Below are 72,089 nucleotides of genomic sequence, written 5' to 3'. Positions count from 1 at the left end.
AACAAATGGCAAGAAGCCATGAAATCCGAAATGGGATCCATGTATGATAACAAAGTGTGGACTTTGGTAGACTTACCTGATAGCCGCAAGGCTGTCGAGAATAAATGGATCTTCAAGAGAAAAATAGATGCTGATGGTAATATTACTGTCTATAAAGCTCGACTTGTCGCAAAGGGTTTCCGACAAATTCAAGGTGTTGACTACGATGAGACTTTCTCACCTGTAGCGAAGCTAAAATCTGTGAGGATTTTGTTAGCAATAGCTGCATTTTTCGATTATGAGATTTGGCAGATGGATGTCAAAACGGCGTTCCTTAATGGAGACATTGAGGAAGAGTTGTATATGGTACAACCCAAAGGTTTTGTTGATCCTAAAAATGCTGACAAAGTATGCAAACTTCAGCGTTCAATTTATGGACTGAAGCAAGCATCAAGAAGTTGGAACCGACGCTTTGATAAGGTGATCAAAGACTTCGGGTTTATACAGTGTCATGGAGAGGCCTGTATTTACAAGAAAGTGAGTGGGAGCTCTGTAGCATTCCTAATATTATATGTAGATGACATATTATTAATTGGGAATGATATAGAACTATTAAGCAGTGTAAAGGGTTATTTGAATAATAGTTTTTCAATGAAAGACCTTGGTGAAGCATCGTATATATTAGGCATCAAGATTTATAGAGATAGATCAAGACGTCTAATAGGGCTATCACAAAGTACATACCTGGACAAGATTCTAAAGAAGTTTAGAATGGACGAAAGTAAGAAAGGATTCTTACATATGTTACCAGGCAAGGTCTTGAGTAAGACTCAAGGTCCGGCTACGGCAGAAGAAAGAGAAAGGATGAGTCAGATCCCCTATGCCTCGGCAGTAGGCTCTATCATGTATGCCATGCTATGTACTAGACCGGATATAGCACATGTTGTTAGTTTGACTAGCAGATATCAAAGTGATCCAGGAATGGAACACTGGACAACGGTCAAGAATATCCTGAAGTACTTGAAAAGAACTAAGGATATGTTTCTTTGTTATGGAGGTGACCAAGAGCTCGTTGTAACAAGTTACACCGATGCAAGTTGGAACACTGATCCTGATGACTCTAAGTCACACCAGGTACGTGTTTATATTGAATGGTGCTGCAGTAAGCTGGGCAAGCTCGAAGCAGTGCACGGTGGTGAAGTCATCAACAGAATCGGAGTACATAGCGGCTTCAGAGGCTTCATCAGAAGCGGTATGGATGAATAGGTTCATTGTAGAGCTCGGTGTGGTTCCTAGTGCATTGGACCCATTAGTAATCTACTGTGACAACATGGGTGCCATCGCCAATGCACAAGAACCAAGGTCACACAAGAGGGTGAAGCATATCAAGCTGCATTATCATTCGATTCGCGAGTACATCGAAGATGGAGAAGTAAAGATTTGCAAAGTACACACTGATCTGAATGTAGCAGATCCGTTGACTAAAGCTCTCCCTAGGGCAAAGCATGACCAACACCAGAATGCCATGGGTGTTAGGTACCTTACAATGTAATCTAGATTATTGACTCTAGTGCAAGTGGGAGACTGTTGGAGATATGCCCAAGAGGCAATAATAAAAGTGGTTATTATATATCTTTATGTTTATGATAAATGTTTATATACCATGCTATAATTGTATTAACCGAAACATTGATACATGTGTGTTATGTAAACAACAATGAGTCCCTAGTAAGCCTCTTAACTAGCTTGTTGATTAATAGATGATTAGTTTCATAATCATGAACATTGGATGTTATTAATAACAAGGTTATATCATTATATGAATGATGTAATGGACACACCCATTTAAGCGTAGCATAAGATCACGTCATTAAGTTATTTTCTATAAGCTTTCGATACATAGTTACCTAGTCCTTATGACCATGAGATCATGTAAATCACTTATACCGGAAAGGTACTTTGATTACATCAAACGCCACTGCGTAAATGGGTGGTTATAAAGGTGGGATTAAGTATCCGGAAAGTATGAGTTGAGGCATATGGATCAACAGTGGGATTTGTCCATCCCGATGACGGATAGATATACTCTGGGCCCTCTCGGTGGAATGTCGTCTAATGTCTTGCAAGCATATGAATAAGTTCATAAGAGACCACATACCACGGTACGAGTAAAGAGTACTTGTCAGGAGACGAGGTTGAACAAGGTATAGAATGATACCGATGATCAAACCTCGGACAAGTAAAATATCGCGTGACAAAAGGAATTGGTATCGTATGTGAATGGTTCATTCGATCACTAAGTCATCGTTGAATATGTGGGAGCCATTATAGATCTCCAGTCCCGCTATTGGTTATTGGTCGGAGAGAGATCTCAACCATGTCTACATAGTTCACGAACCGTAGGGTGACACACTTAAGGTTTGATGTTGTAATAGTAGAACTTGAATATGGAATGGAGTTCGAAGTATTGTTCGAAGTCCCGGATGGGATCCCGGACATCACGAGGAGTTCCGGAATGGTCCGGAGAATAAGATTCATATATAGGAAGTCATTTTATAAGTTTGAAAATGATCCGGTGCATTTATGGAAGGTTCTAGAAGGTTCTAGAAAAGTCCGGAAGAAATCACTTTGGTAGGCGGAGTCCCGGAGGGACTCCACCACCATGGCCGGCCAACCCTAGAGGGTGGAGTCCCAGGTGGACTCCACCAAAGGTGGCCGGCCACCCCCTCCCAAGGAAAGGTGGGAATCCCACCTCAAGTGGGAATCCCACCTTGGGTAGGTTTCATGTCATATGGAAGGTTTTGGTTTGGGGTCTTATTCGAAGACTTGTAGACCAACTCTTGGGTGTTCCACCTATATAATGAGGGCCAAAGGGAGGGGGCCGGCCACCTCAAGCCATAGCTTGGCCGCACCCCCTAAGTGGCCGGCCACCCCCTCTCCCAAACCCTAGCCGCCCCACCTCCTCCACCTCTCCCGCTACGCTTAGCGAAGCTCCGCCGGAGATCTCCATCGCCACCGCCACCACGCCGTCGTGCTGCCGGATTCAAGGAGGAGCTACTACTTCCGCTGCCCGCTGGAACGGGGAGAAGGACGTCGTCTTCATCATCACCGAACGTGTGACCGAGTACGGAGGTGCTGCCCGATCGTGGCGCCGTGATCAAGATCTTCTACGCGCTTTTGCAAGCGGCAAGTGATTGTCTACCGCAGCAACAAGAGCCTCATCTTGTAGGCTTTGGAAATCTTCAAGGGTGAGTCTCGATGATCTCCTCGTTGCTCCCGTCTTCTAGATTGCATCTTGGCTTGGATTGCGTTCTCGCGGTAGGAAAATTTTTGTTTTCTATGCAACGAATCCCTACAGATAAGGTTAGATCTCGCTCCAATTTCTCTGTTTTCTCTCGATTTTCTTGCTATTCCCTCGAATTTGGGATTTAGGGTTCCCGTTGTTGTTTTCAGATCCTGAAGAAATGCAGGCATTTCGAGTGGATCGATGTGTACGTTCAGAGGCTTCAATTGCAGGAATCAATTGGCGCTATTGGGGAGCGCAATTTGGGAGGGGGGACTTGCTGTAGAGAATGCGGCGGAGAGAGGAGCCGTTCCGATTATGCCTAATGCTCCCAATGCAGGACTGGTGGAAGTGAAGGGAGAACTGAAGAAAATGAACAAGCAGTTAAGGCAGCTAATCGAGTTGAAGAAGCAAGCTAATCTGATGGCTGGTTGTTTTTTCTGTTGTATAATTGCGATCGGATTCTTATCATTGCTCACCAGGCGCTAGAAGTTGTTACAAGGGAAACCTTGTTACAAATTCATTATTCAGTTACATGTACTTGTAGTTGTTTTCATAGTTAGTGTGTGCATTCACCGAAATTACCAACTATATTGGAATGCTCCCAATAATTGTTAGAGGGGTGACAAATAATCTAGGGCTCCCCATAATCTATTCACCGAAATCCGCAAATATGTATGCCTCGTGTTTATACCAAAATTATACCACTTTTGGGCCGTTTCAAATTACCAAAACTATATGCCAAAACTATATCCCCTAAAAGAAAAGGAAAGCAAAAGATAGTTGATAATTGTTAGAGGGGTGACAATAATGCATTCACCGAAATCCGCAAATATGTATGCCTCATGTTTATACCAAAATTATACCACTTTTGGGCCGTTTCAAATTACCGAAACTATATGCCAAAACTATATCCCCTAAAAGAAAAAGGAAAGCTAAAGATAGTTGATAATTGTTAGAGGGGTGACAATAATGCATTCACCGAAATCCGCAAATATGTATGCCTCATGTTTATACCGAAATTATACCACTTTTGGGCCGTTTCAAATTACCGAAACTATATGCCAAAACTATATCCCCTAAAGGAAAAAGGAAAGCGAAAGATAGTTGATAATTGTTAGAGGGGTGACAATAATGCATTCACCGAAATCCGCAAATATGTATGCCTCATGTTTATACCAAAATTATACCACTTTTGGGCCGTTTCAAATTACTAAAACTATATGCCAAAACTATATCCCCTAAAAGAAAAAGGAAAGCGAAAGATAGTTGATAATTGTTAGAGGGGTGACAATAATGCATCCACCGACAGAGAGAGAGAGGGGTGGCCACGAAGAGAGAGAGAGGGGTGGCCACGAAGAGATCGGGAGGGGGTATCTTGCCTGCTAGATCAGTTGATCAACGGTTCGTGGAGTTGATCCGTGTGACAACGGCTCAACCAATCAGGATAAGTTTGGGCTTCTGAGAGCATTTGTGACAGAACTTGAGGGCAAAACTGAGTAGTACTAACAATCCAAGGGCACATAAATAGTAAATAGACTAAGGGATTCAAACAAAAAGAATTACAAAATGAAAAATGCGTGTTTTGTACAATATAATTCATATTGGGCTACATCAAATTATTTGCAATTCAAATATACATGAGTGTGACAATTATGGCATCATTTAGACAAACTATGTTTTTGGGGAAGATGTTTTGCAAAGGGGTTTGAGTGGAAAACCATGCATCTTCATAGCCACACTAGTGATTCTGAGAAGTGGCAATTTGTGGTAAAACTTGATTTATATATGTTTGTTAAGGTTTTCTTGGTGGCAGGTTGCGTAGGAAGACTCCATGAGTAGGTGCCACTATGTTTTTATTTTTTTAAATTTTTTTGCGCATGAAATGCCTCAATTAGATATGTTAATCTCATTTGTTGACTCTCTGTTGACTAGCTACTTGAGGGTAAAACTGAGTATATTGCACTTGCCAGTCTAAGTACTCGAGGGGAAAACTGAGTACAGATAAAATTTCTGTATAAGGCCCGAGGTTATAACTGAGTACACCAAACGTCTCAGGGTTAGACTTATGTCGCGGTGCACGCTGCAGCCGTGCATAGCGGACGCGTGTTGCGGTACACGCCACCTTCGTCTTTATAGAGCCATTTTCCTCTCCCTTGACGCACGTTCTCACTGCAACCGCCTCTCCTGTCCCATCATCTTCTCCACAACCGAAGAAAAAACCCCGAAGAAAACCGCCGGCGATGGAGAAGAATTAGATGCCCATTGTCGGCGCATCAGCCGCCGGCGCATCGGCCGCTGCCCCCGTCCAGACCTCTGTCGCTGCTTCCAACGTAGCAGCCGGCGCATCAGCCGCCGGCGCATCGGCTGCTGCCCCCGTCCAGGCCCCTGTCGCTGCTTCCAACGTAGCAGCCGGCGCATCAGCCGCCGGCGCATCGGCCGCCGCCACCGTCCAGGCCCCCGTCGCTTGGGACCCGTACGAACCAGTGCCGTACGTCGCGCCGGAGAACCCCTACGACACCAGCATCATCGACGACGAGCCGGAGGTAACCCTTTGCTCCCTTGTTCTTATCCCATTTCAATCCTTTTGTGTTAGATCTAGCGTTATTAGGGTTCGTCTGTTCCTAGTTCAATCCATTTGTGTTAGATCTAGCGTTATTAGGGTGCGTCTGTTCCTAGTTCAATCCTTTTGTGTTAGATCTTGCGTTATTAGTGCTTGTGATTTGCTTTTGTTTAAGATTTGTGCCGATGATGATGAATATTTGGGCACAAATTGATTCAGGGTTTGGTCAGTAAACAATTGGTGTGTTCAAATTTGTTGTGCATGATCTTTGGTTTACTGACTCAAATCCTGGATATAAGTGTGTCCAATGTAACTGAGGCTACCTCTTTTTTCCGAGCCCATATTATCATGCATGATCTTTGTTCACTCTCTGTTCCATCATCGTTGCAATTGACTCCGTGTTTTTTGCACGATCTTTGGTGCTACGTGACAGGTGCAGAGCAGCGACGTCGATAGCGATGACGAGTCCTTCCACACCAAGACTCGTCATGTCCTCAGGAGGCTGCAGTCCGGCCATTACGATAGCCCCTTTGCTCGAGGCATTTACAAGTGCCCCTTCTGCAACAGGAAGCTCCGCGCCACCGACTTCAACTGCCTGGTGAACCATGCTGAATCCATTGGCAGATGCGGCGCTAGAGTTGGAACGACGGTAAACGTGCATGCGTTCATGGCCAAACACAAAGCACTTGGGATTCACCTGCGCAACCTCCAAAGTAGTCACAGCGCAACTCCGGAGGCGTTGAACATGCCTACTGCACTCTCTGTATGTGACTGCTCTATCTGTAGAGCAGCTTAAATTCATGTAAAATGTAGCTTATGTTGTAGGGTTCTATCGGTACTACTGTTGGATCTGTCGTGAATATATATATGCTATGTTGGTTGCTGTATGCAGCTTATCCTATATTTTTTCTGGATTTGTGCCCTAGATTTTCTACCTGATTGGGTAAAAACGAAGGCATAAAGAAATGAATATCGTTAAAAAACAGAAGGAGAAGCTGCTCTAGATTTGCTACTAATTTGGGCTATCAAATATGAATGAGATCGAGCGAGAGAGAGGAAAAGGGTACATTGAAAACTGCTAATCTGAACGAAAGAGACAGAAACCACTCGTGCCCACGTCCCGGACCCACATGGCTCCACGCGCTACGGCTCCACACGCTACGGCCCCACACGCTACGGCCACACAAACATGGTCTCGTCCTGTCCCACGCGGTTCCTTCCTACCAGCCCCACACGACGCGGCCCCACAAACGACACGACCCCACTCGTCAGCACGGAACGGCCAACTTAACGGATTCCTTCCGTCCGAGCTCCTTCTGCGGGTTTCAGACAAGGTCTTGGGGAAAACTGAGGAAAAACTAAGGAGCTGGGGAAAACTGAGCACAACTAAGGACCCGAGGGCACGAAAATAGAAATCCCTATATTGTACCCTATACATCATTGCTTCAAACTATTGACAATGAAACTAACAAAAAAACATAAATGTTCAAACTTAAAATCCAATAAAGAAGCATTAGATTGGCCAACAAGAAATCAAACTGCTCTTGGGATTGATCGTAGTTTCGAATACCTTTTGAAAGCTACAACCAATCCATCATTTTGCTTGATGGAAATTTTGGTGCTATCCTAGGAGAATTTGTATTTGCAAATATGATCAACAAAGGGAAGGGAATCATGGCAACACATTTCCAAAGAATATTGGGTTAGATATAGCTCCCTCTACATGAAGACATGAATGGTGTCAATATGAAAACCAAGATATATTGATGTTGTGTCTTGTTGTTAGAGACTGTGACAGAAAATCGTCCATCCTTTCATGTGTTCTCGAAAGGAGCAATCGCGCCATTAATTTTCATTTTTGTAAGTCTCCCTCCTAGCTAATGAGGCAACGGGTGGATCAGATTTTGTTATACTTATTTTTCCTTTCCTTTTCTTCCTATGGGTCATGGTGATGATAACAAGGCAGAGAGGAAGGGCCTGGGTAACTTTTCATTCTTTTAAACACTACCATAACATAAGCAACAAAGAATTTCCATCATGAATCCACATGGTGATGAGACTAACACGTTGTATTACGGTGGACATGTGTGTGCTAGTGTTGCGATGGATGCGTCGACGTTGCCGCCATGATTTATTTATTTTGACATTCCATCTTTAGTTCAACTTTAGATGCAATTTTTTTCATGCATCTTTACCATGTGGAAATTTTCACTATGGAAGTAATTTCCAATCTATTAAATGTATTTCAACAATAGAAATAATGTGTCTCAACTGAGACATGGTGATCATGTAAGTATAATTTTATATGGGCATGCCAGCTTAGACCTTTGTCAAAGGTGACGGTTTTGGAAAGATCCCTTGAGTACAACTAGGCATGTAATGTGAAAAATACTCTTGTCTTGGCCTCTTAGAGGAGGGCCATTGCCCCCCCCCCCCTTTTTTTTGTACTTTTACATGTATGATATTGAAAGTTTGATTTAAGCCTTTTTGGACCAGAGGGGTCTCCATGCACCTAGTCACGGTTCTTGTGTTTTTCGTCGTGCAACTGCTGAATGCGCGTTTGGCTCTCCCGGTCGCACCATGGTCTGCTGCGCAATGCTTGTGCCACCGCTTCCATCTCAAGTAATTGTGCCGCCGATTTAACCTCAAGCAGGAGCAACAGTGTCGCCACTTCCAACAGCTCTTGGGCATGCTCACAACAAGACCACCATCGTTGACACCTAGAAGTAATGACCAACGCACTGCAGATCGCGACTCTCCTTGTCTGCATCTCACTTTGATTATTGTTGTAGATTAGATCAGGTTTGATAAAAGTAACCATGCATGGAGATTTATGCATGTCAGTTTAGGGATAGCTAGCCGACATTTTTAGGATGTGGATTTAGATTGGTAATGGTAGAGAAATTTTTTCCATGCAACTTTCCCATCTTCATGCACACACAAGCAGCAGCCGCCCCAAACATTTTTGTGTAGCTCCACCATTGGTTTGGTTTCCTTCACGTTATGAGGTAATACCAATTGATCTTACATTAGTCTTACTCCAACTATTACTAGAAATCGCAAATAGCCCTAGGATTGCATACCCTAGGTGAAAAGGGAAAAACTCTAGGGGAAATCAACCCCCCTAGGGTATACTCTTGGGAAAACACCCTAGGGTCATATTGGTGGAGAAATCGGTGTGTCGGTTGTGGAACATAGTGGAATGGAACCATTCCATTCCAATAATCTGGAATGTCACGGTTCCATCCCGTTCTTGCGTTCGGTTGGACAAAAAGAGATAGAATGGAATGGTTCCCAAAATTGAGGATTAGCCCTAACTAATTTGGAATTGGCAATTCAACTAGAGAGGAAAGGGGCCAAATCGCCCGGCCATGGCCGCCGCCGCTGCTGGCGAGGCCGCTGCTCGCCGTGCTGCACCTGGCCCGGCCGTGGCCGCCGCCGCCCTCTGGCCATGGCCGCCGCCGCTGCAGGTCGTGCTGCGCCTGGCCCGGTCGTAGCCGCCGCCGCTGCAGGCCGTGCTGTGCCTGGCCCGGCCGTGGCCGCCGCCGCCCTCTGGCCATGGCCGCAGCCGCTGCAGGTCGTGCTGTGCCTGGCCCGGCCATGGCCGCCGTCGCCGGTCCTGGCCGCGCCTGGATCCCGCCTGGATCCCGCTGAGGGCAGCGAGCACGGAGGAGCCCGGGCCGACGTTGACTTGCTAGCTCGTTGGATAGGGGCGGCCGGTCGTGTCGGGGAGGGAGACGTTGGAGAGAGAGAGGTTATGCGAGGGGAGAGAGAGATTAGCGCTAAGAAGGAGCCGTTCCACCTCGTCCGGCCAAATTGGAGGGATGGGTGTATTCCGCATCTCGCGAGAATATTCCCTGCTGAGGAACGAGTGTGTTCCATTCCACTGCAAAACCGAACACTAGAATGAGTCCCAGGTGCGGAACGGTTCCGTTCCATTCCAGCTGGTTCCAGAACCGAACAGACCCTTGGTTTACCTTGGGACATGTCGAATCCTCTAGGCAACAATTTACTCCACTTGGGTTCTGAGCCCTAGGGTAAGAAAGGACATGTGGTAGCCTTGCCTACGTGTAAGGCTGGCCATAGTGGTAAGTATCATGTTGTAGTATCATGCATATGATACTTGTGTATGGTACTATCTCTATAGTGATTAGTATCATGAAGTAGTATCATAGTTATGCTATATTTATTACTTTTTAGAATCTCAATGCAAATGTGTGCACAAGATTTGTTTGGTATTAACTTTTCTCGTGACATGCGCTATGATACAGTATCCACCTATGTTACTCTAATCTCCTCTCTCCTCCTTAATTAGCTGCCACATCAGCATTTTTGTGGGACCAATGTGTATAATACTAGCTATGATACTAGCACTATGGCTAGCCTAAAGCAAGTTTCCTTTGGGTTCACCATGCTTCCTAGGTAAAATTTCTGTAACAGGACTCGTCGTTAGGTACAAATATCTCTTGGGTTTAAGAACCCTAAGGAGTCCTTATACACCATATGTGAAAATTAAATACCACACATTAGTTTTGGGATTTGCACTAATAAAATTAGAGATAACAATTATACATAACTGCTCCACAAAGTCGAAGACACAAGAGCACTTTAATCACACATTTTCAACATGTTCGTTTAATATCAAGACAAGATCCATATATAATAACATAATGTTTGCTCAATATCAGTCTTTACAAACGGTGGCATCCAGTTGCACACTTGGTTAAGATTATCCAATTCAGCTAGTAGCATGTAATACATACCATGCATATCAGGCTTCACAAAAAAATGGCTCCATATCAGTCCTTACAAAATACTAGCATATAGCTAACAATATCGAACCTAGTAACCTGGAACACATACAAGTCACGCTTCCTAGTCCATGAATCAAGACACCATCAGAGTGCATGGCCCAAAAGCAAAGTGCAAGTCAACACTTTTCGTATGCATGTCCCAGCAACACTATTTGTTTCCAATTGATCAACACAAAAAAAGGCATGCCACACTTCCTTTGCTTTCAATATAAATATCTCAAAATTCAGGTAAATCATCACCAGGTGGGGAGAAATTTCCAACAGCAAAACCATGGGCACCATTACCATTCCTGTCGAAGAAGCCACCAAACATCCCCTCTCCTGTCACGTGCAATCTATTATCATTTTCTACACCATTTGTTGATACTAGACGACCGTTGCACCAGTGCTATTATTAGATATATATTTGAGAAATAAAACGCATGCACAAATAATATAATGCTGGTCTCAGGTATATATTGATATTATATGTACAAATGGCTTCGGACGCGGAAATGCTAGACTTACGAACGAGTTATGGAATTTGTACGCGCTGACTAGGAATAGATCCAACGTGGCCAGGGGGCTGAACCAGAGAGAGAAAAAAGGAGAACGTGCCGCTGATTACGGTGAAGTTAAGCCTCGGTCGAATCGACCACCGCGCGGAGCTGCCTCCAGTCCTCCACCGCGCCGTCGTGAACGGCCTGGCTGCGCACAAGTTGCTTATCTTCTTCCTCAGCCGCAGCCTGACCGCTTTGATCATGCCGTCGGCCGAGCCGTCGCCATCGACGACCAGACGCCTAAGAACGTGTACGTACGTAAGAGCTTGCCGCGCCGCCCATTACCGACAAAAGCTCTGTTCCCAAACAGGAGGTCGCCGTGCTGCTTCCGACGAGGGCGAGCTTGCCGCGCTGCTTCCGACGAGGGCGAGCTTGCCGCGCCGCCGATGACCGCAATAGCTATGTTTCCGGCGGGGATGTCGCCACACGTTCGCCGCAGAACACGTCCAAGAGTTCCGTTTCCAACGTTGGGGAGATCGCCGCCGCATTGCTGATGAGAGGCAGGTCACCGTTCCGTCGACGATAGTTTCCGGTTGTGCCACCGCGGCTGAAGCTCCTTCAATCGCCTTGGAGTATTAATTTTTCTTCATTGTTTTTTCAACCATGTTGGCTCCAACGTATGTTACCAAGTCAGCGCGTAAGGTTTCCGTAGGAAGTTTTGCCCGTAGGTGTAGCATTAGTGCTTCGGACGCACGGGCGGCACGGTGGGTGGGGATTATTTGGCAGCGCGCTCGACACGGGCGGGTGTGTTTAGAAGGGCCTGGAATTTTTCTGCTCGCGCGCATGTGTGTGGCTTGGCGGCTGGTAATTTTTTTACTTTTTTTTATAATCTCACGCACTAGTATTCTACTGATTTTGGATGTTACAATTGCTTGCCGCACCTGGTCATGCACTAAATTCCAGTCATTTACCAGTATCCAGTACACATTGTTAAATTGTTATTATTATGTTACACACATCACTTGAATTTCTAGTACACATTGTATATAATGATTAGTCAAAAATAAGTCCTATCCCTTGAGTAGACTAACGTAAAAGTGTAGGATGTGACTGAATTTGCTGTTAGAGCAAGTACAATAAGGCTGAATCAGCAGGCTATAAGGATTTAAATATAATATTTGTACTTAGTTGGAGGGGAGAGAAGAGGAGAGAGAAGGTAAGTGGGCTCTAATGCAAGAGTCAGCTCTAGCACGTGCTTCTAGGCACCTTGTGAGAGTGAAATGTGGATCATGTATAAATAAAGTAGTATATTATTATAGCTAACTATTATACGTGTTGATTACACATTGGATATAGATGACATGTGATACGTCTCAAACGTATCTATAACTTCTTATGTTCCATGCTAGTTTTATGACAATACTCACATTTTTTACATACACTTTATATCATTTTGATGCATTTTCCGGCACTAACCTATTAACAAGATGTTGAAGCGTCAGTTCCTGTTTTCTGCTGTTTTTGGTTTTAGAAATCCTACACAGGAAATATTCTCGGAATTGGACGAAACAAAAGCCCACGGTCCTATTTTCCATGGAGGGTTCCAGAACATCGAAGGAGAGTCGGAGGCGGCTAGCAGGGGGCCCACACCATAGGGGGGCGCGGGCCTAGCCCTGACCGCGCCACCAGGTGGGGAGGGCACCCCCTGGCTCCTCCGAGGCCGCCCTTCCGCCTATATACTCTCCCCGTCGCGAAAACGCTAAAACAATCAAGTCATATTCCACGAAGAGTTCCGTAGCCGCCGCCATCGCGAAGACAAGTTTCGGGGGACCGAAGTCTCTGTTCTGGCACGCCACCGGGACGGGGAATTGCCCCCGGAGTCATCTCCATCGACTCCATCGCCATCTTCATCGCCGTTGCTGTCTCCCATGATGAGGAGGGAGTAGTTCTCCCCCGAGGCTAAGGGCTCTACCGGTAGCTATGTGGTTCATCTCTCTCTCCCATGGTGTGATATTTATATGATCATGAGCTTTGTATCACTATTAATCTATGTGCTACTCTAGTGATGTTATTAAAGTAGTCTATTCCTCCTCCATGATGTAAAGTTGACAGTGTGTGCATCATGTAGTACTTGGCGTAGGTTATGATTGTAATCTCTTGTAGATTATGAAGTTAACTATTACTATGATAGTATTGATGTGATCTATTCCCCCTTTCATAGCTATTGTTGACAGTGTGTATGCTATGTTAGTACTCGGTCTAAATTGCAACGGTCTATTATGCACTCTAGAGGTTACTTTAATATGAACTCCGGATTCACTCTCCACGGTGTGACGGTGACAGTGTGTGCATCGTGTGTGATTCCTTTATGAAGTTGTGGAGCTTGTTTACTCCGGCTTGAGGGTGCTCTTGTAGCCCTACACAATAAATGGTGTTTGTTATCCAACAAGAGAGTGTTTAAGAGTAGCATTTATTTATTCAGTTATGTGATCATTGTTGAGAGCGTCCACTAGTGAAAGTATGATCCCTAGGCCTTGTTTCTAAGCATTGAAACACCGTTTCCAATAAGTTCTGTTACATGTTCGATTGCTGCCATTTTTATTTCAGATTGCAATTACTACTTATAATCATCCATATTACTTGTATTTCACTATCTCTTCGCCGAACTAGTGCACCTATACATCTGACAAGTGTATTAGGTGTGTTGGGGACACAAGAGACTTCTTGTATCTTAATTGCAGGGTTGCTTGAGAGGGATATCTCTGACCTCTACCTCCCTGAGTTCGACAAACATTGGGTGATCCACTTAAGGGAAACTTGCTGCTGTTCTACAAACCTCTGCTCTTGGAGGCCCAACACTGTCTACAGGAATAGAAGCGTGCATAGACATCAAGCTATTTTCTGGCGCCGTTGCCGGGGAGGTAAGGTAAAAGGTATTCACATCCTCCGACTACTAAGCTATTTACTAGCACTGCTGCCGGTGTACGTGTGAGTGCTCGAAGGTATTTCCTTTAGATCCTGCAATTATATCTTTTTGTTTCTTGTTTTTATTTTCACTAGTTAGGCTTAATGGAAAACAACAACAAAATTAGAGATCTTTATGAACTTTATATTGAATTAGGACATGATGTGTTTGAAGAGAGAATTAAAAAACCCATGGAACTTTGTTTGCAAAATAGTTGTAGCAATGTTATTAGCATGAACTCTCTGAATACTATTATTGCTAATGCTACGAAAGAATTTAAGCTTGGGGAAGCTGGTTGTGATATTTTTAGTCCCCCAAGTTTTGAGGAGAAAATTTTCTTTGATGATACTTTGCCTCCCATTTATGATGATTATAATGATAGTGGTATTTTGGTGCCACCTACTATGGAGGATAAAGTTTATTATGATTATACCATTCCTGCAATTTATGATAATTACAATGATGGTTGTGATAGTTTTACTCCCACTATTACTAATAAAATTGATTATGCTTATGTGGAGAGTAATGATACTTTTATGCATGTGAATAAGAATGCTTTATGTGATAGTTATATTGTTGAGTTTGTTCATGATGCTACTGAAAGTTATTATGAGAGAGGGAAACATGGTTATACGCTTCTTAATAATATTAAGTTTCCCCTCTTTATGTTGAAAATTTTGAAGTTGCACTTGCTTTGTCTTTCTATAATAGTAGCTTCATGCTTCAATAACTTGTTTACTTACAAGATTCCTTTTCATAGGAAGTGGGTTAGACTTAAAAGTGTTTCTTATTTGTTTTTGATGCTCTCTTTTGCTTCAACTCTTATTTCTTGCGAGAGCATCATTAAAATTACTGAGCCCATCTTAATGGCTATAAAGAAAGCACTTCTTGAGAGATAACCCATGTGTTTATTTTGCTACTGTCTTGTTGTGTCTTGGAAGTTGTTACTACTGTAGCAACCTCTCCTTATCATGTTTATTTCCTTGTTGTGCCAAGTAAAGTCTTTGATAGAAAAGTTGATACTAGATTTGGATTCCTGCGCAGAAACAGATTTTTACCTGTCACCAATTTGAGTTGATCTCTCTGTATGAAACTCGTAAAATCTTGAAAACATTCATGCGTGATCCTCAGATATGTACGCAATTTTCATTAAATTTGAGCTTTTTCATCTGTGCCTGTTAAGTGCCTCGAAGAAATTCGTCTTTACGGACTGTTCTGTTTTGACAGATTCTACCTTTTATTTCGCATTGCCTCTTTTACTGTGTTGAGTGTGTTGGAGATATACCCAAGAGGCAATAATAAAAGTGGTTATTATATATATTTATGTTTATGATAAAAGTTTATATACCATGCTATAATTGTATTAACCGAAACATTGATACATGTGTGTTATGTAAACAACAATGAGTCCCTAGTAAGCATCTTAACTAGCTTGTTGATTAATAAATGATTAGTTTCATAATCATGAACATTGGATGTTATTAATAACAAGGTTATATCATTATATGAATGATGTAATGGACACACCCAATTAAACGTAGCATAAGATCACGTCATTAAGTTATTTGCTATAAGCTTTCGATACATAGTTACCTAGTCCTTTTGACCATGAGATCATGTAAATCACTTATACCAGAAAGGTACTTTGATTACATCAAACGCCACTGCGTAAATGGGTGGTTATAATGGTGGGATTAAGTATCCGGAAAGTATGAGTTGAGGCATATGGATCAACAGTGGGATTTGTCCATCCTGATGACGGATAGATATACTCTGGGCCCTCTCGGTGGAATGTCGTCTAAATAGCTTGCAAGCATATGAATGGTTCATAAGAGACCACATACCACGGTGCGAGTAAAGAGTACTTGTCAGGAGATGAGGTTGAACAAGGTATAGTGATACCGATGATCAAACCTCGGACAAGTAAAATATCGCGTGACAAAGGGAATCGGTATCGTATGTGAATGGTTCATTCGATCACTAAGTCATCGTTGAATATGTGGGAGCCATTATGGATCTCCAGATCCCACTATTGGTTATTGGTCGGAGAGAGGTCTCAACCATGTCTACATAGTTCACGAACCGTAGGGTGACACACTTAAGGTTTGATGTCGTTTAAGTAGATATGGAATAAGGAATGGAGTTCGAAGTTTTGTTCGGAGTCTCGGATGGGATCCAGGACATCACGAGGAGGTCCGGAATGGTCCGGAGAATAAGATTCATATATATGAAGTCATATTCCAAGTTTGGAAATGATCCGGTGCATTTATGGCAGGTTCTAGAAGGTTCTAGAAAAGTCCGGAAGAAATCACCATGGAAAGTGGAGTCCCGGAAGGACTCCACCTTGCATGGCCAGCCAACCCTATAGGGGAGGAGTCCAAGGTGGACTCCCCAAGGGTGGCCGGCCAACCCCCCAAGGAAGGGGTGGCAGTCCCACCTTGAGTGGGATTCCCCCCTTGGGTAGGTTTTGTCCCTATGGAAGGTTTTGGTTTCGGGTCTTATTCGAAGACTTGGATACCAACACTTGGGGATTTCCACCTATATAATGAGGAGGAGAGGGAGGGGGCTGCACACTCTTGGCTGCACCACCTAGGGCTGCCCATGGCCGGCGCCCTAGCCACCCCCTCTCCCAAACCCTAGCCTCTCCTCCTCCACCACTTCTCCCGCATACGCTTAGGCGAAGCCCTGCCGGAGTTCTCCACCACCACCGCCACCACGCCATCGTGCTATCGGGATTCCGAGGAGGATCTACTACTTCCGCTGCCCGCTGGAACGGGGAGAAGAACGTCGTCTTCATCAACACCGAACGTGTGACTGAGTACGGAGGTGCTGCCCGATTGTGGCACCGTCAAGATCTTCTACGCGCTTTTGAAAGCGGCAAGTGATCGTCTACCGCAGCAACGAGAGCCTCCTCTCGTAGGCTTTGGAAATATTCAAGGGTTAGTCTCGTTCATCCCCTCGTTGCTCCCATCTTCTAGATTGCATCTTGGCTTGGATTGCGTTCTCGCGGTAGGAAAATTTTTGTTTTCTATGCTACGAATCCCTACAGTGGTATCAGAGCCATGTGTATGCATAGATGGTTGCACGAGTAGAACACAATTGTTTGTGGGCGTTGATGCTTTGTTGTCTTTAGTTCGAGTACTTTGCATCTTTGTGGCATGGTGGGATGAAGCGGCTCGGGCTAACTTTACATGACCGCGTTCATGAGACTTGCTCCACGTTTGACATGCAGCTTGTATTGCATAAGTGGCTTTGCGGGTGTCTGTCTCTCCCACCATAGTGAAGATTCAATTTACTCTTTCTATTGACAACACTAGTATCACCGTTGTGGTTCATGTTCGTAGGTAGATTAGATCTTACTCGAAAACCTTAAACCACGTAAAATATGCAAACCAAATTAGAGACGTCTAACTTGTTTTTGCAGGGTTTGGTGATGTGATATGGCCATAATGTGATGATGAATATGTATGAGATGATCATTATTGTATTGTGGCAACCGGCAGGAGCCTTATGGTTGTCTTTAAATTTCATGTTGAGTAGTATTTCAAAGTAGTTGTAATAGTTGCTACATGGGGTGAACAACCATGAAGACGGCGACATGGACCTTGACGCTACGCCGACGATGATGGAGATCATGCCCGTTGATGATGGAGATCATGTCCGTGCTTTGGAGATGTAGATCGAAGGCGCAAAGACTAAAGGGCCATATCATATCACATATGAATTGCATGTGATGTTAATCCTTTATGCATCTTATTTTGCTTAGAACGCGACGGTAGCATTATAAGATGATCCCTCACATTAATATCAAGATAATAAAGTGTTCTCCCCTAGTATGCACCGTTGATATAGTTCGTCGTTTCGAAGCATCTCGTGATGATCGGATGTGATAAACTCAACGTTCACATACAACGGGTGTAAGCCATATTGCACACGCGGAATACTTGGGTTCGCTTGACGAGCCTAGCATGTACAGACATGGCCTCGGGACAACGGAAACCGAAAGGTTGAACACGAGTCATATGGATGATATGATCAACATGTTGATGTTCACCATTGAAGCTACATCATCTCACGTGATGATCGGTTTTGGTGTAGTGGATCTGGATCGTGTACCACTTAACAACTATGAGGGATGTTGTATTAAGTGGGAGTTCATTAGTAATTAGATTAAAACATGAACTAATTATCATAAACATAGTCTGAGTAGTATTTTGAATTAATTTGTAGTATTGGCATCCGTTTTTCTACCAAGCGCTAGTCTTGTAATGGAGATAGAAATACTGTTAAAATCTGACAAGAAACTTTACGGACTGGTACCGTATTGTTAAAGAATCAAGAAATGATTAAGTCCTATTGCAAACTTTTAGTAAACCTCACATTGTTGATTCAAAGAGCTATGGTTTCAATTAGTACCTAAAGTCATCTTGTCTCCGTGAAACTTGAAGTTCAAATCTGTTTGAAAAGTAAGGAGCTGAAAATTTAGTTTTCAGAAATAAGCGAGGTATGAGATATATGTGATATCTAAGACCTTGTTGCAAGATGATAGAATATAATTTGGTGAGACTACATAAACTCATAAGTTTTATGGGAATGTATGAAGGTTGAAGACGCCAGGCATCCCAATTCTCCAACTTTTGGGGCACTAACGATATTCGCATATCCATGAAGTGATCGTCCTTAGTATGCACCGTTGCTAAGACTCGTCGTTTCGAAGCATCTCGTGATGATCGGGTGTTATAGATTCTACGTGTGCATACAACGGGTGCAAGCCAGATTTGCACATGCGAATACTGAGGTTAAATTTTACGAGCCTAGCATGTACAGACATGGTCTCGGAAAAGTCGTCATGATATGATGGATAAAATTGTGAGTGAAATTGTTCATCATATTACAAAGTTACTAATAGTGAAATCTGAAAAACTTGTCATATGATGATCAACTTCAAAGTAAGAACCTCAAGGTTATTGGTATTTGACCAACAAACCTAGAAGTTATTGAAGGTGAAGTATTTTCTGAGAATGAGGAAAGCTAAAAGAGAAACTACAAAAGATATTTTGGCAGAAAGAAAGAAAAGACTAGAAAGTCTAGCTCAGGTGTATATAAATGATATACATGTTATGGATGTATTTCTTGTTTGGTCACATAATGAAATTCTTGGGTATTTGTACCAGATTGGTTGGTATGAGATGTCATACAATATAACACAATACAAGAATATGATGGCCTAAGTGACTAATAAGGAATATGGTAATAATGCACATCTGGAACATAATAAAGTGTTATTATGCTTGTCGTTGGCATTCTACCTAGCCCTTATAATTTATAATAAAGAACTTAATAATTGTTATTTTGCTCTGGTCAAATGAAAACAATGAGTTGTTCAAATTATGACATTACTCCATGTACGATGGATAAGTTATTATAAATCTTAATGGTGAAACACACATACATAACACTGACGCTAAAATGCCATAAGGCAAATGATTTGAATTCCACTTATTTGTGGAATCGCCATTTAGGTCATGTTAGAAAGGAACGCATGAAGGAACTCCATGCAAATGGATTTTTGGAGTCATTTGATTTTTGAATCATTTGGCGCTTGCAAATCTTTTCTAAAGAGAATGACTAAAATACCGTTCATAGGCCAAGAGTTGAACGGGAAACTAACTTAGTGAAAACATATATGATGATGTATGTGGTTCACTGGGCATAGTTATGTGCGGGAGATTCTTCTACTTCATGAAAACTTCCAACAATGAATTGAGTATATATATGTGGATATATTCGATAAGGAAGAAGTTTGAAACATTTGAATGGATTCAAATAAATTTCAGCATGAAGTGGAAATCATCGTAATAGAAAAGTCAAATATCTATGATTGGATCATAGTGGAAATATTTGAATTACGAGTTTTAGCGAACATCTAAGAGAGTTATGAAGTTGTTCTACAACTCACGTTTCTTGGAGTATCATAGTGATGATGGAGTATCCGAGAGATGTATCCAAACCTTGTTGGATCAATGATGAGATAAAATATTGATGCCATTATATTTTTGTGGATTATGCTTTAGAGACTACCGCTTTTACACTGAATGGAGCATCATCATGATCCGTTGAAATGACACCATACGAGTTATGGCATGGGTATGAACCCTAATAGTCCTTTCTTAAATTTTAGTATGCATAGCATAAGGTGAACCAAAATCGTATGAATGTCTTTGTGGGTTATCCCAAAGAATTAATTGGGAATTCTTTCCACTATGGAGATAAAGACAAAAGTGTTTGTCGATGTTTCTTACTTATTTCCAAGAAATTGTTTTTAGCAAAGTATTTGAGTGGGGGGACAATAGAACTTGATAAGGTTTATGAACCTGAGCATAATGATCAGAGTAGCGTAGCATCGGAATTAGTTCCGGAAGCGGCCACGACGATCATGGCTCCCATGTCTACAAAATGTTATAGTCATGGAGATCAAAGTACTTATTGAACCTTGTAGGTATGATTTACTTTGTGATCAAATAAATGATTTCTAAACAAAGGATTGTTTTTGAACAATGATAAACCAACTACAAACAAAGAAGTTATGATGGGCCCTGACTCCGTTAAAATGGCTATACGCCATGAAATCCAAGATAGATGAATACTTTTTGAAAGTAAATGGATCTATAAAATTGATGAACTTGGATGGAATATCCTTGAATAAGCTCGACTTGTCGAAAAGTTGTTTACGACAAAGTTCAAAGAGTTGACTACGATAAGATTAGATCTTCCGTAGCAATGCTTATAGTCTATGTGGATTATTCTAGTAATCGCTACATATTTCTTTCATGACATATGATAGTAGGATGGCAAAATACATTACTTAACAGAAGTGTGTATTAAAGGTGTATACAAGATACAACCAATTATTTTGCTAGTCCGTGGAATACTAGATAGGTATACGAACTTCAATTGGATGAAGTGAGTATCGCGGAGTTGGAATCTTCACCAGATAAAATAGTCAAAGAGTTTTGGATTTCATCATAAACTATGAAGATGCTTGCATTTGCAAGAAATTAAGTGGGAGCGCTAAGACATATTTATAATACTTTATGTAGATGACATATAGTTGGTTATAAATGATGTAATTATATACTTGATTATAAAAGGTTTCATTGAGAATTAACTTCAATGAAAGAATATGGACAAAAACATATTTAGTGTCAAGATCTATGAAGATAGATTAAAACACATAATAAGTTTAAGTCAAAGTACATAGAATGGATATTGAAGTAGTTCAATATAGAAATATTAAGAAGGTGTTCTTTTCATGTAAAGTTTTAACAAGACTTGAGTGTATCTGACACTCAATGAGTAAAAACACATGAGTGATTATGGATCACGAATAATATGTACACAATCAGATGTCATGTACTCTAAAATGTTAGGAGCATATACCAGAATGATTCATGTGATGATCATTGGATAAACAGTAAGAATATCCCTGAGTGCTTTAGAAGAACCAAGGATATATAGTTTTGTATGAGTAATGACAAACAAATCGCTGTAAGGTGTTGCACCGATATTAGTTTGGTCACATATAAAAATAAAAAATTTCAATCTCAAATTAGGCTAAGTGTTGTTTAAAAAGTAGCACAATGAGCTAGAAGTTGTCTATGCTAGATTTAGATAAGTTCTAAATGTTGTGACGGATTCTACAAACGAAGGTAGAATATGTCATTGTTTTGACAATGACTGAGGATGTTAAGTCAAGAGGTTCTTTGAGAACTTGGTGTAGTTCCGATAGTGTCAGAACTTTGAAGCTATATTGTGTATGACAATATTAGTGACATATTTCAGACCGCGGAATTAAGGTTCCACCAGAAGACCAAACATATTTAATGCTGACTCATTTGGAAAATGAGTGATGCGTGAAGACGCAAATGAATTGCAAAATACATACGTTTCTGAGTGTGTCAGAACCGTTGACTAAAGCTCTCCCTAGGGCAAAGAATGACTAACATCAGAATGCCATGGGTGTTAGGTACATTACAATGTAATCTAGATTATTGACTCTAGTGCAAGTGGGAGACTGTTGGAGATATGCCCAAGAGGCAATAATAAAAGTGGTTATTATATATCTTTATGTTTATGATAAAAGTTTATATACCATGCTATAATTGTATTAACCGAAACATTGATACATGTGTGTTATGTAAACAACAATGAGTCCCTAGTAAGCATCTTAACTAGCTTGTTGATTAATAGATGATTAGTTTCATAATCATGAACATTGGATGTTATTAATAACAAGGTTATATCATTATATGAATGATGTAATGGACACACCCAATTAAGCGTATCATAAGATCACGTCATTAAGTTATTTGCTATAAGCTTTCGATACATAGTTACCTAGTCCTTTTGACCATGAGATCATGTAAATCACTTATACCGGAAAGGTACTTTGATTACATCAAACGCCACTGCGTAAATGGGTGGTTATAAAGGTGGGATTAAGTATCCGGAAAGTATGAGTTGAGGCATATGGATCAACAGTGGGATTTGTCCATCCCGATGACGGATAGATATACTCTGGGCCCTCTCGGTGGAATGTCGTCTAAATAGCTTGCAAGCATATGATTGGTTCATAAGAGACCACATACCACGGTACGAGTAAAGAGTACTTGTCAGGAGACGAGGTTGAACAAGGTATAATGATACCGATGATCAAACCTCGGACAAGTAAAATATCGCGTGACAAAGGGAATCGGTATCGTATGTGAATGGTTCATTCGATCACTAAGTCATCGTTGAATATGTGGGAGCCATTATGGATCTCCAGATCCCACTATTGGTTATTGGTCGGAGAGAGGTCTCAACCATGTCTACATAGTTCACGAACCGTAGGGTGACACACTTAAGGTTTGATGTCGTTTAAGTAGATATGGAATAAGGAATGGAGTTCGAAGTTTTGTTCGGAGTCTCGGATGGGATCCAGGACATCACGAGGAGGTCCGGAATGGTCCGGAGAATAAGATTCATATATAGGAAGTCATATTCCAAGTTTGGAAATGATCCGGTGCATTTATGGCAGGTTCTAGAAGGTTCTAGAAAAGTACGAAAGAAATCACCATGGAAAGTGGAGTCCCGGAGGGACTCCACCTTGCATGGCCAGCCAACCCTAAAGGGGAGGAGTCCAAGGTGGACTCCCCAAGGGTGGCCGGCCAACCCCCCAAGGAAGGGGTGGGAGTCCCACCTTGAGTGGGATTCCCCCCTTGGATAGGTTTTGTCCCTATGGAAGGTTTTGGTTTCGGGTCTTATTCGAAGACTTGGATACCAACACTTGGGGATTTCCACCTATATAATGAGGAGGAGAGGGAGGGGGCTGCACACTCTTGGCCGCACCACCTAGGGCTGCCCATGGCCGGCTCCCTAGCCACCCCCTCTCCCAAACCCTAGTCTCTCCTCCTCCACCACTTCTCCCGCATACGCTTAGGCGAAGCCCTACCGGAGTTCTCCACCACCACCGCCACCACGCCATCGTGCTGTCGGGATTCCGAGGAGGATCTACTACTTCCGCTGCCCGCTGGAATGGGGAGAAGGACGTCGTCTTCATCAACACCGAACGTGTGACCGAGTACGGAGGTGCTGCCCGATTGTGGCACCGTCAAGATCTTCTACGCGCTTTTGAAAGCGGCAAGTGATCGTCTACCGCAGCAACGAGAGCCTCCTCTCGTAGGCTTTGGAAATCTTCAAGGGTTAGTCTCATTCATCCCCTCGTTGCTCCCATCTTCTAGATTGCATCTTGGCTTGGATTGCGTTCTCGCGGTAGGAAAAATTTTGTTTTCTATGCTACGAATCCCTACAGAGTGGATTTCTTTGTTCCATTAACTTTTAGTAGCCTTGGGTAATGTCCAGTGATACCTCCCCAACATATCTATAATTTCTTATGTTCCATGCTAGTTTTATGACAATACCTACATGTTTTATTCTTACTTTATATCGTTTTGATGCATTTTCCGGAACTAACCTATTAACAAGATGTCGAAGTGCCAGTTCCTGTTTTCTGCTGTTTTTGGTTTCAGAAATCTTACACAGGAAATATTCTCGGAATTGGACGAAACAAAAGGCCACGTTCCTATTTTTCCAGGGGCTTCACGGAGTCCGAAGGAGAGACGAAGGAGGGCCACGAGGAGCCCACACCATAGGGGGCGCGGGCCACCCCCTGGCCGCGCCACCTGGTGGGGAGCCCACCTCTGGACTCCACCGACATCGCCCCTTCGCCTATATATGCTCCCAGATGTGAAAACCCTAAGGAGATAAGCCACGAGACGAGAAAAGTTACGCAGCCGCCGCCATCGCGAAGCCAAGTTCGGGGGACATAAGTCTCTGTTCCGGCACGCCGCCGGGATGGGGAATTGCCCCCGGAAGCCATCTCCATCGACACCACCGCCATCTTCATCACCGCTGCTGTCTCCCATGATGAGGAGGGAGTAGTTCTCCCCCGAGGCTAAGGGCTCTACCGGTAGCTATGTGGTTCATCTCTCTCTCCCATGTACTTCAATACAATGATCTCATGAGCTGCCTTACATGATTGAGATCCATATGATGAGCTTTGTAATCTAGATGTCGTTATGCTATTCAAGTGGATTTTACTTACGTGATCTCCGGAGACTCCTTGTCCCACGTGTGTAAAGGTGACAGTGTGTGCACCGTGTGGGTCTCTTAGGCTATATTTCACAGAATACTTGTTCACTAGGTTATGATTTGAGTTTGATGTCTCTATGAAATTGTGGTGTGTTAGTACCTCCTATGAATGCTCACAGTGACAGCATGGGGTGTTTATTAGTACTCGGGAATACATCTTTAAGGTTTGCTTTTGCAGCCCTACACGGTGAATTAGTGCTCGTTATCCCGCCAGAGAGTAATTCAGAATAGCATAGTGAAGTGCTTATATTTATATTCAATTATGATTGCAATGTTGAGAGTGTCCACTAGTGAAAGTATGATCCCTAGGCCTTGTTTCTAAGCATTGAAACACCGTTTCCAACAAGTTCTGTTACATGTTTGCTTGCTGCCATCTTTATTTCAGATTGTAATTACTACTTACAATCATCCATTATACTTGTATTTCACTATCTCTTCGTCGAACTAGTGCAGCTATACATCTGACAAGTGTATTAGGTGTGTTGGGGACACAAGAGACTTCTTGTATCGTAATTGCAGGATTGCTTGAGAGGAATATCTCTGACCTCTACCTCCCTGAGTTCGATAAACCTTGGGTGATTCACTTAAGGGAAACTTGCTGATGTTCTACAAACCTCTGATCTTGGAGGCGCAACACTGTCTACAGGAATAGAAGCGTGCGTAGACATCATCCAGAAGTGTTAAGAATGATTGTGTCCTCTCTGAACATGTTAATTTTTGATTATGCACTAACCCTCTAATGAGATTGTTGTGAGTCTGGTGTGAAGGAAGTTTTCAAGGATCAAGAGAGGAGGATGATATGATATGATCAAGAAGAGTGAAAAGTCTAAGCTTGGGGATGCCCCCGTGGTTCATCCATGCATATTTCAAGAAGACTCAAGCATCTAAGCTTGGGGATGCCTTGGGCATCCCCTTCTTCATCAACAACTTATCAGGTCACCTCTAGTGAAACTATATTTTTATTCCGTCACATCTTATGTGCTTTACTTGGAGCGTCTGTGTGCTTTTTTTTTGTTTGTGTTTGAATAAATTTGGATCCTAGCAATCCTTGTGTGGGAGAGAGACACGCTCCGCTTTTTCATATGAACACTAGTGTTCTTCGCTTTTATTTTTAATGTTCAATGGCAAAAGTTGAAAGCCGCTGCACTTATTGTTATTTGGTTGGAAACAGAAAATGCTTCATGTGGTAGTTGGTATATTGTCTTGAATAATTTGATACTTGGCAATTGTTTTGAGCTCTCAAGTAGATCATGTTTAAGCTCTTGCATCATGTAGTTTAAACCTATTAGTGGAGAACTATCGTAGAGCTTGTTGAAATTTGGTTTGCATGATTGGTCTCTCTAAAGTCTAGATATTTTCTGGTAAAAGTGTTTGAACAACAAGGAAGACAGTGTAGAGTCTTATAATGCTTGCAATATGTTCTTATGTAAGTTTTGCTGTACCGGTTCATACTTGTGTTTGCTTCAAACAACCTTGCTAGCCAAAGCCTTGTACTGAGAGGGAATGCTTCTCGTGCATCCAAAACCTTGAGCCAAAACTTATGCCATTTGTGTCCACCATAACTACCTATTATGTGGTATTTCTCTGCCATTCCAAAGTAAATTGCTTGCGTGCTACCTTTAAAAAATTTATTCCTTGTCTTTGCAATACATAGCTCTGATACGTCTCAAACGTATCTATAATTTCTTATGTTCCATGCTAGTTTTATGACAATACTCACATGTTTTATACACACTTTACATCATTTATATGCAATTTCCGGCACTAACCTACTAACGAGATGCCGAAGCGCCAGTTCCTGTTTTGTGCTGTTTTTGGTTTCAGAAATCCTACACAGGAAATATTCTCGGAATTGGACGAAACGAACGCCCAGGGTCTTATTTTTCCACGGAGCTTCCAGAAGACCGAAGAGGATACGAAATGGAGCCACGAGGCGCCCTAACCATAGGGGCATAGGGCGGCGCGGCCAAGGAGGGGCCCGCGCCGGCCTATGGTGTGGGGCCCCCGTGCCTCCTCCGACTCTGCCCTTCCGCCTACTTAAACTCTTCGTCGCGAAAACCCTATTACCGAGAGCCACGATACAGAAAAAGTTCCAGAGACGCCGCCGCCGCCAATCCCATCTCGGGGGATTCAGGAGATCGCCTCCGGCACCCTGCCGGAGAGGGGAATCATCACCGGAGGGCTCTACATCATCATGCCCGCCTCCAGATTGATGCGTGAGTAGTTCATCCTTGGACTATGGGTCCATAGCAGTAGCTAGATGGTTGTCTTCTCCTCATTGTGCTATCATGTTAGATCTTGTGAGTTGCCTATCATGATCAAGATCATCTATTTGTAATGCTACATGTTGTGTTTGTTGGGATCCGATGAATATTGAATACTATGTCAAGTTGATTATCAATCTATCATATATGTGTTGTTTATGTTCTTGCATGCTCTCCGTTGCTAGTAGAGGCTCTGGCCAAGTTGATACTTGTGACTCCAAGAGGGAGTATTTATGCTCGATAGTGGGTTCATGCCTCCATTGAATCTGGGACAGTGACAGAAAGTTCTAAGGTTGTGGATGTGCTGTTGCCACTAGGGATAAAACATCAATGCTTTGTCTAAGGATATTTGTGTTGATTACATTACGCACCGTACTTAATGCAATTGTCTGTTGTTTGCAACTTAATACTGGAAGGGGTGCAGATGCTAACCCGAAGGTGGACTTTTTAGGCATAGATGCATGCTGGATAGCGGTCTATGTACTTTGTCGTAATGCCCTATGTAAATCTCATATTAGTCATCATGATATGTATGTGCATTGTTATGCCCTCTCTATTTGTCAATTTCCCAACTGTAATTTGTTCACCCAACATGCTATTTATCTTATTGGAGAGACACCACTAGTGAACTGTGGACCCCGGTCCATTCTTTTACATCTGAATACAATCTACTGCAATAATTGTTCTCTGCTGTTCTTTGCAAACAAACATCATTCTCCACACCATACGTTTAATCCTTTGTTTACAGCAAACCGGTGAGATTGACAACCTCACTGTTAAGTTGGGGCAAAGTATTGTGATTGTGTTGTGCAGGTTCCACGTTGGCGCCAGAATCCCTGGTGTTGCGCCGCACTACACTCCTTCACCAACAACCTTCACGTGGCCTTCATCTCCTACTGGTTCGACAACCTTGGTTTCATACTGAGGGAAACTTGCTGCTATACGCATCACACCTTCCACTTGGGGTTCCCAACGGACGTGTGCTTCACGCGTTATCAAGCTCATGGGAAAGTAGCCTAAAAACTATTGTGGTGATGAATATGTCGCTTATGTATTTTAGTTCTTATAAGTTGCTTGTTGAGCGGTAACCATGTTTCTGGGGACGCCATCAACTTTTTACACCTTTATTGAATATCATGTGAGTTGCTATGCATGTTCGTCTTGTCTGAAGTAAGGGAGATTTCTCATGATTAAATGGTTTGAGTATGCATATTGTTAGAGAAGAACATTGGGCCGCCAACCAAAGCCATGTATCATGGTGGAAGTTTCAGCTTGGACATTAATCCTCACATCTCTTATGAGAATATTATCTGTTGTTGAATGCTTAAAGCATAAAATAGGAGTCCATTATCTGTTTTCTCTGTTGTCCCGGTATGGATGTCCTCAAGTTGAGATCTATCAAAATTGAGAAATCAAATGCGATCTATCTCCTTGTACCTTTGTACAGGTGGCATAGAGGTGCCCCTTTGTGACACTTGGTTGAAACATATGTAATGCAATGATAATCCATAGAACTCCGAGCTAATTAGGACAAGGTGCGGGCACTATTGGTATTCGATGCATGAGGCTTGCAACTTATAAGAGGTTTTATGCATAACACATATGAATTATTACTACCGTTGACAAAATTGTTTCCATGTTTTCAAAATAAAAAGCTCTAGCACATGAGTAATCCATGCTTCCCTCTGCGAAGGGCCTTTCTTTTACTTTATGTTGAGTCAGTTTACCTACTTCTTTCTATCTTACAAGCAAACACTTGTGTCAACTGTGTGCATTGATTCCTACATGTTTACTTATTGCACTTGTTATATTACTTTATGTTGACAACTATCCATGAGATATACATGTTACAAGTTGAAAGAAATTGCTGAAACTTTAATCATCCTTTGTGTTGCTTCAAAACCTTCTATTAAGAATCTATTGCTTTATGAGTTAACTCTTATGCAAGACTTTTTGATGCTTGTCTTGAAAGTACTATTCATGAAAAGTCTTTGCTATATGATTCAGTTGTTTAGTCATTATCTTTACCATTGCTTTGAATCACTTCATTCATCTCATATGCTTTACAATAGTATTGATCAAGATTATGATAGTATCATGTCACTTCAGAAATTATCCTTGTTATCGTTTACCTACTCGAGGACGAGTAGGAACTAAGCTTGGGGATGCTTGATACGTCTCAAACGTATCTATAATTTCTTATGTTCCATGCTAGTTTTATGACAATACTCACATGTTTTACATACACTTTATATCATTTTGATGCATTTTCCGACACTAACCTATTAACAAGATGCCGAAGCGTCAGTTCCTGTTTTCTGCTGTTTTTGGTTTCAGAAATCCTACACGGGAAATATTCTCGGAATTGGACGAAACAAAAGCCCACGGTCCTATTTTCCACGGAGGGTTCCAGAACATCGAAGGAGAGTCGGAGGCAGCCAGCAGGGGGCCCACACCATAGGGGGGCGCGGGCCCAGCCCTGGCCGCGCCACCAGGTGGGGAGGCCACCCCCTGGCTCCTCCGAGGCCGCCATTCCGCCTATATATTCTCCCCGTCGCGAAAACCCTAAAACAATCAAGTCATATTCCACGAAGAGTTCCGTAGCCGCCGCCATCGTGAAGACAAGTTTCGGGGGACAGAAGTCTCTGTTCTGGCACACCGCCGGGACGGGGAATTGCCCCCGGAGTCATCTCCATCGACTCCATCGCCATCTTCATCGCCGTTGCTGTCTCCCATGATGAGGAGGGAGTAGTTCTCCCCCGAGGCTAAGGGCTCTACTGGTAGCTATGTGGTTCATCTCTCTCTCCCATGGTGTGATTTTTATGTGATCATGAGCTTTATGCTGCCCCTCGATATCTAGCTGCCTTTACACCTATCTTAGGTGTAAGGGCAGCACCTTGCTTCATCTTTATTTAGTAGATCTGATCTGTTATAGTTGTTCCTTGTTCTTCAAGGATTAGTTTGATATCCACATGGTTAGGCCTTGCAAACGGGTTGAATGATCCAGTAGTGCGTAAGGTATGGTTTGCCGATCCTAGAAGGGATGTTCCGGGAATCGACTCCACGTTGGTTTTTAGGCCTCCTCTAGGACTAGTTTTCCGTTATCTTTCGTATCTGCCAGGCTCAACTACGTGTAGGACGTTCCGGTTATGCGGTGAAAACCCTAAACTGTCGTAGATTGATTTAACTTGGTTTTGATAAAGCAGGATCCCCATGTTGTCGTGAATCCAATATGAACCATGGGGTAATCGGCTCTTTGAGCCGATTCGCAGGGTAACCTGAGAGCCGATCGAGGCTCATTTAATGTTTACGTGTCTACCATGCAGGAAGCTAATCGAAGCAATCCAACACCTTCCTGACCAGGTATAGGTCAGGTGGCACGCCCTTGCGACCGTCAGGACGTGTGCCGGAGCATTGCGGGCCGTCGCCCGAGGGACCAGGGCCCACCAGCAGTCCTGGGAGCCTCCCGGCTCTCCGTGTTGCTCGTCGCTGCTCGCCGGTGGGTTTTGGCAGGCAACAGTATCACTATTAATCTATGTGCTACTCTAGTGATGTTATTAAAGTAGTCTATTCCTCCTCCATGATGTAAAGTTGACAGTGTGTGCATCATGTAGTACTTGGCGTAGGTTGTGATTGTAATCTCTTGTAGATTATGAAGTTAACTATTACTATGATAGTATTGATGTGATCTATTCCCCTTTCATAGCTATTGTTGACAGTGTGTATGCTATGTTAGTACTCGGTCTAAATTGCAACGGTCTATTATGCACTCTAGAGGTTATTTTAATATGAACTCCGGATTCACTCTCCACGGTGTGACGGTGACAGTGTGCGCATCGTGTGTGATTCCTTTATGAAGTTGTGGAGCTTGTTTACTCCGGCTTGAGGGTGCTCTTGTAGCCCTACACAATGAATGGTGTTTGTTATCCAACAAGAGAGTGTTTAAGAGTAGCATTTATTTATTCAGTTATGTGATCATTGTTGAGAGTGTCCACTAGTGAAAGTATGATCCCTAGGCCTTGTTTCTAAGCACTGAAACACCGTTTCCAACAAGTTTTGTTACATGTTCGATTGCTGCCATTTTTATTTCAGATTGCAATTACTACTTATAATCATCCATATTACTTGTATTTCACTATCTCTTCGCCGAACTAGTGCACCTATACATCTGACAAGTGTATTAGGTGTGTTGGGGACACAAGAGACTTCTTGTATCTTAATTGCAGGGTTGCTTGAGAGGGATATCTCTGACCTCTACCTCCCTGAGTTCGATAAACCTTGGGTAATCCACTTAAGGGAAACTTGTTGCTGTTCTACAAACCTCTGCTCTTGGAGGCCCAACACTGTCCACAGGAATAGAAGCGTGCGTAGACATCAACATGTCATCTTGCTTATAGCCAGCAGGTGGCTATACTATTAAACTTACTCTTAGAGAGTCCGTCGGACTGTTTGTGGTCCCTAGTGTTCCACTTTGTCACCTTAGGTATAGGGTTTCCTTAGGATTCTGAATTTGACCTCTACGAAACTTTGCCAACGTGGATGGAAGATGATCCCACCAAAAAAGGTACCCTTTAGGTCTACAGGAAACTAAGGAAATAACATATTCCCTTGGGTTTTAATAGCATACTCTAGGGAGACTTTATATCCCTAGGTTGTTTATTTTGAGCTCTAGGGAGCCACTTTGGCCCTAGGGCTCCCTGCACATTCTAGTAATAGCGAGAGGAATTAAACCAACTCGCCGGAGGCCAAAGATTTGAAGGAGGAAATATGTCTAGAACAGAGCGAAAGATCAGGGATTTACTAACATAAATCAGATAAAGGGGAGATTATTTATTGGTGGAGGAGGAGAACTAGTGCGCCGCGACCGACGCCAACAATGGTGACGGCAACGAGGACCAAGACCCCGATGCTCTTGTTTTCTCTAGAACAACGAAGAGCTCCACATGGACACGGCCACGAGTCGGGAAATCTATAGAGTGGAAGGGGAAAGTGAGTCATCTGCACTAGGTTGGTGATACATATTACATAGAAGGAAGTTCTGCTACTTGTCCACTTTTATTCTATATTTTACTAGTAAAAAGGATTGTATTTCTTAATTACCGGTCAAGCTATTGAACGGACGGTTCATTCTTCAAATTTGTTAGGAACTTATGAATAATTGAATGTGTTGTGAAATTTTCATGTAGTGTATTCGTTTTCTGCATGTGAAGTATTGTAAAAAAATTGCATGATACGAAAGCTTGCATTTGTTCAAAAAAAAATTAATTGGCTTGGTGCGGCCAGGCTTCGACAAATTTCTGGGCCCGCCTATGCATACAACTGATTGTCTTTAGTAGTGTATTTAGAACACAATGTTTGACTTATGTGGATGATAAAATGACAAATATGTGCCACATAGAAGTATAGATAATTGAATTGTCTCTTCCTATATGCGACACTGCATAATATCAAGAAAGTCCTTTTTGGATAGCATTGTTCCTTATAAGTCATGTGCTTCGAACTATTGCCGATAAAAATAATGGAATATGCAAGTTTAAAATAAAATGAACCGGCATTAGATTGACCAACAAGAATGCAAGTTTCTAAAAGCATTGGCATGTTCTTTGGAATACCTTCAAGATCAATCCAGCCCCCATGATTATCCAGAGCGATATCATGGTTGCCAATGTCCTGCTTGATGGAAATTGACATGTATGGATACGGCCACTACATGAAACTGACATGTCTTCCTGTTATAGATTGTGATGCGAAAGCATTAGGGATTTATGAATATGGCCAAGCTGCATGGGTAGGGGTGGAAACGGATCAGATGCGGATTTGATCGTGCCCTTCCCATATATGTTTTCATATTTTCAAAACGAATATGGTTGTTGTCGAATACGAATTCGGACCGGATGTTATTTGAATATGAATATGGATCGGATGATTTCTCAATTCGGAGCGGATACGAATATAAGAAAATAATAGACTCATGTCTTATAATGAGCCAACAATAGAATTGTAGAGAGATAAATCATAAATATACTGATATAATGCATATAATGCATAGTAGGTCCAAGGTCAATCACATAAAAGAACATTTGATCGATTTGTTAGCTTCTCTATGTTAGGTAATTGGCATATGGGATCGAAATATAAAATTTTCTAACATAATCTTATTCGGATATGGATATTTTCATTTCTATATCCACATTTGCTTCAAAATTCAATACCACATTTGTATTTGTTTTTGAAAAAACGGATCCGGATATTTACCATATCCATTTTCATTGACATCCGGATTCGGATATTACCACTTCTATTTTTAATTTCTCGAGTACGAATGTCGGTTAATATGGAATATCCTTTACCAGTTTCCACCGCTATGCATGGGCCAAGTAGGCAAGTACTCCATCGTAGAAGGAGGAAGCCATCTGTTTGCTGATCGCCGATTCTTTAGTTGCTTCCCTTGTTTCTGTAAAAAAACAACAATTAGATGGGTAACCGATTACCAAAGCGCTCTTAGTGTCGTCCTAGGATTCATGCCACACAAAGAATTCGGAATACGGCCACTACATGAACTCCGACTACGACTCTCACCGGATGTCAGTTTCGAGACTTGAAGAACCTAGTGCCGAATCACGCGGGAACTCGGAACCGTAGCAGCCGCTACAAAAGCACGGCCGCGCCCACGCTCCTCTCCACCAAATCAGCCAAAGAAATCGATCGAGCGAACGAACGAAAAATCCACGACATGGCGAGGGGCACGAGGGATCTCGTCGCTGCCCCGGCGACCTCGCTCGTCGTCCTGCTCCTTGTGCTCCTCATCATGCCAAGCACCGCCGCCGCCGTCCCCAGCATCGACGCCACGCTGACGCGCCACCTCCCGCTTCCCCGCGGGCTGCTGCGCGGCCCGGAGAGCGTCGCCTTCGACGCCAAAGGCCAGGGCCCGTACAGCGGCGTCTCCGACGGCCGCGTCCTCAAGTGGAACGGCGACAAGCTCGGCTGGACGACTTACGCCTACGGCCCCGACTACAGAAGCGAGGAATGCACGGCGACCATCCTCCGCCCGGAGACCGCCACCGAGAGCCACTGCGGCCGCCCGCTGGGCCTGCGGTTCCATCTCAGGTCGGGGAACCTCTACATAGCTGACGCGTACAAGGGGCTCATGAGGGTCGGCCCCGGCGGCGGCAAGGCCACGGTGCTGGTCACCGAGGTTGACGGCGCGCCTCTCCGGTTTACCAACGGGGTCGACGTCGACCAGGTGACCGGCGAGGTCTACTTCACCGACAGCTCCATGACCTACCAGAGGTCGCAGCACGAGATGGTCACCAGAACCGGCGACTCTACGGGGCGCCTCATGAGGTACGACCCGCGGACAGGGAAGGTCGCCCTGCTCAAGGCCGGCATCACCTACCCCAACGGCCTCGCCCTCAGCGCTGATAGAACGCACCTCGTGATCTCTTCCACCGGGCCATGCAAACTATTGAGGTACTGGATCAAGGGCGCCAAGGCCGGCACCATCGGGCTATTCGCTGATCTGCCGGGGTATCCCGACAATGTGAGGCCCGACAAGAGAGGGGGATATTGGGTGGCGTTGCACCGTGAAAAGACGGAACTCCCATTTGGCGTCGATAGCCACCTGCTGGCCTTGAGGATCGGAGCCGATGGGAAGGTACTCGAGGAGATGCGGGGCCCAAAAAGCGTGAGGCCGACCGAGGTGGCGGAGAGGAAAGGCGGCCGACTCTTCATGGGATCCGTCGAACTTCCTTACGTGGCCGTGGTCACACGCAAATAGATGTCACGTTCAGGATTTTGTAGATTAAGAGCAGCTTTAGGATCAATTTAGGATATGTGGATTTAAGACTTTTCGTAGGATATGCCCCCTTTTACTGTAATATATGTTCTGCTTTCGTTTTTTTCCTTCATTTACTTCATAATTGTATTTTGAATCATTCAGATCAGAATATTTTGTCAGACGAGTTCTCTATCTAACGAACATTGAAGTGAGACGGGGCTCTTTGTGGTGGTGCCATACCGCGATGCCCCGATTGCCTCCACCCCCAGGCTCCAGAACGAGATTTTGCCTTTCCTTCCCAGACCCCTTCCCACGACCACGACACGCCACACGTCTGTGCCTGCTGCTTGGACCTGGAAGCCATGGTGCCAAGGTGCTACCATCAGCATGCTGCAAAGCAGGCCACCTGCCGTATCGCTCAACTAAGACGTGCTAAGTGCTGTAGTTTAAAGGGGCAAAATTTAGTCTGAAGACAACAACGAACTGCAGTTTAAAGACTATAACAGTTCACAGTTCTGTTTCCACATAACATCCAACACACGAACTGCAGTTCAAAGACTATACCAGTTACGAGTATTGTTTCCACATAACATCCGCGACGCTAGAGTCTGAACTCTGAAGAGACATGAACTGAACAACCGCTAGAAGTTCTGTTTCCACATAACATTCTCGACACTAAAGGGGCAGCGGCAAACGCAGGACACAGTACAGGTACAGCAAGGTTCAATTAACTGTTGCAAACAGCAGACAAAACAGGGCACCCCTCCGCCTTCTGGACATGGACGGACCAATAAACACGAGCAACCTTACAAACAGTCTCGCTGATCGGTAATTCCCTCTAGGAGAGCAGGGAAACCAGCGAGACGAACTCCGAGATCGCCCTGCCCTTGCACTTCGTGTTGATGACGAAGTGCTCCGGGTACTTCCTCAGCAGCCCCAGCAGCCCGTACCATGGCCTACCCTTGGCTTCGATCGGCGACCAGTCCTCCGCTGTCAGGTACTTCCGCACCCTGGTGTGGTGCCACACGTTGCCAAACTGGTCGACAAGCTGCGAGTGGTCAAACAAGTTAGTGTGTGCTTACACACTGATCATAACTGTGTAACAAACTAGCTGTGATTGAAGAAAAGGGAGATAATCAGAAAAAGGGAACTGCAAGAATGGAGTTCTGAATTTACAAAAGGACCAATAAATGGTCAATCGTAACCAGAACAACATTAGTCATGATAACAATGTAGTGAGATAGTGAAGATATCCAAGTCTGTGGCCACTAGGAATCAATCAAAGAGGTTTATATACTTGCAAGTGTTCCCCATTACTTGCAGAAGATTATGCAACTATCAGTAGAAAATCTTAAATCACTAGTCACAACTCCACAAGTCCCAACCCACAAGATTCAGTGTGAAACATGTTCGGAGTGACAAATGAGGGATGCTAGAAGACACTCATGCATTTCCATGCTAACAGTTTTGTAGCCTACAAGCTTAAAACTGCATGACTTCAAGGATATACATGATAGTTTTGACAAGTCGTCCTACGTACATCTACAGGCTACAACTAATCTATTAGACAGGCAGGGATGCTAGCGCCTGACTTCTATCGCCAGATGGTATTCTCGGAATGCGCGCTTGCATGTACGTTTGTGTTGTCACTCTTTTGAATCTATGTTGGTTCTTATGCACTGTTGCAAATTCTAATGATATTCTATTTCACAAATTAAACTGTAATAATATGCTCTATCCCTTCAATCTGTAAACAGAGGAAACTTCTTTTAGTAGATTTAACTTTTCTGGATTCAGTTGTTTCACACAACACAGTTTGCACTAATCAAGGGTAATAATGTAATATAGTATAATTTAGCTTCAGCGTAGAACTTTGATAGAAAATATGTGTGTTTCCCATGACAAACCTCAGTATGGAGTTTTCTCATAGGCATCCATTCTCCAGGACCACAGAGGTCAGATAACACGGTTGCAACAGATGACACAACTTCCTTCTCTTCGGCTTGAAGGATTTGCTGGTTATCCATATCCCTATCAACCCGCATTCTTATTTCTGATCTATTGTCTGCACAAAACAGATGCCAGTTCAGGTCAGATCAAACAAACATTGTAATCCACACGGTAAAAATCAATGAGTTTGGTGTTTCAACGGACAGAACTCTAAACAAACAAAGGCAGGAACAGCTTCTGAAACTGAAGGTCCAAAACTGGAAACAGGAACAAAGTTCACAAACAGCTTTTCAAACTTACATTACACCATTTGCTGATTCATAGTTCTTGATAGTATGTCTGCTGCTATAGTGACAGAAATTGCCTAAGTAATTTACTTAATTTATCCCTAGAAACTAAGATTGAGAAACGTCAAGACACTCAGATTGACACATCTTGATGTGTATCTTTCGATGTGCAAACATAACTGCATATCTGTTACTTTTTATTCCTAAAATGTAAAAAACGTAAGTGGTGCAGTTATATTTACACTGCAAGAGACACATCCTGATGTGACTCTTCAGACACAAACAATAATGTTCTTACATAATGGAACTTGCAGTAGCAACTAATAATGATATGTTCACTCGCAGTAGACATATGAACAGAGTTCCTTAAGAGAGAGAAGTATAGAGATAAATGTTTCCTATAACAGTACACTTGTGTTGAAGTGTGTATTTTCTACATTTTTTCTGTCTCTAATATGTATTGACATATCATCAATATCTTATTTTTGTATCTATGAGTTACAATATGTAGCTATTGCAAGAAAAGGTACAGCTTAATTGAGTGACTGAACAAGCAAGCACATCATCAACTCTACTTATCTTTCAGAAGAAAAACAACTATATGAAGAACTGCAATTATAGAATATAGACAGTAAGAATGCAGAGCAGGATTACACATACCGCCTTCACCTAGTGCTCCTATTGGTTCAACATTGATTCGGTGGCCACCATAGATGTCGAAATCTCCAGGAGACTTCTTGGTTCTCTTCAGCTTCCCCTTCATTCCACTTTCAGTGACACCATTCCCAATTTCACCACTATCTCGGCCATAATCTCCTTCAGAGAAGCGTTCATGGAAATCAGACACACGAGGGTGACCTGGCCGCACATAGGATGGCGGCATCTGTGCCGGAATAACAGGGGCTTGTTGAGCGGCGGCGGCGGCGAAGGAGGCGAAGATAGACCTCGTGGGCAGGAGGAAGTAAAACTTCTTGTCTCCGATCTGAAGGAGGTCCTGCGAGTCAAGCTTGACAGGAGGGTTCCCGGGGAGGTGCAGGACGCCCTCCACAAGGCAGCCGTTCTTGCCGATGACATCGAGGGCGAAGCGGCGGCGCTGGAAGTCATAGAAAATCCGCGCGTGGTGGCGCGAGATGTTCATCCCCCCACCGAGGCTGGAGAGATCCACATCCACTGTGGATTTCTTGCTGTTGCGGCCCAGCATGATCGAGTAGGTCTGCATGTAGTACTCGAAATCCTCACCCTGCAGCTTCGCGAACCCTGCCTCCACTTCGCCATCACCGGCCGCAGATCCGGCAGCAGCACCGACGGCGGACTTCACGTGAGGCATATGGGATTCAGTTGAACCTGATCGAACCACGAAGCAAAGAAATCGGAAGTTAGCTGGACGGGAACCAAAAGATCCAGATTTTGATTGCTCACTGCCGCATCAGAGAAAGAAAGGATCGCCGATTACCAAAGAACTCCAAGAACAGCGCACGCGTCAGGCTAGGGTTTCCTTACCCCAGCAAAAGAGGAAATTAATCAAGGATAATCATGTGGCAGTGGGTAGTTGTCCTTGCTTTATGCGCCGTCAGCTCGGGAAATTGCGAGGAAGAAAATACCAACTAGTAAATGAGGAAGGGCGTACTTGAGGAGACAAATCAGTGAGGAAGAATAAGGGAAAGGGGCGGACTTCTTCTTTAGATGATGATGAGGAAGAACACAAGGGACATGGAAATGCCAGAATTTTAATTGGTACACCATCGCCTATTTCACTGATCAAAGTGCTCGCAAGAATATACAATCTGGGTAGTTTCTTTGAACAGGGAGCGATATTTTGGTGGACAACCATGGAGAGTCTTTTGTCCCCATCTGGGGCAGAAAAAAAGTGTTGGCTCCCCTATATTTTGGATCTGTAAAAAATCGTTTTACAGCCTCTAAATCTCGGATTTCTGCAAATTTAAACTAGCGGAGTATATTTATACAAAGTAGCTGAATGATTATGCATTGCCATAAAAATATACACATATTAATTGAAACACGTTTAGTTTTGCCGGCAAGTGACTAAAAATGACAAATTTAACTCTAGCGTTGAAGTTCACACAAAAAGAAATTGACAAGGACATGGATACGGCCACAAGATGAAACTATTAGGGAGGATGCCTATCCAGGCGCTTAGGCAGGATAGGAGCATCACCAGCCGCGTTCCTAAAGCGACCCCAAAAGGTATTTGGAGCGCGTTAGACAATTTTTCGTTTCCAGACGCGTGTCCTAAGGCCATTTTTCGTCCGGCACGGCCTAATAGAGTGTCCGGCGCGAGCCCATCCTTGATTCATAGGGGACGCTTCGGGTGCGCCAGACACAACGAAAAGCGAGGCGAGGAGACGCAGGGCCCATGTGTTAGCGGCAAATACAAATTTAACCTAACCGCCGCATAAGTTTTTGGCGCACAGCGACGGTGCAGTTTCCGCAGAGGCGCAGCGATGCGTCTCGTCACGCCTAGCTCTCCGTGACGGCGTTAATGCGCGCCACTGCTCCCCCTCCTTCCTCCGGCCTATAAAAATGGGCGCTCTCGCATCGTCCCTCACACACAAACCCTAGCGCCTCTCTCCCCAACCCTAGCCGTCACCATCTCAAAATCCGAGGGTTGTCGTTGTCTAATCAACGGTACCCCGGAGGAGGGATCCTCGCGAAGGGGGAAGAAGTAGAGGCTAGGTGGAGAGCCATTGGGACGGTGGTACACGGTTTACCCCAGCTTCGTAACAAGCTGCTCGGAGGTAGGGCCTACTGCTGCTTGTCTGAAATTATCTAGGCGTTTTCATGTTGTTACAATGAGTTGTGGTTGTGCCTCTTGGGCTCCCGGGATCCGGCTTATAAAGGCGACATGATCTAGGGTTTATACGGAGAGTCCTAACCGGAACACAAACTTGCCTAACTACAAAACATTACATTGACGTGCACGTCAAGGATCCGCCCACTGCCTAAAACGTCGTACTGGATCCGGCTACCTTAATGGGCCTTGCCGGATCCAACTCCTGGCGCAGGTCGAGCGAGATCCGGCTCCTTGTTTCTGGACTGGACTTCTTCCATCTTGATCAACAGCAACTGAGCCGCCCGGTGGGTCGTATGCCACCACCACCATCTGTGGGCCACCCGGGTTTGCCGGATCTAGGCACGGTCGATGGAACACCCATGAAGTGTACCCACAACAGTAGCTCCCAGATTTCTTCGAGGTTCACCATATCTTCCGTCTTGTTTATGCCTCCGAAATCTCCGACTAGCTTCAGGAAGTCTAGGAAATCTTGAAGAACTCCGACTTCATGAAATATCTTTCCATCTTCTTTGCCGGAAAGTTTTATCGACTTCATCCATCGACCAAATTTTCAAAATTGTTCTCCGGATAACCATCTCGAAGAAATCAAACTAAGTACCTCCGAGTTTCCCGGATCCCTTAAGGAGATTAAATGGTTCTGCCAACTCATGCTACAATTTTGGGTTTAGGACACTTGTCAATCATCCAGCGGCGCGACGCTTGCATTCCGACCACAGGATGCGGAGCATGAATCCCATTCCCCCGCTATAAATAGCACCGCCGCAGGGTTTAACCCTTTAATCCATTCATTTCTCCCCTCACGTCGCTCTCAGTCAAGCCCCGCCTGCGAGCTTTCATCATCGCCGCGCCAGAACCTCACCGGAGTCTCTACGTCGCGCCGTGTTCATCGACTGTTCTTAAGTCCGACTAGCCACCGCGCCGAAATCTCACCGCCGGCAATTGCAACCACCGTGTCTGACATTGCCGATAAGATTTCCGGCTCCAAGCTTTTGTCAATCGGAGCTCGTAGAGATGAGTGAATGAACCAAATGGTTTCCGGCTAGTTTTACTTATACTAGCTTTTTGTGCAGATGTCTTCTTCTCCTCCGCCCCAGTCGGAGCCTATCATGGCAACACCACTCACCTCCGCCCCTCCCCCTGATACCTGATACGTCCAAAATGTTTCTACTTTCCCGAACACTTTTGATGTTGTTTGCCCTCTGTCTTGTGTATTTTGAATACAACTAACACGGACTAACGCTGTTTTCAGTAGAATTGCTCTGGTCTAACGTTTTTGTGCAGAAATCCAACTTTCAGGAAAATTCCCGAAAAACATCGCAAAACTCACATTTCACCTGAAGACTCACGGGGCCAGAAGACGAGACGGAGGGGGGCCACGAGGGACCCACACCTACCCTAGGCGCGGGCGAGGCCTTGGTCGCGCCTAGGGGTGGTCTGGCCGCCTCGGCCATGTTGGAGATATGCCCAAGAGGCAATAATAAAATGGTTATTATAATATCTTTGAGTTTATGATAATGTTTACATACCATGCTATAATTGTATTAACCGAAACATTGATACATGTGTGTTAGGTGAACAACAAGGAGTCCCTAGTAAGCCTCTTGTATAACTAGCTTGTTGATTAATAGATGATCATGGTTTCGTGATCATGAACATTGGATGTTATTAATAACAAGGTTATATCATTATATGAATGATGTAATGGACACACCCAATTAAGCGTAGCATAAGATCACGTCATTAAGTTATTTGCTATAAGCTTTCGATACATAGTTACCTAGTCCTTATGACCATGAGATCATGTAAATATTTTATATCGGAAAGGTACTTTGATTACATCAAACGCCACTGCGTAAATGGGTGGTTATAAAGGTGGGATTAAGTATCCGGAAAGTATGAGTTGAGGCATATGGATCAACAGTGGGATTTGTCCATCCCGATGACGGATAGATATACTCTGGGCCCTCTCGGTGGAATGTCGTCTAATGTCTTGCAAGCATATGAATAAGTTCATAAGAGACCACATACCACGGTACGAGTAAAGAGTACTTGTCAGGAGACGAGGTTGAACAAGGTATAGAGTGATACCGATGATCAAACCTCGGACAAGTAAAAATATCGCGTGACAAAGGGAATTGGTATCGTATGTGAATGGTTCATTCGATCACTGAAGTCATCGTTGAATATGTGGGAGCCATTATGGATCTCCAGATCCCGCTATTGGTTATTGGTCGGAGTGAGTACTCAACCATGTCCGCATAGTTCGCGAACCGTAGGGTGACACACTTAAGGTTTGATGTTGAAATGGTAGAACTTGAATATGGAATGGAGTTCGAATATTTGTTCGGAGTCCCGGATGAGATCCCGGACATCACGAGGAGTTCCGGAATGGTCCGGAGAATAAGATTCATATATAGGAAGTCATATTCCAAGTTTGGAAATGATCCGGTGCATTTATGGCAGGTTCTAGAAGGTTCTAGAAAAGTCCGGAAGAAATCACCATGGAAAGTAGAGTCCCGGAGGGACTCCACCTTGCATGGCCAGCCAACCCTAAAGGGGAGGAGTCCAAGGTGGACTCCCCAAGGGTGGCCGGCCAACCCCCCTCATGGAAGGGGGGAATCCCACCCCAAGTGGGATTCCCACCTTGGGTAGGTTTCCCTACACATGGAAGGTTTTTGGTTCGGGTCTTATTCGAAGACTTGTAGTCCAACACTTGGGGCTTCCACCTATATAATGAGGGGCATAGGAGAGGGGGCTGACCACCACAAGCCCATAGCTTGGCCGCACCCCTAGGTGGCCGGCCACCCCCTCTCCCAAACCCTAGCCGCCCCTCTCTCCTCCTCTTCTCCCGCACGCTTAGCGAAGCTCCGCCGGAGATCTCCACCGCCACCGCCACCACGCCGTCGTGCTGCCGGATTCAAGGAGGAGCTACAACTTCCGCTGCCCGCTGGAACGGGGAGAAGGACGTCGTCTTCATCAACACCGAACGTGTGACCGAGTACGGAGGTGCTGCCCTATTGTGGCACCGTGATCAAGATCTTCTACGCGCTTTTGCAAGCGGCAAGTGATCGTCTACCGCAGCAATAAGAGCCTACTCTTATAGGCTTTGGAAATCTTCAAGGGTTAGTCTTGATCATCCCCTCGTTGCTCCCATCTTCTAGATTGCATCTTGGCTTGGATTGCGTTCTCGCGGTAGGAAAATTTTTGTTTTCTATGCAACGAATCCCTACAGTGGTATCAGAGCCGTGTCTATGCATAGATGGTTGCACGAGTAGAACACAATGGTTTTGTGGGCGTTGATGCTCTTGTTATCTTTAGTTTGAGTACATTGCATCTTTGTGGCATAGTGGGATGAAGCGGCCCGGACTAACTTTACATGACCGCGTTCATGAGACTTGTTCCTCGTTCGACATGCAACTTGTATTGCATAAGAGGCTTTGCGGGTGTCTGTCTCTCCTACTACAGTGAAGATTCAATTTACTCTTCTATTGACAACATTAGTATCACCGTTGTGGTTCATGTTCGTAGGTAGATTATATCTTTCTCGAAAACCCTAAACCACGTAAAATATGCAAACCAAATTAGAGACGTCTAACTTGTTTTTGCAGGGTTTGGTGATGTGATATGGCCATAATGTGATGATGAATATGTATGAGATGATCATTATTGTATTGTGTCAACCGGCAGGAGCCTTATGGTTGTCTTTAAATTTCATGTTGAGTAGTATTTCAAAGAAGTTGTAATAGTTGCTACATGAGGTGAACAACCATGAAGACGGCGCCATGAACCTTGACGCTACACCGACGATGATGGAGATCATGCCCGTTGATGATGGGGATCATGTCCGTGCTTTGGAGATGAAGATCAAAGGCGCAAAGACAAAAGGGCCATATCATATCACATATGAACTGCATGTGATGTTAATCCTTTATGCATCTTATTTTGCTTAGAACGCGGCGGTAGCATTATAAGATGATCCCTCACATTAATATCAAGATAATAAAGTGTTCTCCCCTCGTATGCACCGTTGCATTGTTTGACGTTTTGAAGCATCTCGTGATGATCGGGTGTGATAAACTCAACATACAACGGGTGTAAGCCATGTTGCACACGCGGAATACTTGGGTTTGCTTGACGAGCCTAGCATGAACAGACATGGCCTCGGGACAACGGAAACCGAAAGGTTGAACACGAGTCATATGGATGATATGATCAACATGTTGATGTTCACCATTAAAGCTACATCATCTCACGTGATGATCGGTTTTGGTGTAGTGGATTTGGATCGTGTACCACTTAACAACTATGAGGGATGTTGTATTAAGTGGGAGTTCGTTAGTAATTAGATTAAAACATGAACTAATTATCATAAACATAGTGTGAGTAGTATTTTGAATTAATTTTGTAGTATTGGCATCCGTTTTCTACCATGCGCTAGTCTTGTTATTGAGATAGAAATACTGTTAAAATCTGACAAGAAACTTTACAGACTGGTACCGTATTGTTAAAGAATCAAGAAGTGATTAAGTCCTATAGCAAATTTTTAGTAAACCTCACATTGTTGATTCAAAAAGCTATGGTTTCAATTAGTACCTAAAGTTATCTTGTCTCCGTGAAACTTGAAGTTCAAATCTGTTTGAAAAGTAAGGAGCTGAAAATTTAGTTTTCAGAAATAATCAAGGTATGAGATATATGTGATATCTAAGACCTTATTGCAAGATGATAGAATATAAATTTGGTGAGACTACATAAACTCATAAGTTTTATGGGAATGTATGAAGGTTGAAGACGCCAGGCGTCACAATCCTCCAACTATTGGGGCACTAACGATATTCGCATATCCATGAAGTTATCGTCCTTAGTATGCACCGTTGCTAAAGACTCGTCGTATCGAAGCATCACGTGATGATCGGGTGTGATAGATTCTACGTGTGCTTACAACGGGTGCAAGCCAGATTTGCACATGCAAATATCAAGGTTAAAACTTTACGAGCCTAGCATGTACAGACATGGTCTCGGAAAGTCGTCATGATATGATGGATAAAATTATGAGTGAAATTGTTCATCATATTACAAAGTTACTAATAGTGAAATCTGAAACACTTGTCATATGATGATCAACTTAAAGTAAGAACCTCAAGGTTATTGGTATTTGACCAACAAACCTAGAAGTTAATAGTGTTAAAGTGTTTTTCTGAATAATGAGGAAAGCTAAAAGAGAAACTGCAAAAGATATTTTGGCAAAAAGAAAGAAAAGACTAGAAAGTCTAGCTCAGGTGTATATAAAAGATATACATGTTATGGTTGTATTCCTAGTTAAAGTCACACTATGAAATTCTTGGGTATTAGTACTATATTGGTTGGTATGAAGTGTCATACAAAACAACGCAATACAAGAATACAATGGCCTAAGTGACTGACAAGGAATATGATAAGAATGCACGTCTGGAACAAAATAAAGTGTTATTATGTTCGTCGTTAGCATTCTATCTAGCCCTTAGAATTTATAATAAAGAACTTAATAATTGTTATTTTGCTCTGGTCAAATGAAAACAATGAGTTGTTCAAATTATGACATTACTCCATGTACGATGGATAAGTTATTATAAATCTTAATGGTGAAACACACATACATAACACTGACGCTAAAATGCCATAAGGCAAATGATTTGAATTCCACTTATTTGTGGAACCGCTATTTAGGTCATGTTAGAAAGGAACGCATGAAGGAACTCCATGCAAATGGATTTTTGGAGTCATTTGATTTTTGAATCATTTGGCGCTTGCAAATCTTTTCTAAAGAGAATGATTAAAATACCATTCATAGGCCAAGAGTTGAACGGGCAACTAACTTAGTAAAAAAAATATACATGATGATGTATGTGGTTCACTGGGCATAGTTGTGTGCGGGAGATTCTTCTACTTCATGAAAACCTTCAAACAATGAATTGAGTATATATATGTGGATATATTCGATAAGGAAGAAGTTTGAAACATTTGAATAGATTCAAATAAAGTCAGCATGAAGTGGAAATCATCGTAATAGAAAAGTCAAATATCTATGATTGGATCATGGTGGAAATATTTGAATTACGAGTTTTAGCGAACATCTAAGAGAGTTATGAAGTTGTTCTACAACTCACCTTTCTTGGAGTATCATAGTGATGATGAAGTATCCAAAAGACGTATCCAAACCTTGTTGGATCAATGATGAGATAAAATATTGATGCCATTATATTTTGTGGATTATGCTTTAGTGACTACAGCTTTTACACTTAATAGAGCATCATCATGATCCGTTGAAATGACACCATACGAGTTATGGTATGGGTATGAATCCTAATAGTCTTTTCTTAAAAATTTTGGTATGCATAGCATAAGTAAATAAGTTTACAACCAAAATCGGATGAATGTCTTTGTTGGTTATCCCAGAGAATTGATTGGGAATTCTTCCCACTATGTAGACAAAGACAAAAGTGTTTGTCAATGTTTCTTATTTCCAAGAAATTGTTTCTAGCGAAGTATTTGAGTGGGAGGACAATAGAACTTGATAAGGTTTATGAGCCTGAGCATAATGATCAGAGTAGCGCAGCATCGGAATTGGTTTCGGAAGCGGCTACAACGATCATGGCTCCCATAACTACAAAGTGTTTTAGCCATGGAGATCGAAGTACATATTGAACCTTGTAGGTATGGTTTACTTTGTGATCAAATGAATGATTTGTGGACAAAGGATTGATTTTGAACAATGATAAACCAACTACAAACAAAGAAGTTATGATGGGCCCTGACTCCGTTAAAATGGCTATACGCCATGAAATCCAAGATAGATGAATACTTTTTGAAAGTAAATATATCTATAAAATTGAAGAAGCTTGACTTGTCGAAAAGTTGTTTACGACAAAGTTCAAAGAGTTGACTACGACAAGATTAGATCTTCCGTAGCAATGCTTAAAGTCTATATGGATTATTCTAGTAATCACTACATATTTCCTTTATGAGATATGTTAGTAGGATGGCAAAATACATCACTTATCAAAAGTGTGTATTAAAGGTGTATACAAGATACAACCAAGAGTTTTGCTGGTCCGTGGAATACTAGATAGGTATACAAACTTCAATTGGATGAAGTGAGTATCATGGAGTTGGAATCTTCACCAGATGAAATAGTCAAAGAGTTTTTTGATTTCATCAGAGGCGATGAAGAGGCTTGCATTTGCAAGAAATTAAGTGGGAGCGCTGAGACATATTTATAATACTTTATGTAGATGACATATAGTTGGTTATAAATAATGTAATTATATACTTGATTAAAAAGTTTTCATTGATAAATTAACTTCAATGAAAGGATATGGACTGAAACATATCTAGTGTCAAGATCTATGAAGATAGATTGAAACACAAAATAAGTTTAAGTCAAAGTACATAGAATGGATATTGAAATAGTTCAATATAGAAATATTAAGAAAATGTTCTTGTCATGTGAAGTTTTAACAAAACTTGAGTGTATCTGATACTCAATGAGTAAAAACACATGAGTGATTATAGATCACGAATAATATGTACACAATCAGATGTCCTGTGTTCTAAATGTGTTATGAGCATGTACCAGAATGATTCATATGATGATCATTGAAAAACAGTAAGAATATTCTTGAGTACTTAAGAAGAACCAAGAATATATATATTTTTTGTATGGAGAAATGACAAACAAATCGCTGTAAGGTGTTGCACCGATATTTGTTTTGTTACATATGAAAATAAAATTTCAATCTCAAATTAGACTAAGTGTTGTTTAAAAGGTAGCACAATGAGCTAGAATTTGTCTATGCTAGATTTAGAAGAGTTCTAAATATTGTGACGGATTCTACAAAAGAAGGCAAAGTATGTCATTGTTTTGACAATGACAAAGGATGTTAAAGTCAAAAGGTTCTTTGAGAACTTGGTGTAGTTCTGATAGTGTCAGAACTTTGAAGCTATATTCTATGTGACAATATTAGTGACTTATTTCAGACCGCGGAATTAAGGTTCCACCAGAAGATCAAACATATTTAATGCCAACTCATTTGGAAATGAGTGATGCGTAGAGACGCAAATGAATTACAAAATACATACATTTCTGAGCATGTCAGATCCGTTGACTAAAACCTCTCCCGTGAGCAAAACATGATAAAGCACCAGAAGGCCAAGGTGTTATATCTTTACAAATGTAAACTAGATTATTGACTCTAGTGCAAGTGGGAGACTGTTGGAGATATGCCCAAGAGGCAATAATAAAATGGTTATTATAATATCTTTGAGTTTATGATAATGTTTACATACCATGCTATAATTGTATTAACCGAAACATTGATACATGTGTGTTATGTGAACAACAAGGAGTCCCTAGTAAGCCTCTTGTATAACTAGCTTGTTGATTAATAGATGATCATGGTTTCGTGATCATGAACATTGGATGTTATTAATAACAAGGTTATGTCATTATATGAATGATGTAATGGACACACCCAATTAAGCGTAGCATAAGATCACGTCATTAAGTTATTTGCTATAAGCTTTCGATACATACTTACCTAGTCCTTATGACCATGAGATCATGTAAATCACTTATATCGGAAAGGTACTTTGATTACATCAAATGCCACTGCGTAAATGGGTGGTTATAAAGGTGGGATTAAGTATCCGGAAAGTATGAGTTGAGGCATATGGATCAACAGTGGGATTTGTCCATCCCGATGACGGATAGATATACTCTGGGCCCTCTCGGTGGAATGTCGTCTAATGTCTTTCAAGCATATGAATAAGTTCATAAGAGACCACATACCACGGTATGAGTAAAGAGTACTTGTCAGGAGACGAGGTTGAACAAGGTATAGAGTGATACCGATGATCAAACCTCGGACAAGTAAAAATATCGCGTGACAAAGGGAATTGGTATCGTATGTGAATGGTTCATTCGATCACTGAAGTCATCGTTGAATATGTGGGAGCCATTATGGATCTCCAGATCCCACTATTGGTTATTGGTCGGAGTGAGTACTCAACCATGTCCGCATAGTTCGCGAACCGTAGGGTGACACACTTAAGGTTCGATGTTGAAATGGTAGAACTTGAATATGGAATGGAGTTCGAATATTTGTTCGGAGTCCCGGATGAGATCCCGGACATCACGAGGAGTTCCGGAATGGTCCGGAGAATAAGATTCATATATAGGAAGTCATATTCCAAGTTTGGAAATGATCCGGTGCATTTATGGCAGGTTCTAGAAGGTTCTAGAAAAGTCCGGAAGAAATCACCATGGAAAGTAGAGTCCCGGAGGGACTCCACCTTGCATGGCCAGCCAACCCTAAAGGGGAGGAGTCCAAGGTGGACTCCCTGACGTGGGCATTACCCTTCGGGTAACCAGTATTGCCCTATCCGGTATTGACAAATTAGAGGCCCATGAAGATACCTGAAGGCGAGATGGGCCACTAAGTCAGCGCACCAGAAGATTCCTTGACGGGCAAGACAAGGAAGCGAACAAACAAGGAAAGATTGGATCTAAACTACTGTAAACCTAGTCGTACTCGGTTAGGACCCTTGAGACCTGGCCTCCTATATAAAGGCCAGGAGAGGGGCTGCCGAGGGACACGAACAATCTTAGCAATCTTAGCCTGGAAAAGCTTAGAGCTAGGTAACCCTAGCAATAGCAATCTCGACTAGATCTCAGCTGAAGTATTCGGCACCCCATTGTAATCCATTATCATCATAATCAAAGAACAGACAGGCAGGACGTAAGGGTTTTACCTCATCGAGGGCCCCGAACCTGGGTAAATCGCTCTCCCCGCTTGTCTGTGAACCGATGTCTCGTGTCAGCCTACAGGATTCCATCAACCCTAAGCCCCTATCGGAGGGCATTGGCGAGGAGTACCCTCGACAATTGGCGCCGTCTGTGGGAAATCTGTCGGCACAGGGCAGGTCATCGGCAGCACCAGTTACGTCCGCGGCGTTCTTACTCGAGTCACCGACGCCAGCAAAGTCAAGAGATCCGATCCACTGTGGATCCTTCGAATTTGTGCCGCGCCGCGAAGAGCTTCACCCGAATTCTATGGCATCGTCTCGTAACACGGAAACTGTTTTCGGTGGCGTCCACTTCGTCGTCGACTCCGGGGGTTTTCTTCGCCTCCCCGGGGCCGGCGCGTCCCACTCAAAGGCCGTGCCTCAGGAGGGTGACCCTTCGGCAGCAACCCTAAAAGCTTCGCCCAGAAGCATGCGAGAGAGCAACCGGGAAAATGTCGACGCCGCAGCTGGGCAAAGAAAGAGACGAAGAAGTTCGCACCGTGAAGAGGAAGGCAGAATAGTAGTCCACTCTCGATGCTATGACATGTCATCAATCAGAGGACGCACCCGTTCTCCACACCTCTCAGCTACAGAGCAACTTGAGGCGCCATGTTATCTCCACTCTTATTTCGATCCTAAGGATGGTCGGGAGAAGTCCAGCCATCTGTTAAGGAACTGCCGACACTTCTTAGAGATTCGGTAGTTCTGCGATGATCTTAGAGCTGAAGCCACATCAAGAGTTCGCATAATGGAAGAGAACGCAAGGTCCTATGGTCATCAGCTAGAGCCATATGTACCAGAACCATACGAGCCAATGGAAAAAGACGAATATGAACCAGTCGAGGCATTCCCAGCACTGCGTGGACAGATCAACATGATCCACAAAACCAGCTTTTCGAAAAGAGAAATCAAAAAGTTCTCCCGAGAAGTAAAATACGCGGAAGTTGCCATGGTTGATACGCTGGATTTTATCGATTGGTCAGATCAGAGCATCACCTTCAGCAGGGCGGATCACCCGAAAGCCGTCCCAAGGCCCGGTCACGCGGCCCTTGTCCTGGAAGCACAGATTGGAGGATACAATATGGGCAAAGTATTTATGGACGGTGGAAGCGGCTTGAACCTGTTATTCGCCAGCACAATGAGGGCAATGGGTTTAACAGTCGACATGCTAAAAGAATCCGACACAGGGTTCCACGGCATTATACCGACTCGACCCGCCTACTCGCTGGGTAAAACATCGTTGGACGTAGTCTTCGGCACGCCCAGTAATTTCAGGAAAGAAAGGGTTGAGTTCGAGGTAGTCGACTGGGAATCTCAGTACCACGCCATCCTCGGCAGACCTGCGTTTGCCAAATTCATGGCCGTGCCTCATTATGCATACCTGAAACTAAAGATGCCAGGCAACAACGGGACCCCAATAACCGTTCACGGCAGCTTCGCTCGGTCAGACAACTGCGACTGGGAGTTTCAGAAAATCGCCTCGAAGTTTGGAGTCAAGGAAGAACTCAACGCGATTGACGCCATAACAGATCACACACAGCCGCCAGCCGACAATCAAAACGCAAGATCCGATGAGTTCGATACTATGAAGGAAACCAAGAAACTGCAGGTGCACCCTACTGATCCGAAGAAAACGGTCAACACCTCGGCTGACCTAGATGTCGCATAGGAAAGCGCGATCATCGAGTTCCTCCGTGAGCGCTGGGAGATATTTGCATGGGAGCCATCCGACATGCCAGGTATCCCCAGGGAACTCACTGAGCACGCCCTAAATGTTGACCCAACGGCCAAGCCAGTACAGCAGTCGATGCGGCGATTCTCCGAACCTAAAAGAAGAGCAATCGGCGAAGAAGTTAATCGACTCCGCAAGGCGGGATTTATCCGAGAGCTTAAGGAATCTGAGTGGGTGGCTAATCCAGTCATGGTGCCAAAAAAGGACACAACCGCCCTCCGCATGTGCATCGATTACACTAGCCTCAACAAGCACTGCCCAAAAGATCATTTCACACTGCCTCGAATAGATCAGATAGTCGATTCTACAGCCGGGTGCGATCGTCTCTCTTTCCTTGATGCGTACTCCGGGTACAACCAGATCAAACTGAAGAAGGAGGACCAGGAGCTAACCGCATTCATCACTCCACACGGTGTTTTCTGTTACAACGTCATGACCTTCGGGTTAAAAAAATGCGGGAGCTACCTACCAACGCTGCATGCAAGCCTGCCTCGCGGAGCAGATTGGAAGGAACATCGAAGTCTACATCGACGATATCGTGGTGAAAACAAGGCACGCAGCCACACTCATCGATGACTTGCGGGAGACCTTTGACAATCTGGAAAGATACAAAATTAAGCTAAATCCCAAGAAGTGTTTCTTTGGAGTGCCAAGAGGGCAAGTACTCGGGTACTTCATATCAGCCAGAGGAATCGAGGCTAATCCCTTGAAGATCAAAGCCATTCTCGACATGGAGCCGCCAAAGAATCTGCACCAAGTGCAGCAGTTGGCAGGTCGATTGGCAGCACTTAGCAGGTTTATCGCAAAACTAGGGGAGAAAGCTTTGCCCTTCTACAACCTGATGAAAAAGTCAGAAAAGTTCGAGTGGACAAAGGAGGCACAAGATTCTTTCGACAACTTGAAGAAAATCCTATCGACCTCCCCGGTGCTCGTGACCCCGCGCGAAAAGGAGACACTGCTGATGTACATAGCCGCCACAGCACAAGTCTTCAGCAGCGTTTTGGTTGTCGAGCGAGAAGAAGCAGGGAGAGTTCATGGCGTGCAGAGGCCCGTTTACTACCTCAGTGAGGTACTCACCCCCGCAAGGCAGAGGTATCCTCATCACCAGAAGTTGGCATATGCAGTGTGGAGGTCGGCTCGCAAGCTGAGGCACTACTTCACGGAGCACCCGATTAAAGTTGTGAGCGAAGCACCCCTGAAGAGCATAATGACCAATCCGGAAGCCACGGGTCGAGTGTCTCAATGGGCCATCGAGTTAGCACCACACGACATAACTTACGTCAACCGAACGGCAGTAAAATCCCAAATTCTCCCAGATTTTGTGGCAGATTGGATCCAGTCACAAACACCAGCAACACCCGACATGTCGGGGTCATGGGTGATGTACTTTGATGGGTCAAAACGGAGTACAGGCGCGGGTGCAGGAGTGGTACTGATATCACCACAGGGAGACAAGATGAGGTATATACTACGCATGAATTTCCCCCTGCCGACAAACAACGAAGCAGAATACGAAGCACTGCTACACGGGATGAAAATGGCGAAGGCGTGTGGCGCTACGCGCCTAGAGATCTACGGAGACTCAAACCTGGTGGTCCAACAGTCGATGAACCTGTGCGATGCAGTCAGTGACAACATGGTTGCTTATCGGCAGCTGTATCAGAATATGGAGGCTAAATTCGAAGGATGTGAGCTTAAGCATATCGGTAGAGCTAGTAACGAGGAAGCCGACACTATGGCGAACATCGGGTCCACATGCTCCCCTATTCCAGATGGAGTTTTTTACGAAGTGATCGCTCAGAGATCAATCAAAGAAAAGCCGTCTGCAAAACCATCGGTTGAAGAGTTGGAGAAAAGCTCATTACAAAAACCTTCGACTGAAGAATCTCCAAGCCTCCCTGCCGAACAAGTTCTCCTCCTCGAGCCACTATGGACCAAACCATTCCTAGCCTACCTGTCGAAGCAAGAGCTGCCGGAAGACCCTGTGGAAGCTAAACGAATCGTCAGACGATCAAAGGCTTTTACGGTGATAAATGGCGAGCTTTACAAGCGTAGCATCTCAGGGATCTTCCAAAGGTGCATCGCCATTGACGATGGAAAAGCATTGTTACGCGAGATACATGAAGGAACCTGTGGGCATCATGCAGGAAGCAGAGCCCTTGTGGCGAAAGCCTTTAGGGCAGGATTTTACTGGCCAACGGTAGCATCGGATGCCAGGGATCTAGTCATGAAGTGCGATGCGTGCCAACGTTTCTCGTCGAAACCACACGCTCCAGCAACAGATTTAATTACAATACCTTTGGCATGGCCGTTCGCTCAATGGGGACTCGATCAAGTTGGACCGCTGCCAAGATCGTCACCCGGAGGACACACGTACTTACTGGTTGCAGTCGACAAATTCACTAAGTGGATCGAGGCGGTACCAGTGCGAAACCAAAAAGCTGAAACGGCGGTTCAATTCTTCAAAGGAATAACCTGTCGATTTGGTATGCCCCACAGCATCGTCACAGACAACGGTTCCAATTTTGATTCCGTGGAATTCAGGAAATTTTGTGACGATGGGGGAATCAAATTGAAATTCACATCAGTCTCTCACCCACAGACCAACGGCCAGGTGGAAAGGATCAATGGTTTAATAGGGGATGGTTTAAAGAAACGCCTTAAAGGTGCAGCCGGAGCCTGGGTTGAAGAATTACCATCTGTGCTATGGAGTTTACGTACCACCCCCAACAGGTCGACTCAATACACTCCATTCTTCTTGGTGTACGGAGCCGGCGATTCTACCAGCCGACGTCCGATTTGAAGCGCCTCGAGTAACGGCGTATACAGAGTCCTCCTCCAACATCGCGCTACAAGATGCTGTCGATCTCCTTGACGAAGCACGAGATATCGCCTTGGCAAGAACAACGGTCTACCAACAAGCACTAAGAAATTATCACAGTCGACGGATACGCAGTCGAAATTTCAGTGTTGGAGATATGGTACTTCGATTGAAGCAAAAAAGACCTTTGAAGCTAGAATCTCCATGGGAAGGACCATACATCATCACCGAAGTGATACCAGGAGGAGCTTATCGGCTCAAAAATCCAGCCTCAGGAAAAGATGTCGAGAATCCATGGAACATCGCGCAATTGCGACGGTTTTATACATAGGATACGATTGTTTTCATTTAAACGGCCTATAAGGTTGCCTTACATTATGAATAAAGATCTAATCAGATTTCTGTTACCCTTTTTCTTGCTTCAGGCTTTGGCACCCGAACGTAACGTTCGGAACCTTTTTCCATCGGCTCTAACTCCCATCGGGAGCACTGGCCCACACGATGACATTAATCAAATACTCTCAGCGAGAGCTAAGATTAATGACGCATAAAAACAACCAATCCAAGCCTCGAAAAATACGCGAGTGCTGCAGTCGATGGTCACATTAAGATAAGGCTCAAACCGGTGCACCGTGTGACGAAGTCGAACTTTTGCATAAATTACATATCGACTTCGCAATAACATTGCATAAAATACAACGAAGTCGTCGAGTAAGCAGGTTGAACTGATCACTCAGCCGCACTCGACAACAAAATATCAATCAAAATAACATAAGCGTACAGCGTACGCAGTAAACAATCTTATGCGAATACAAGGTTATTCCATTTATAATCGGGATCCCCGGTCCCAATGGGCCTTCAGTTCCTTTTCGAGGCATGATTCCATCCGAGAAACAATGGTGTGAGCAGGACCTCGGGCAACATCATAATATTGGCCTAAATCCCTTTCAGTGTTTGCCACGGCTCTTAAATCCAAAGATGGATGACATGCCAATATTTAAGCAAAGGCAAGCTCAGCACCAGCTAGAAGCTCTTTCCGCACCAGCAGCCGAATTCTCTCGGGAGACTTGAATCAGGTGAATAAACCAGACAAGGTTTCAGGTGCCTGATCCAGAGGAAACAAGGTGTGCCAAACCATCGTAAGAAGGGCATAGTATTTATCAAAATAGTAATGCGCCTTCATCACCCGGTACTTAAACTTCGCCATGATGACGGCCTTCGGACGATGCAGCCATAAGCCATGTGTTGGGTGCGCAACGTCGGTCATCGCCTCAACCTCTTCATGAATCTTCCTGTCCTCTTCAGCTGCATCCGAAGCTACGACTGGAAAAGGAACAAATGTTAGAACATTCAAGCTATACCCGGAATTAGAAGATAGACTAAACACTCACAGCCTAGTGATACGTCCAAATTGCATCACTATTTTGTATCATAATTTGCTGTTATTCATTGATATATTTCATATTTGGACATAATACTTATGTTATTTCATCTATTTTGCATGTTTCATCATTATTGGAGGATCGAGCACCGGAGCCAGGATTCTGCTGGAAAAAGCACCGTCAGAACGCAATATTTCGGAAGATCAACTGTGGAAGGAAATTATACCAAAAATCCTATTTTTCCAGATGACGAAGGAAGCCAGAAGGGGGAGCCGAGAGGACCCAAGGTGGGCCCAGACCACAGGCCGGCGCGGCCCATGGCCTGGCCGCGCCACCTGGTGGTGAGGGGGCCCCACAACCCCTTTCGCCTCCTTTTCTTCGCGAAATCCTTCGTCCCGAAGACCTAAGCCACAGAGGGTACCTCGCGAAGAGTTACAGCCGCCTCTGCGGGGCGGAGAACACCAGAGAGAAAAGAGCTCTCCGGCGGGCTGAGATCCGCCGGGGAAATTCCCTCCGGGAGGGGGAAATCGACGCCATCGTCACCGTCATCGAGCTGGACATCATCTCCATCACCATCATCATCATCTCCACCATCATCACCGCCGTCTCCACCACTGGACATCGTCACCGCCGTAGCAATTTGGGTTTGATCTTGATTGTTTGATAGGGGAAACTCTCCCGGTATCGATTTCTACTTGTTGTTGATGCCATTGAGTGAAACCGTTGGACCAAGGTTTATGTTCAGATTGTTATTCATCATCATATCACCTCTGATCATGTTCCATATGATGTCTCGTGAGTAGTTCGTTTAGTTCTTGAGGACATGGGTGAAGTCTAAATGTTAGTAGTGAAGTATGGTTGAGTAATATTCAATGTTATGATATTTAAGTTGTGGTGTTATTCTTCTAGTGGTGTCGTGTGAACGTCGACTACACGACACTTCACCTTTATGGGCCTAGGGGAATGCATCTTGTACTCGTTTGCCGATTGCGGGGTTGCCGGAGTGACAGAAACCTAAACCCCCGTTGGTATATCGATGCAGGAGGGATAGCAGGATCTCAGAGTTTAAGGCTGTGATTAGATTTATTCTTAATTACTTTCTTGTAGTTGCGGATGCTTGCAAGGGGTATAATCACAAGTATGTATTAGTCCTAGGAAGGGCGGTACATTAGCATAGGTTCACCCACACAACACTTATCAAAACAATGAAGATTATTTAGCCGTATGTAGCGAAAGCACTAGACTAAAATCCCGTGTGTCCTCGAGAACGTTTGGTCATTATAAGTAAACAAACCGGCTTGTCCTTTGTGCTAAAAAGGATTGGGCCACTCGCTGCAATTGTTACTCTCGCACTTTACTTACTCGTGCTTTATTCACTTGTTATATCAAAACCCCCTGAATCCTTCATCGAAACTGCTTGTCAACACCTTCTGCTCCTCGTTGGGATCGACATTCTTACTTATCGAAGATACTACGATACACCCCCTATACTTGTGGGTCATCAAGACTATTTTCTGGCGCCGTTGCCGGGGAGTGAAGCGCTATTGGTAAGTGGAATTGGTAAGGGAAATATCTACTGTTTGTTCTGATTTTATTTCTGCCTGCTGCCATAATTCATTATGGAGAGATCTCCTCTTGAATGTTTATTTGGGAAATCCGCTACTACTGCAAAGGTAGTGGATGAGGTGCCAGGTAAATAAGAGATACCATACAAAATACCTATGAAAATTATTGAACGCGTAGTGAGTAACCGTTACACAGGGGATGGAACTGTCCACCCTGGAGATCATTTACTGTTTTTACATGAATTATGCGGTTTATTCAAGTGTGCAGGTATTGCTATGGATGAAGTGAGGAAGAAACTATTCTCTATATCGCTGTCTGGTAAAGCGGCGCATTGGTATAAATTACTGGATAATGGGGATTCTCTTGAATGGAATGATATTGTGCCCCGGTTTTATTCTAAGTTCTATCCTCCAAGTGAAATTCACAAGGATCGGAATCGGATATATAATTTTTGGCCTCATGATGGAGAAAGTATTGCCCAAGCTTGGGGGAGATTGAAGTCATTAATGCTCAAATGCCCCATTCATGAGCTTCCTGGTAATGTTATTATTGATAATTTCTATGCAAGACTTTCTTTTGAAGACAAGACCTTGTTGGATACTTCTTGTTCTGGATCATTCACGCGCAATAAGGAAGAGTTTAAAAGGGACCTTCTTAATCGGATCCAGGAAAATACTGAAGGATGGGAAATCGACAAAGATAGAGAATCAGGTATAAATTATGATTATAAATGCATTGAAGCTTTTATGGATACTGATAAATTTCGTAATATGAGTGCTACTTATGGTCTTGATTCTCAAGTTGCTGCAAATCTTTATAAAGCTTTTGCCTCTCATTATGAATTGCCTAAGAAGAATTTTGATAAGTATCATGAACCGTATAAAGATAAAATTGATTCATCTATTAATAAATGCGTTGTAGTTGAAACTGTTGATCATGTTATTCCTGAAGCTTATATTGAAAGAACTCCTTTCCCTGCTAAAATGAAGGAGTACTCTGTTATAAATAGTGCGGTTCATAAAAGTGAAAAGAAACCTATAGAACCTGAAGAACAAATAAAAGTTGAACCTGCTGTTGCAATAGTTAAAGATCTTGTGACTGAAAATTTGGAGGAAGGTCATATTATTTTCTGTGAAGATGCTTCTAATATTGTTTCACATCCTAATAAACCCAAACAAGTTAGTGTTCCTATGCTATCTGTTAGAATTGGTGATCATTGCTATTATGGTTTATGTGATATTGGTGCAAGTATTAGTGCTATTCCTTATGAGCTTTATACGGAGATTATGCACGAAATTGGTTCTTGTGAACTTGAAGATATTGATGTGGTTATTCAGCTGGCTAATAGAGAAACTATTTCTCCAATTGGTATTGTTCGAGATGTGGAAGTTCTATGTGGTAAGATTAAGTATCCTGCTGACTTTTTGGTACTTGGTTCTGCTGCTAGTGATTATTGTCCTATCATTTTTGGTAGACCTTTTCTAAATACTTGTGGAGCTATTATAGATTGCAAGAAAGAGAAAATTTTGACTAAATTTGCTGGTGAATCTTATGAGTTTAACTTCTCTAAATTTACCAAAACTCCTTATAAAACTGATTTGCCTAATGATGACTTTAAAATGGAACAGTGTGCATCTATTGTTCTTGTTCCTAATAATCCTTTGCAGCAACACTTGGAGAATAGCGAGAGTGAAGTTTTTAGGAAAGAAAGAGATGAGCTTGAGGAAATTTTTCTTCGCCAACCTATTCTCAAGCATGATTTACCGGTGGAAGATCTGGGTACAACACCGCCACCGAAGGAAGATCCTGTCTTTGATTTAAAACCTTTGCCTGATAATCTTAAATATGCTCATATTGATGATAAGAAAATATATCCTGTTATTATTAGTTCTAAGCTTACAGAGTTTGAAGAAGAAAGGCTATTGCAAATATTGAAGAAACACCGAGGCGCTAATTGCTACACTCTTGATGACTTGAAGGGGATTTCTCCCTCTATTTGCCAACACGCCATTAATATGGAAGATGATGCGAAGCCTGTTGTTGAACCTCAGCGTCGTCTAATTCCTAAGATGAAGGATGTGGTAAGAAATGAGGTATTACGACTTCTTGAAGCTGGTATTATATATCCTATTGCTGATAGTAGATGGGTTAGTCCTGTGCATTGTGTTCCTAAGAAAGGAGGAATGACTGTTGTGCCTAATGATAATGATGAGCTCATACCTCAAAGAGTAGTTGTAGGGTATAGAATGTGCATTGATTATCGAAAAGTTAATAAGGTTACTAAGAAAGATCATTACCCTTTGCCTTTTATTGATCAAATGTTAGAAAGGTTATCTAAAAATACTCATTTTTGTTTTCTTGATGGTTATTCTGGATTTTCACAAATTGCTGTTAAAACTAAGGATCAAGAGAAAACCACTTTCACTTGTCCCTATGGAACTTATGCTTATAGACGTATGCCTTTTGGTTTATGTAATGCTCCTGCTACTTTTCAAAGATGCATGTCTGCTATTTTTCATGGTTTTTCCGAGAGTATTGTAGAGGTATTCATGGATGATTTTTCTGTCTATGGGAATTCTTTTGAACCTCGATAAAGTTTTGCAGAGATGTGAAGAAACTAACCTTGTTCTTAATTGGGAGAAATGCCACTTTATGGTTAATGAAGGAATTGTATTGGGACATAAAATTTCCGAGAGAGGTATTGAAGTTGATAGAGCTAAAGTTGAAGCAATTGAGAAGATGCCCTATCCTAGGGATGTTAAAGGTATTCATAGTGTTCTTGGTCATGCTGGGTTTTATAGGAGGTTTATTAAAGATTTCTCCAAGATTTCAAAGCCTCTTACAAATCTTCTTCAAAAAGATGTACCTTTTGTTTTTGATGATGATTGTAAGGAAGCTTTTGAAACTCTAAAGAAAGCCTTAACAACTGCTCCTATAGTTGAACCCCCTGATTGGAATTTACCATTTGAAATTATGTGTGATGCTAGTGATTTTGCTGTAGGCGTTGTTCTTGGACAGCGGGTAAATAAAAAATTGAATGTTATTCATTATGCTAGTAAAACTCTTGATGCTGCTCAAAGAAATTATGCTACTACTAAAAAGGAATTGTTAGCTGTAGTCTTTGCTTGTGATAAGTTTAGATCTTATATTGTTGATTCAAAAGTTACTATTCATACTGATCATGCTGCAATCAGATACCTTATGCAAAAGAAAGATGCTAAGCCAAGGCTTATTAGATGGGTACTTCTGTTGCAAGAATTTGATTTACATATTGTAGATAGGAAAGGTGCTGATAATCCTGTTGCTGATAATTTGTCTAGATTGGAAAATATTGCTTATGATCCTGTTCCTGTTAATGATAGTTTTCCAAATGAACAATTGGCTGCAATAAAGGTGAGTTCGCGAGACAGTCCTTGGTATGCTGATTATGCTAACTTTATTGTTTCCAAGTACTTGCCTCCAACCTTTTCAGCTCAGCAAAGGAGGAAATTCTTTTATGACTTGAGGCATTATTTCTGGGATGACCCACACTTATATAAAGAAGGAGTGGATGGTATTCTACGAAGATGTGTTCCCGAATATGAACAACAAGAGATATTGAGTAAATGTCATGGTAGTGCTTATGGAGGACATCACGCCGGAGAAAGAACCGCGCAAAAGGTTCTACAATCAGGTTTTTATTGGCCAACTCTCTTCAAAGATGCGAGGAAGTTTATTTTATCTTGTGATGAATGCCAAAGGGTTGGTAATATCTCCAGACGCAATGAAATGCCTATGAATTATACTCTTGTTATTGAACCGTTCGATTGTTGGGGATTTGACTTCATGGGACCTTTTCCCTCTTCAGAAGGTAACACTCATATACTTGTTGCTGTTGATTATGTTACTAAATGGGTGGAAGCCATACCTACAAAAAGTGCCGATGGTGAGACCTCTTTAAGAATGCTTTTAGATATTATTTTCCCTAGATTTGGAGTTCCTAGATATATTATAACTGATGGAGGTTCTCATTTTATTCATGGTGGTTTTAGAAAAACTCTTGCTAGATATGGTATTAATCATAGAATTGCCTCCGCTTATCATCCTCAAACTAGTGGGCAAGTAGAATTATCAAATAGAGAGATTAAATCTATCTTGCAAAAGACTGTTAATAAAACTAGAAAGAATTGGGCTAGTAAATTGAAGGATGCACTTTGGGCTTACAGAACTGCTTATAAAAATCCCATGGGAATGTCACCTTATAAAATGGTTTATGGAAAAGCTTGTCATTTACCTTTAGAACTAGAGCACAAAGCTTATTGGGCTGTTAGAGAATTAAATAAAGATCCTAAACTTGCCGGTAATAAGAGGTTGTTGCAATTGAGTTCTCTAGATGAATGGAGAAGTGAAGCTTATGAAAATGCTAAACTCTTTAAAGAGAAAGTTAAAAAATGGCATGATAGAAGGATTATCAAAAGAGAATTTAATATTGGGGATAAAGTCCTATTGTATCGGTCTCGTCTCGCATTCTTTGCGGAAATTACTCTCGAAATGGGAAGGACCATATGTTGTTGAGGAGGTGTATCGTTCAGGAGCAATTAAAATTAGCTCTCTCCAAGGCAATGCCACACAAGTGGTGAATGGACAAAGACTCAAGCATTATATCTCAGGTGATTCCTATAATGTTGATGTTGATATTATTCAAGTGGAAACACCGGAGGCTTTCATCAAAGGACAAATTGACAGTCCGCCGGAACTCGACTTTGAATAGGTAACAGTACTGGTAATGAAAAGTTCGCAATTTACTTTCCGAACAATATTTTTGCTGTTTTTGGAAAATATGAAAAATTACGAGATCGAAACGGAGTGGAAAAGACGCACGAGGGCATGCCACCATAGGCCGGCGCGGCCTGGCCTTGGCCCGCGCCTCCCTATGGTCTGGCCGCCTCGTCGCCCCTTTCCGACTCTGGTTCGACCTGGTACTTTCCTTTTGTCGTGAAAATTTTTGCTATATAATCCCCCGGACCCCTGGAGGTCCGTATATCGCTTTCTCGACGTGTTTTGTTTCGAGCTGTTTCTGCCAGGATTTGCTTCGGATCTAGAGCCATCATGTCTTCGTCGGGAACTCCGAAGGACAGCTCCCGCAAGGATGTTGGCAACTTGTACATGGAGGAGCTGAGGATGCACCCAAAGGAGTTGATGCTCGTCGAGGGAGAACTGCAGATCAAGGATGTTCAGGGTCCTAAAGGAGAAGGAAGCTTGGAAGACAGGATGGAGAAGCTAGAACAGGAGGTCTTCAAATACAAGAAGATGGCTGAGCGTGAGGTGGATATCTTCCACAAGATTGTGTCTGAACTCATTGCTGAACACGAGAAGGAAACCGCAAAGCTATGGGGCGACATCCTCTCACTTCACGACACCACCAACAAACTCCAAGCACAGCTCTATGACGTTCAGAATCAGAACTGTGAGTATGAAAACATGTTTAAATACATACGCCGTGCTGCTAGTTTTAGGATCCCCGAGACCAAGATGTCGTTTCTTGATGGAGAGCCTCTTCCTTGGAAGTTTGATGACGGGAGTTCATCACCACCATCGCCGAAGGAGTAATTCATCATCGGTATTGGCATCCCCTTGGTTTGTTCCAAGCTTGGGGGAGTGCCGCGGTATCATATCATCACTATCTTTTACTTTTTACTGTCAAGTAGTGTCATATCATGAGTAGGGAAGTTATCATATAAGATGGGTTGCAGTTTGGAAGTATCTCTCCTTTAGTTGGTTGTCTATGTATCCCTTGGTGTGAGTTATCGTTATGGAATATCAATGAGAAGTCTTATCATTTACATATTGCACATCTTATTTTAGTTTGCAATCTCTATTATATGATTTACCTTGTTGCTAGTATTGGTATCACTCTGGGAGCATTGAATAAATCTATTTGGTTTTGGAAAACTTAGCATTGGTCAATAGCAACAACACTTTGAGGTTTAAGTAGAAAAGAGAAATACATTTAGTTGTTTCATTGTCTTTCTTTCTTGTTAGCTCATAGCTTGTTATTCTGAAGTTAAAATTATTTGTGCTTACAAGGAAGATGCATGATTGTTTCTATCACATGTATATTTGTTTGTTTCCTTCAACTCTTATGCTTGCTAATTAACCTTGCTAGCCAAAGACCTGTACTGAGAGGGAATACTTCTCGTGCATCCAAACCTTAGCCCAAACCTATGCCATTTGTGTCCACCATATCTACCTACTACATGGTATTTCCTGCCATTCCAAGTAAATATTTCGTGTGCTACCTTTAAACAATTCAAAATTTACTATCTCTTATTTGTGTCAATGTTTTATAGCTCATGAGGAAGTATGTGGTGTTTTATCTTTCAATCTTGTTGGGCAACTTTCACCAATGGACTAGTGGCTTCATCCGCTTATCCAATAATTTTGCAAAAAGAGCTGGCAATGGGATTCCCAGTCCCAAATTAATTAATCTAAATAGACACTCCTCCATGGTATGTGATTGATGGACGGCACCCGAAGGATTCGGTTAGCCATGGCTTGTGTAAGCAAAGGTTGGGGGGAGTGTCATCATAATAAAACTAAGATAAAAAGGCACTCCTTCATGGTATGAGATTGTTGGCAGGCACCCGAGGATTCGGTTAGCCATGGTTTGTGAAAGAAAGGTTGGAAGGAGTGCCATACAAAAGAAAAATAAAATGGGAGCCGCTCTTCGAAGGTTGTCTGGCAAGGGGGTTAGAGTACCCGCTACCAGTCGTTGACAACAACAAACACCTCTCAAATTATTACTTTTATTCTCTTGATATGATTTCAAAACTGAAAAAGCTCTAGCACATGATTTAATCACTGCTTCCCTCTGTGAAGGGCCTGTCTTTTACTTTATGTTGAGTCGGTAAACCTATTTCCCTCCATCTCAAGCAAGCATTTGAGTTATTGTGATCAAACCATTATATTGTGATTGGCTTCATCATGTCTCTTACTTTTCCTTGTTTAGTACAAGTTTTATCTGAATGAATATAGCTTTGCAAGTTATCAATGATCATGAGGAGACTATTATGATTGAGTATGCAAGTTGTGCAATATAAACTTTAACATGAGAGCGCTGCTAAATAGATAAATATAACCTGTTAATTGTTCTCTGACCAAGAACGAAGTTTGCCATCACCAACTATGATTTCTTATGCACCTTTATTTGTGATTACCTTATACTTGTTTCAAGTTGAGTCATATGAGGAAGTTGTTTACTAGAATGTCTTGTGTGAATGAATATGATGCTTCTTGTCCTTATTTTATTTATCGACTCTTCACTCCATAAACATGTGGTCCTGTTTACCGAGTTCAGTTTCGCTTGGGGACAAGCGAAGTCTAAGCTTGGGGGGAGTTGATACGTCCAAATTGCATCACTATTTTGTATCATAATTTGCTGTTATTCATTGATATATTTCATGTTTGGACATAATACTTATGTTATTTCATCTATTTTGCATGTTTCATCATTATTGGAGGATCGAGCACCGGAGCCAGGATTCTGCTGGAAAAAGCACCGTCAGAACGCAATATTTCGGAAGATCAACTGTGGAAGGAAATTATACCAAAAATCCTATTTTTCCAGATGACGAAGGAAGCCAGAAGGGGGAGCCGAGAGGACCCAAGGTGGGCCCAGACCACAGGCCGGCGCGGCCCATGGCTTGGCCGCGCCACCTGGTGGTGAGGGGGCCCCACAACCCCTTTCGCCTCCTTTTCTTCACGAAATCCTTCGTCCCGAAGACCTAAGCCACAGAGGGTACCTCGCGAAGAGTTACAGCCGCCTCTGCGGGGCGGAGAACACCAGAGAGAAAAGAGCTCTCCGGCGGGCTGAGATCCGCCGGGGAAATTCCCTCCGGGAGGGGGAAATCGACGCCATCGTCACCGCCATCGAGCTGGACATCATCTCCATCACCATCATCATCATCTCCACCATCATCACCGCCGTCTCCACCGCTGGACATCGTCACCGCCGTAGCAATTTGGGTTTGATCTTGATTGTTTGATAGGGGAAACTCTCCCGGTATCGATTTCTACTTGTTGTTGATGCTATTGAGTGAAACCGTTGGACCAAGGTTTATGTTCAGATTGTTATTCATCATCATATCACCTCTGATCATGTTCCATATGATGTCTCGTGAGTAGTTCGTTTAGTTCTTGAGGACATGGGTGAAGTCTAAATGTTAGTAGTGAAGTATGGTTGAGTAATATTCAATGTTATGATATTTAAGTTATGGTGTTATTCTTCTAGTGGTGTCGTGTGAACGTCGACTACACGACACTTCACCTTTATGGGCCTAGGGGAATGCATCTTGTACTCGTTTGCCGATTGCGGGGTTGCCGGAGTGTCAGAAACCTAAACCCCCGTTGGTATATCGATGCAGGAGGGATAGCAGGATCTCAGAGTTTAAGGCTGTGGTTAGATTTATTCTTAATTACTTTCTTGTAGTTGCGGATGCTTGCAAGGGGTATAATCACAAGTATGTATTAGTCCTAGGAAGGGCGGTACATTAGCATAGGTTCACCCACACAACACTTATCAAAACAATGAAGATTATTTAGCCGTATGTAGCGAAAGCACTAGACTAAAATCCCGTGTGTCCTCGAGAACGTTTGGTCATTATAAGTAAACAAACCGGCTTGTCCTTTGTGCTAAAAAGGATTGGGCCACTCGCTGCAATTGTTACTCTCGCACTTTACTTACTCGTACTTTATTCACCTGTTATATCAAAACCCCCTGAATACTTGTCTGTGAGCATTTACAGTGAATCCTTCATCGAAACTGCTTGTCAACACCTTCTGCTCCTCATTGGGATCGACATTCTTACTTATCGAAGATACTACGATACACCCCCTATACTTGTGGGTCATCACCTAGGCTTTCGGAAGCAACATGAAGACCATCGAGAGCGTATTGTTCGACGGCAGTCGCTATTTCTCCCTTCTTCTTCACCAAGGCAGCCATTGCACGAAGGGAAGTAATGTCTTTATTCAGACTAGACACCTGGTCACGTAACTGACGAACAAGGCCTGACTCGTCATTTCCCGAAGAATTCGAAAAAAGCTCGGCACGGGAAGAAGATGAAGGAATCTGCAGTACGTCCTCAGTTCAGACCAAGCATTAATATATAAAAAACTCCCATCGGGAGTATTGAGTGCACATCATACAGGCAAAAGGATGTTTGGCAACACAGCCGAGTTTAAAAAGAGTTGCGGTAATCTTATGTACAACAAAGCAAATAATGGTTCAAGGATTCGCCGACGTTGAACCAGGGGCTGACTCAGGGATAGGCTCGGCTTGTGCTTCATCCACCAACTTCAGAAGCCGGTTGGCGCAAGTTATTGCTGATCTCTTGTAAGGCTCAAGGTTGACTAGATGATTTTCATCATCAGTAGGCAGCGCCTTAGAGAACTCTTCCAATTCCGACCCCATCCCGTGGCCCATAAGCAACTGGAAAGTAAGAACTGCACCCATCAAGCGGCTGCGACGTTTCAGTACCTCTACAGGCTTGGAAGGATCAACAAGGAAAGCTTCCGCCATTTCGTCGAGAGTCTTGTCTAGCTTCGCCTTTGGGAAGATCATCGAGTATAACTTCGACAGAGCTCCCTTGGACTTCTGCAGTAACCTGAGAATCTGGACGTTCGACTCAGCAGCAAGTGACAAAGCGTCGGCTGTGGAATCCTCCCGAAGCTGATGGTGTCGGCTGACAGTTAAATTGGCGGCCTCTGGAAAAGAGATGTATCAGTAATCAATGGAGAAAGCATCAAGAAAGGAGCGGAACACCATAACAATTTTTACCCAGTAAATCCTTGATGGATTCGCGGAGGACACCTTGCTTCTCGTCAATTACAGCCGCTGATGCACGCCTGGCATCCTGATCATCCTTCATCTGACGCTTCAGCCTCTTTACCTCCTCCTTCAACAAGGCGTTTTCACTCTTGGCATCGGCAGCGATCCTGTTAGCTTCGACCGCTTGATCAGCCGAAGACTTGACGGCCTTCCGAAGTTGGGCGTTTTCGGCCTCTAGGCGAGTAAATTGTTCAGCAAAATCCGCCACAGCATCGACTGTAGCGTAAATTGGCTGCAGCCAGGAAAAATCAAGAGGAGTCAGGTGATGGAAATTCAGCAAAGCCGGACAGATTAAGTACTTACGTGATCGCGGCCAGCCGGCGGGGTGGGAGCATCAGGAGGAATAACTCTCGATAATGGGACCTTCTCTACACCCGTTCGGGATGGAGGTGTCGACTTGGCAGGAGAAGGGTTCGATTCCTTAGCCAATGCTGCTCTCTCAGAAGCTAGTTTAGCCCTCTTTGCGAGAGGAACATCGTCATCGTCATCGGTAGAGCTATTTAAGTACAGCGTGCAGTTAGCATACAAGGTGACAGGAAATAAAAGTAACAAGAGTATAAATGCTCACAGGTCCAGATCATCTTCGTCCACGAAGAAACTCGTTGAACCCTTCTTAGCAGGAGGAGGCGAAGCAGCTTCGTCGGCATCATTATCTCCTCCTTTAGGACTTGATTCAGCCGAAGTGATAAGATCATCATGTACCTGCTTGCGACGTCTGCTCGTGAGAAAGGCGTCATCTTCAGCAGTTTCCTCCTCTTGGACATCGCTGTCCGCAAGGGCGTGCTGAGCATCCTCGGTTCCCTCAGAATCGTCATCGTCATCCTCTAACACCACTCCGCTCTCGGGTGAGGGAGGATAACATTGGGCGACAGCAGGAACCTGCAGAAGGATGGAAAACGTGTAAGGCACAAACAGAAAGAAGAAGTAATGACAGTAAACGGAGAACGATAAGGTTACCTCGGACGGAGGATGCTTGGAATCATAAGGAGGGCGTGCCGATGTCAAGACAATGGTGTCCTTGGTGCTGAGGCATGTTAGGCGACGGACTTCGTTCTGGAGCTCATCTGCCGATAGGTCGGCAGAGTTGACCCTCGACTTGTCGTTCTTGCCAGTGAAAAGCCACAGCTGGTGATGGCGAGACATCAGCGGCTGTACTCGACGTTGTAGGAACACTGAAACTACTTCAAGTGACAATTTGCTTGAATAGCTCGTCGGCTGTCGCCTTTTCTTCGGGAGAAAGGGCGTTGTTCCAAGACTTCTTCTTGTGAGCCACCAAGACATCATCAAAAAGAGGGAGATTTGAACACCGCCCAGGAACAACAGGGTCCCGAAGATAGAACCACTTGTTGCGCCAGCCCTGGACGGACTCCTTCATCGGATAGTCGAAGTAGTCGACCTCCTTCCTGACAACGAAGCCAAAGCCGCCGATGCTATCGTTATGACGCTTCACATAAAAGATCTTCCTCCAAAGGCCCCAGTGAGGCTCAATGCCGAGGAAGGCTTCGCAGACAGTGATAAAAATGGAAAGGTGGAGGATGGAATTTGGGGTCAGCTGCCAGAGCTGAATCCCATAGAAGAAAAGGAGGGAGCGAAGGAACTCGTGCGCCGGAAGAGAGAGGCCACGAAACAGAAAAGCGACAAACATGACGGTGAAGCCCTTTGGGGGGCTTGGGCGAGAAACCTGACCTGGGAGACAAATGTCATCCTCAGATGCGGAGATGAAACCGAGGGCGCGAAGTTTGTTGATGTCGCGGTTGGTAATGGCAGAGGCGCTCCAGTCGCGGCTAACTTTGGCCGCCTCCGATGTGCTGCCACTCTTCCTTTTGCCCATGGCGAACGAAGCTTCTGATGAAGAGGCAGAGGAACAGGAGGCTTGAAGGAGAAGATGAGCAGTGAATGGGGTAAAAGGTAAAAAAGAAAGGAGGCTCCCTATTTATCCTGAAAGAATTTGAGCACATACGTGGCCATAACTCCACAAAGCATCGTGGGGAGAGGAGCAGATCTGACTGTACACGTGGCGCAAGAAGAAGGAGTGGAACCAGCGGCCCATTATTCCCACGTCACGCGAAAAATGAGGAGACGCCTCGATCGCCGCGCGTGCACTAATCAAGACCTAAAAACTGCCTGCGCAGAACTAGGGTGGGCCCGTCAGGTCAAGTCCTGTCAATTGGCCCACAGCAGTTACACGACAAGTCAAATCCCGTCAATCGGTCCACAACTATGACGTCATAAAAAAAACTAGAGGCACTCGAAGGAAATATAAAAAGTCATCGGATGAAGGACTTGAGTCCACGCACGGATTGCAAGCATCCGAACCTGGACTCGGGGGCTACTCCCATCGGGAGCGCTGACGCGCACTCGATAAAAGAAGATTCGACAGAATAAGCAGTCGAAGGAACAAGGTTTGAGTCTCTATCTAGACTCGACATTTACTCCCATCGGGAGGACGTGGTGCACACCCGTTGAAAGTTTTTTGCACTCCAGGATCATGCCCGGGGACTTGATTCTGTGTAGGGTAACGTTGTTTTGCCATCGGCAGTTAACCAACAAAAGTTGGGCACGTTACTCATTATCCTTTGCGTAAAGAAAATGTATCGGATGACCTATGAAGACTTGCGAAAAACTCGGCAGAGGAAAGTAATCGAGTAGTACAACTTGAGTGTACGCACGGATTGCAAGCATCCGTACCTAGACTCGGGGGCTACTCCCATCGGGAGCGCTGACGCGCACCCGATAAAAAAGAAGATGAAGCATAATCAAGATGAACAAGAACAATGAAGGAGAAGAATGTCAGGAGAAAACATGCATTAGTCTCTACCCGAATTATCTTCGGCTAGACACTCGGGGGCTACTGACGTGGGCATTACCCTTCGGGTAACCAGTATTGCCCTATCCGGTGTTGACAAATTGGAGGCCCATGAAGATACCTGAAGGCGAGATGGGCCACTAAGTCGGCGCACCAGAAGATTCCTTGACGGGCAAGACAAGGAAGCGAACAAACAAGGAAATATTAGATCTAAACTACTGTAAACCTAGTCGTACTCGGTTAGGACCCTTGAGACCTGGCCTCCTATATAAAGGCCAGGAGAGGGGCTGCCGAGGGACACGAACAATCTTAGCAATCTTAGCCTGGAAAAGCTTAGAGCTAGGTAACCCTAGCAATAGCAATCTCGACTAGATCTCAGCCGAAGTATTCGGCACCCCATTGTAATCCATTGTCATCATAATCAAAGAACAGACAGGTAGGACGTAAGGGTTTTACCTCATCGAGGGCCCCGAACCTGGGTAAATCGCTCTCCCCGCTTGTCTGTGAACCGATGTCTCGTGTCAGCCTACAGGATTCCATCAACCCTAAGCCCCTATCGGAGGGCATTGGCGAGGAGTACCCTCGACACTCCCCAAGGGTGGCCGGCCAACCCCCCTCATGGAAGGGGGGAATCCCACCCCAAGTGGGATTCCCACCTTGGGTAGGTTTCCCTACACATGGAAGGTTTTTGGTTCGGGTCTTATTCGAAGACTTGTAGTCCAACACTTGGGGCTTCCACCTATATAATGAGGGGCATAGGAGAGGGGGCTGACCACCACAAGCCCATAGCTTGGCCGCACCCCTAGGTGGCCGGCCACCCCCTCTCCCAAACCCTAGCCGCCCCCTCTCTCCTCCTCTTCTCCCGCACGCTTAGCGAAGCTCCGCCGGAGATCTCCACCGCCACCGCCACCACGCCATCGTGCTGCCGGATTCAAGGAGGAGCTACAACTTCCGCTGCCCGCTGGAACGGGGAGAAGGACGTCGTCTTCATCAACACCGAACGTGTGACCGAGTACGGAGGTGCTGCCCGATTGTGGCACCGTGATCAAGATCTTCTACGCGCTTTTGCAAGCGGCAAGTGATCGTCTACCGCAGCAATAAGAGCCTACTCTTATAGGCTTTGGAAATCTTCAAGGGTTAGTCTTGATCATCCCCTCGTTGCTCCCATCTTCTAGATTGCATCTTGGCTTGGATTGCGTTCTCGCGGTAGGAAATTTTTTGTTTTCTATGCAACGAATCCCTACAGGCCACCCCCTCGACTTCTCTTTCGCACTATAAGAAGCCCCTGACCTGAAAACTGAGGGGGGTTCGACGTTTTTTCAGAAAGAGTTCCACTGCTCCGCTGCCACCAGAAACCCCAATCCGGGGACTAGAAACCCCGTTCTGGCAACCTGCCAGGACGAGGATTTGGAGGGGATCATCGCCATCACCGACGCCTCTCCATCAACCATCCATGATTCCCCCATCCATGTGTGAGTAATTCCCCATTGTAGACTGTAGGGGATGGTAGGGATTGGATGAGATTGATCATGTAATAGCTATAAGATTTTTATGGGCATAGTGCTTAGTATCTGTTGTTAGTATTTTTGACATTGTTGCAACTTGCTATGCGTAATGCCTGTCACTTTGGGCCCGAGTGCCATGATCTCAGATCTGAACATGTTATCGATTCATGATGATAATTATTGTTTTTTATCATATCTGCAAGTTGTATACACATATTATTGTCCGGAACCCGAGGCCCAAAAGTGATAGAAATTTGGGATAACCGGAGTGGATGTCTATGATATGAGGATTACATGTGTTCACAGACTGTTAATGCTTTGCTCCGATACTCTGTTAAAAGGAGTACCTTAATTACCAGTAGTTTCCCTAGAGGCCCCGCTGCAACGGGTTGGTAGGACAAAAGATGTCGTGCAAGTTTCTTATTGCGAGCATGCACGACTAAATAGGAACACACCCCTATGGTTATATTATACTAGGATGCTTATATCATTATTACTTGCAATGCCTTGGTTTTGCTATTATATGGACTCTCTCATTCATGCAGCGCCAGCGCCCGTTCATCCATCCATGTGCCTACAGTATTTTGATCTTGTTGTCTACTACAATCATCGCTACTGCTGTTTTTATTACATTAGTGCTCCTACTTCACTACTACCACTGCTATAAAATTGTTACTACTGATAAACTGTTGCGAGCAAGTCTATTTCCAGGTGCAGGTGAATTG

General features: G+C 43.7%; 2 protein-coding genes across 2 annotated transcripts; one reads left to right on the top strand and one right to left on the bottom strand.

Moving 5' to 3' along the window:
• The first annotated feature begins 33,772 nt into the window (after positions 1-33,772).
• On the top strand, positions 33,773-34,858 carry LOC127312804 (protein STRICTOSIDINE SYNTHASE-LIKE 10-like). The gene has a single exon (XM_051343358.1). The coding sequence runs from the start codon at positions 33,773-33,775 to the stop codon at positions 34,814-34,816; it is 1,044 nt and encodes a 347-aa protein (XP_051199318.1). The 3' UTR covers positions 34,817-34,858.
• Positions 34,859-35,305: 447 nt separating this feature from the next.
• Positions 35,306-38,855, bottom strand: LOC127316634 (FHA domain-containing protein FHA2). The gene is made up of 4 exons (XM_051347076.2): positions 38,507-38,855; positions 37,714-38,397; positions 36,724-36,881; positions 35,306-35,864 (listed from the first exon to the last, which is right to left on the bottom strand). The coding sequence occupies exons 2-4, from the start codon at positions 38,378-38,380 to the stop codon at positions 35,655-35,657; spliced, it is 1,035 nt and encodes a 344-aa protein (XP_051203036.1). The 5' UTR covers positions 38,381-38,397; positions 38,507-38,855; the 3' UTR covers positions 35,306-35,654.
• Between the last annotated feature and the right edge of the window lie 33,234 nt (positions 38,856-72,089).

Source organism: Lolium perenne, chromosome 7 (assembly GCF_019359855.2).
Source record: "Lolium perenne isolate Kyuss_39 chromosome 7, Kyuss_2.0, whole genome shotgun sequence".
Classification (NCBI taxonomy): domain Eukaryota; kingdom Viridiplantae; phylum Streptophyta; class Magnoliopsida; order Poales; family Poaceae; genus Lolium; species Lolium perenne.
This window is presented reverse-complemented; position numbering and strand designations above follow the sequence as displayed.

What these genes read in the sequence shown, in the direction of transcription:
- LOC127312804 (XM_051343358.1), top strand. Translation starts at nt 33,773, where the DNA reads ATGGCGAGGGGCACGAGGGATCTCGTCGCTGCCCCGGCGACCTCGCTC.
- LOC127316634 (XM_051347076.2), bottom strand. Translation starts at nt 38,380, where the DNA reads ATGCCTCACGTGAAGTCCGCCGTCGGTGCTGCTGCCGGATCTGCGGCC. An exon ending in AGGAGCACTAGGTGAAGGCG is followed by an intron (nt 36,882 to 37,713) that starts GTATGTGTAATC and finishes TGTTTTGTGCAG; the next exon opens with ACAATAGATCAGAAATAAGA. An exon ending in TGAGAAAACTCCATACTGAG is followed by an intron (nt 35,865 to 36,723) that starts GTTTGTCATGGG and finishes GACCACTCGCAG; the next exon opens with CTTGTCGACCAGTTTGGCAA.